Raw genomic sequence first — 72,089 nt, 5'->3', positions numbered from 1 at the left:
TTATATTTTACATAATCTCATCTATAGTCCTCCACATTTTATAAAATAAATTTTTTCGTCCCTCATATTTTATAAAATGATTTTTTTTTATCCCTCACATTACACAAAATGAATTTCTCCATCCCTCACATTTCAAAAAATGAATTTTTCATTTCTCACTAATTATGTGTGTGAATACATTTTTTTAAACACACACACACACATATATATATATCTATTTGATTTTGCTTAATAATAATAGTATAAACACATGTACGTAATTGGGCCCAACTTGTGGGCTATCTTCTCTTTTTGTATGATTATAACTAATATTTACCAATAGAACCTTAATTTACATATTCTTATTGTATTTTGATCGAAAATAGCTTTATTTGTATACAGGGCACAGCAGCAGTGCAAAATGATGAATTAATCAGCACACCTCTGCTTCCAAAGATGTCCTAGAATCTCCCTTAATGGAACACAAGTTTTGAAACAAAGTAGCCCATTTGACTGCTTTTCGCAGCCTACCAATCAGATAGCCACGCTGACGTGCATTTGGACCATCTGGCAGCGTTTTCTTTTCCATAGCATGGCTATTCATGTGGAATCGTTGGACATAGTGACAAAGCATGCAAACTTGGAAAGGGAAACCAGGTTGTCACAGGGAAGCAACAATATGGGCCGTGGATGAGAACTCAGGTCATGAGACCTTCACCAAAGAAAAGGGTGGATCCCAAACCAATCCCAGAGGCTGTAGGAAAAATTTCAGAAAATTCAACAGCTCACAGGCTGCTCTTTGAATGTGATTACATAATCAACCCTCACAAAAGGATGGAGATGCAGGAAGAAAAGAGCTATCAGCAGAGACATTCAGACGAGAGGCCAGGTGAGAGAAGTGGCGGGACAAGTACTGAAAGTTTTCAAACTTAAAATTCAAAAGCAACTAAAGACAGCGGGCCACCCTTGAACACGGACCACAACAAAGGTTTGGTTCTGAATCAAAAACCACAAAAGGAAATGGTTCAAAAAAAAGTGGGTGGACAGGAAATGACTGAAGGTCAAATCAAGAAACTGGTGGAGGGATCCAAGGGGACATCTAAGGAAAAGGATGCAAGGATGACGGTGGCCAAAGATGTTGAAAAAATAGAGGCATCGGATCCAGCTAAAGTCATAGCAAGCTCAATGGATCTGGAAATGGAAACTCCAAACAATAGCTATTCACAGAAGAAGGAAAACGATGGAAATAAGAAGGATAGCAAAATGAGAGAGGTCAAAATCAGAAGAAGGAATATTAGGAATAGCAGCAACATGATGAACAGGGAACCACTGATGAAAATCTGCCAGAATGGGTGTTCGGTGATCGAGGAAGTGGGTGGAAAAAGAAAAATGACCCAGCCAATGGAAGTGGATATGATGAAAGATGAGGAAATGAAACCAAAAAGAAGCAAAAAGAAAGGAGAAACGGAATTGAATGATGAGCTGAAGGTTATGGAGACCAGCCTGGAATGGTCTCCCGGTACAATATGAAAGTTCTAGCGTGAAATTGTCAAGGTGCCGGGAGCTCCTTGACGGTTCCCAGTCTCAAGGAGGTTTGTAACCTTCACTCCCCAAATCTGGTCTTTCTTAGTGAAACTAAAAATAAAAAAAAATCATGAAAAAATTCAAAAAAAGAGTCAACTATGATAATATTTTTGTGGTTAACCCGATTGGTAAGGCTGGTGGTTTAGCTATTTTTTGGAACAAAGATCTAAAGATTGACAAAATTTTGTTCACGAAATTTACCATTGAGGTTAAAATTGCTGCTAATCAGGAATCAGATAACTGGTGGTGTATATGTACATATGCAAACTCAATGGCATCTATTAGGCAGAAACAGTGGGAAAATTTATCTGACAGGAAAAGGTTGTGGAACAATAGAATTGTGCTCATTGGTGATTTTAATGATATAATCTCCAACGATGAAAAGTGGGGTGGTAAGACTGGAGAAAGCTGGTCTTTTAGTAAGTTCAAGAATTTTATTACTAGAAATAAGCTCATTGACCTTGGCTTTGAAGGGTTGCCCTGGACATGGAACAACAATTGGAGCTCTGGGGAAAAGATAAAGGAGAGATTAGATAGAGCTCTAACAAGTGTAGAGTGGTGCAAGAACAATAGTGGAGCAAATTTGATGCACATACAAACTGTTGCGTCTGACCATGCTATGCTGCTAATGGATACCAGACCAGTAAGGAAAAGATATAGAAAACGGTTCCAATTTGATGCAAGATGGTTGCAGTATCCTGAAGTAGAAAAGGTAGTGGACTCGGCATGGGAGAAACAACAATTGGGATCCAGAGGCTACAGAATAACAAGGAAAATCAAGGAATGCATATTGGCACTCAAAGGATGGAATAAAGGACTTCAGTCAAACAGTAAAGCCAAAATTTTGGCTATCAAAGATCTAATTGGGAAGACACAGGAAAGGAATACACAGAACAAACAATCTCTGATTATGGATCTTAAAAGGAAATTGAGTGCTGAGTATGCTAAGGAAGAAGCTTTTTGGGCCCAAAAATCTCGATGCAAATGGCTAAAAGAGGGGGACAAAAACACAGCTTACTTTCATATGAGAGTTGCCAGTAAAAGAAGGAGAAATAGGATATCCAGATTGGAGAAGGAACAAGGGGGTTGGTGTGAAACAGATGAGGAGATAGGTGAAGAAGTAACAAGATACTACCAGAAATTGTTTAAAAGCACATGGCCCACAAATTTCTATGAGATCCTTCAGGGCATTTCTAGAACAATCACAGAACAGATGAACCTTCAGATCACTAGGCTTGTAATAGAGAAGGAAATTAAGCTGGCTTTATTTTCCATGCATCCCAATAAAGCCCCGGATCACTAGGCTTGTAATAGAGAAGGAAATTAAGCTGGCTTTATTTTCCATGCATCCCAATAAAGCCCCGGGACCAGATGGTATGTCTCCCTTATTTTTTCAAAGATTCTGGGGTATCATTAAAAAGGACCTAGTGGAGACTATCAAGAGTTACTTTCAGCTGGGCCATTTGTGCAAAGCTCTGAATGAAACTTTAGTCACACTAATTCCTAAGATTGATACGCCATTGAATCTTTCTCAATATAGACCAATCAGTTTATGCAATGTTGTTTATAAAATCATTTCCAAAGTTCTTGTAAATAGAATGAAGCATTTTTTGAATGAATGCATAAGTAATGGTTAAGCTGCTTTTGTACCAGGGAGACAAATTTTGGATAATGTTATGATAGCACATGAATATATCCACTGGCTTAATCATAGGAGGGGCAAGAAAGAGGGATACATGGTTCTTAAACTAGACATGTCAAAAGCCTATTATAGAGTAGAATGGAAGTTTTTGCTTTGTGTCCTTAGTAAAATGGCCCCTTGTGAATCAATTGGATCAAAGGGTGCATATCGTCCTGTTCCTACTCCTTTAATATCAATGGGAACAAAACAGGCTATGTGTGTCCTTCTAGAGGCATTAGGCGGGGGGACCCACTGTCCCCATATTTGTTTCTTTTCTGTGCTCAAGGCCTTGCAAACCTCTTAACATCTGCTTGCAGGAACAATATGTTAACAGGAATTAAAATCTCCAAGAATGGCCCTGCCATATCCCATTTATTTTTCGCAGATGACTCGTTGATCTTCTGTAAAGCTAACTCTAAGGAGGCAAGTGAGATCACCAGAATCCTTCAAATCTATGAACTAGCTTCAGGACAAAAGATCAACATTGAGAAATCAGCAGTTCTTTTCAGCAGAAACACTTCCCAGGCAAACAAACAAGAGGTCCTCCAAACTCTTGGCAACATCCAGCATGTCTCTCAGGCAAAGTATCTGGGCCTCCCTATGGTTATAGGAAGATCTAAAAACAGCACATTCAAGTTCCTGAAAGAGAAGATGATTGGCAAGCTGCAAGGATGGAAGGGAAAGATGCTAAGTAATGCGGGCAAAGAGGTTCTTCTCAAATTAGTTGCGTTAGCTCTACCATCATATACCATGTCAGTTTTCAAGCTTCCAGATGGACTATGTAAAGCATTAAGCAACATGATGGCGAGGTTTTGGTGGGGAAATGACCAAGGTGAGAAGAAAATGCATTGGAAAAAATGGTGGGACCTGACTGATATCAAAGGCCAAAACAAAGTCAGGTTAATCGTGGATATGGCAGAGCATCCAAAGTGCAATCCCTTTGCTAGAAGATGGCATTGGAAGACAGATAGGGAATGATAGATCAACTGCAATTTGGAAGGATAGATGGGTTCCCAATGGTATGAATGGACTAATAAGATTAGCTAGACCTCAAAATTGCATCATAGACAAAGTCTGTGAGTTGATCAGTAACAAGAGATGGAACAACAATCTTATTCAGTCCATTTTCTCAAGAGAAGAGGCGGAACAAATACTAATGATCCCTCTCAGCATCCAGGAAAGGCAGGACAGGTTCGTTTGGATGCATAGCAGTAGTGGAGACTACACCACCAAGTCAGGATATGCTCAAGCCAGATTAAAATCGAGCAAGAAGGCCAATAAGATGCAACCAAACGAGGGATCCAGCTCAAGGAAGGATGATCCTACACTATGGCATCAAGTCTGAGATCTAAACATAAAACATAAACTGAAGCACTTCCTATGGAAATGTCTTCATAACATTCTGCCCACAAACGAAGAAGTGCATAGAAGAACTGGTAAAGGGGATAAGTAATGCTGTGGTGAAGGGGAAGAAACTTTAGAGCACCTTTTTTTCAACTGTAAAGCTAGAGGAGAGGCTTGGAAGATATTCCCTATCAAATGGGACGGTAGTCAAGAAAGCTCGTGGAATTTTTGGAGGTGATGGGAAGCATTGCAGGGTGCTAGAAGCAGAGTTAACGGCATCAGTCACATAGAAGCCACAATAAACTTCTTGTGGCAATTGTGGAAAGCCAGAAATGCCTGCAACTTCAACAAGGAAAGCACAAAAGGTAACCTGATTTCAAGTAGAGCTCTAGAAGAATGGTTGGAGTACAAACAGATGTGGGACTTGGAGAATGGGGAAAGCAAAAAGGATGAGCCAGAAGTGCCAACGAGGACCATCACAAAAGAGTTCCAGGATCAACATGCCATTTTAATGTTCACGGATGCAGCAATGGACAATAAGAGAAGTAGAGGGGGATTGGGCATTGCAACAAAGGACCATAATGGAAGACTGGTCAAAACATGGACAATCCCTACTGGAATGATGAAAGATGCTGCCATATTAGAAGCTGAAGCAATCAGATCAGCCATGCTCAAAGCTCTGGAAGAAGGGTGGACATCTGTACTCATACACTCAGATTGTAAGTGTTTAGTGGATAGAATTAATCACAGATGTATTGGATTATCTCTGTTAGATATGTTGGTAGATGATATCATACATCTTAGTCGATCCTTTTGGTGATGTTCCTTTATATTTATTGGAAGGGAACATAATCGCACTAGTCATGGTTTGGCAAAGTTTGCCATCAACCTAATTGATGAAGCAAGGTGGGAGCTAGACTTCCCTGTGTGGCTTAAGAATGAAGCCCACAAAGATGTCCTGGCCATGTGCCAGTAGTATGTATATGCTAGGAATATTGTAACTTTTATCACATATATATTAAATGATGACATTTTGACAAAAAAGAATAGTAACTAATACACGGCCAGCCGTTTGATTGAGTTTGAGGAAATGGGATGTCAAAACTCTTCATGTGAACGTTTGGTAAGAATAAACTGACCCCACAGGTGGGTGGGGCAATTGATATCAAAAGTTTAAAGAACCAAATAAACGCCACATTTCCAAACACAAATTTCAGAAATTTTTTTCCAAAGTTTAGTAAACTAGTTAAATTTCCTTTCCCGATTTGCCTTCCTGGAATAAAGCTACATTGTTCAGGTCCGGCTAAATCCTTCATCAGAGGCATGATCCTATTTAGTAACAACTTTAGATATGCCACATTATTTGGAGAAATAGACCTAAATTGAGACATCTTTTCTGGGCTAGCTTGGTATTCTTTGCTTCCCTCCTGATCCATTAGGGCTCTGTCCATCTGAGGAGAAAGGAGCTAAGGTCAGTAATTATGCATCCACTTTCTAGCCGGTTGACGATGTAGCATTTTTTTCCATTAACGCTATCCTACTTCCAATAACAGCCCTTTTATCTATGAGCTTGCATCTTGTACTTCTCCTGCCCACCCATCAGCAGGAGACAAAGCAACTAACGAATGATTTCTCGTCTTAACATAATGATGACTTGGTCAAGGAGAACAATGGTAGTTACACACTGAACTAAATTTTTGCATTCTAATCGATGAAACGCTCACTTACTGAGTTGGGGAGTCACTCCTCATGTTATTACCTGATGGTTTAGGGGTATTGTAACTGTTGCCAGATTGCTTGAATGAACCTTTTTTTTTTTTCAAGTGTAACGGTTGCTCAGGCGTCGGGAAGTTGTTCCAAAAGGAGCTCTGTAGATGCATTACCAGCAAACTATCGATTGAAAAATCGAAGGCATATGCAATATTATCAGACAAGACAGTTTGGATCATAGTGACTTTCGCTATTACAGAATCGGTTGAAAGAATTGACACGAATGCTGGAAATTAAAAGTTCTACTTTCTTTTTGGCTCTTTCTGTCTTCTTATTGCGCTTATGCCTCTTAAACTCATCAAGCAATTCAAAGAAAGACTGACTTCATGGCATAGCTCAGTTATTCAATCATGGTCTAGCCGTGTTTGGCATAAACCATAGAGCGAAATGGACTGGGCAAAAGTGCCCTCTTTAACTTTTATTCGAATGGACTGAATATCTTTTGAAAGGAGTATTTAGTTGTTTGTCTCAAGGCTCTTTTCCAATCCGGTCAAATGCCATTCCTTCACGGTAGACTTCACATCATCTATGTAAATGTCTATGAATAGGCCGATCATATGATCGAAGAGAAGGTTCTTTAACTCAAAGAACACCCACAGCACCCAAGTGAACCAGGACACTAGGAGGCCTTTTTGTGGACATCCTTCTCAGCAATTTATATATCTGATTGTAACCGGTGTCCGTCCATCCATGAAGGTCAACATTATATGCCCAGTATCTACCCCATTTAATCAGCTATCAGCATAGGATATTCATCCTTTTGAGTAGCTGAATTGAAATCTTGAAAATCTACAGAATTTTTTACCTTACCCTTTTTCTTCATAATGGGGACGATGTTGGAAAGCCATTACACAGACTTAACTGGACTAATAAACCCAGCCTATATTAACCTTTCCAATTCTTTCTTTATAACCTTAACACTTCCTTTGACATTATCCTAGGAGGCCACTTATGAGGACGATGCCCTTTTTTCAATTTGGAGTCTATGCTCCACTAAAGCTTCATCCAAGCCTGGCAACAACTTACATCATTTCTTGTGCTCTGAGGCAGAAGACACTATGTCTGCATTCATGTGGACGCATTACCTTCGACTGAGGAAGGTTAATTTACTCATCTCAAGAAGCAAGGGGAATCCCTTTTCTCTTTCTCCTTTCAATTCTCCTCATTCAGTGAACGAACACTGTGAATTGTTAAACTCAAATCAGTCCATCAAACTTGAGATTTCTTTCGTTTTGAGTTGCTCCTTTCAGTTGGGCAAATATTAGTTAATGTTCTCTTTCATAACTTTTTCCCTTTCATATTAACAAAATGCTTCTCCTTATTGTTGTTTTACTTGATGAGAATATTGGTTAACGTAGACGCACTACCTTTGTTTGCATTTCCTCTTTCGTGATACACTAGGCAAAAATGTTTCACACACATGATTCCTTTTTCTCCTCTTCAACACACATGATTCCTCTAATCACCTTCTAGATGCAATTCAAGAGAAAGAGAGGAATTGTCTAATAGTCATTCAACTGATTTATAGCTTCATTTAATTGTAGATTGAGCATAGCATTCTCACAAAAGGAATTTCACCAAGCAACGCCTTAATGGAGTTTTCTGCATCTTTTTCATCCTATAATATCAAACAAAAAAAAGGTGGAGTATTTAGTAGAAATTTTTATGAGGCAACCACTGACTTTTATGGAAGTACCAACCAATTTATACTCCATTCTAATTAATGATACAAGTTGATACAAATTACTCGTCAAATTCTGCAAGTCATAAATGAAAGCAAATGCTATATCACCTAAGGGGTGGAATGATACCCACCCTTCGCAAGAAGAATGAGTGGACTCGACTGCATGCTAATTAGTAGACTTCAACGTGCCACTGCTTGTTCTTTTTAAGTTGTGAGAGCTTCTCATCCCAACTCTCCCCTCTCTGCTCTGCAACTCTCTTGAGAGTATCTTGGATCCCAGGCATCATCCCCTTGAGCCCACAGAAATAGATGTGTGCCCCAGTGTCCAGTAATTTAAAGATCTCGTCACTGTATTCTTCAATTTTATCCTGAACATACATCTTGCCCCCATTCTTGTTCTTCTGCTCTCGGCTGAGTGCACGGTCATATCTGAAATTATCTGGGTAGTCCCTAAGATATTGGGAGAACTCATCATCATATAGTAGACTGTCAGTGTTTGCCACCCCAAGGAAGAGCCAAGCAAGGCCACCAAACTTGAAAGTTGGGACAGATTCCATAAACATGCGGCGAAGGTAAGCCCTATAGGGAGCCACACCAGTACCAGTTGCTATCATAATGTGGGTGGCCTTTGGGTTATCTTCAGGCAACAGCATGATCTTGCCAGAAGGACCTGAAAAATAATTGTGCAAATCGGAAAAAGGAGAGGTTAGTAACTATTTCACCATCCATGTAGAACCCAGCAAAGTAGGTAAAGCGAAAGACTGAACAATATTTGCCGCCTTGTTGCTTGGCCGGATTGCTGCCAAACTTCCTGAGTTCAAAACTGGGAAAAATACAGAAAATATTATAAAAAGCAACTCCACCTGACTTGCTTATGCATGACACAGTTGCACTTGCCAATAAGAATTAATGCCTATCAGTTACTTTATCCCAAAATTAATAGGAGTATTGAAGATTTCCAGAGTATCCTCTTCAGTCCCACAACAATGCCATATGTGAGTTTTCTTGGGAAAAACAAATCTTTGTTTTTAGGCGAAGTTGGAAACAATTGACAAAATTTAACAACTCTTTTGATGGTCACTGCCGCTACCTTCCCACCACACCTAATTCACCATCCTGAGTTCATCCATGAGTTTCAGCCAAATTATCAATCCACAATGGTGCTTTTTTCTTTTCTTTTTTTTTTTTTGGGTCAAAAGTGTCAGATATTTCATTTATTATAAACAAATAAGCACAAGCCATCGTGGTAACCTCTCTCTCCACTCCACATCATATTTAAGCTTTGTAGCAAAACTAGCTATTCTATCAGTAACACTATTACTGTCATTTCTACAGACTTCCTAAGTTCAGCAGTTAAACAGCATTCAACCGCAACATTTCCTCCCTTCCACGCTTTGCTTCTCTTTTAGGAAAAAATCAATTACTCAAACCCACCCCAAAGCAAAAGACTCATAACGCTTCATTTCCAGCTTAAATAACACAAAGGAAAATGCACCAATTTCAAGCACAAAGTGATGAATATTTCATAGATAATTTGGAAAGCCCATTTCTACCCCAATCTCACTATCACAGTGGGAAAAAATCTCTTTCTCCAAATAACCAAAGAACCAATTTATTTCTGAATGCGTGGAAAGTAGCAAGCTAGGGAATCTACTTGGCTTTTCAGAGAGCTTTCCATAAGATGGGGGAAGAGAAGGAAGGGGAATGAGAGGGTAAACAAGCACGCAGCCAGGAACAAGGTTAAGTTGGCACCAGGAATAGGAGTCATGGTGATTTGGCAGACAGTGGTGCCATACAGGGAACAGAGACATGAAAGGCAGAGGAAGACTCCATAAGAGAGATGTGCACTCTAGAAGTGTGGTTTCTAGGTGAGGCAAAGACGAAACTGCGGCTGGAGCAGGTGAAGGGCAAATTTGACAGATTGACAGGGCCAGCTTATGGATTGCAGCTACACAGGGTAAAGCTTTGATGGAGAGGGTTGCTTAAGTTTCATTTTTTAGGTTGTGGAGGGGTGCAGAGACCGGATGCCATGCTGGGAAGGTTTTGCCCGGGAAGAAGAATTGTGGGAAGCATTCTTTTTCAATTGTTGCATTTAGTACTATTGTCTGCTTTTCATAATTTTAAGTGCTATAAATTGAAGGTCGATCTCAGCATTTGGCATCCACCTTTACTCTATTCACAGTCTGTCAAGTATCAGGGTGCTTGATGTAGATTTTCAAAACTTAGGGCTCCTAGTAGTGATTTTAACATAAAACAACAGGTGAATAAAGTTACTAAAGACTGTAATTAAACAGCTCTTATAACTAGGTTCTTCAGACAAGAAAATGCAGGGCATGAATGTGATTAGATAGGAAGTACATTAATCAAGCAATACATAGAAATGTCTCTTGGTACCAAATAGCCCCTATGTGTATGCTTGATTAGCAACCAGCCTGAAATGTAAGATCAAAATGGTTGCATTAACTTAGTATTCCAGAAACATTAGATAACACAAGGACTTTGTACCATATGCTGACATCCATGTCTCTGAAAAACTTTAAATAACTTGCTAGGGATAATTCAATTCCAAATAACCTAGCAATAAGTAGTTTCCAGTTCCACATTTAAGGATTAGCCTTAAACATGGGAAGCAACCGTGCCAATAGCAGATAATTGTTTCTTTTGACAGTTAAAATACCTTTCTTAAATTTCAGCTAAAGAACAACACTCATGTTTTGTGTGATTACTAAAGCTAACTCCTCAAATTCACGAAAGATTCATAAACCAACCAACAAGTCAAGGATCTTCCCAAAATAACCACCAAGTCTAGCACCAAAATTACCTTTTCTATTTGATGTAGTAGCAATGACAACATCAATTACCATTTTAATCTTAACATCTTGAGCAAGTCAAATTGACTGGATATGGTGTAACTTTCAAATTATCAGTTGTGTCTTACCTGTGATCTTAACTTTGTCTCCAGGCTTTGAATCACATAGAAAGTTACTGCATACACCTTGTTTTGAAGGGTCTTCTTTTCCTGTATCCGGATCATAATACACGGCACGTCGGACACAGAAGCTTGCTGTTTTGCCATCAAAAGAGTCCCCATAGCGAGTAGAAGCAATTGAGTACAAACGAACATTGTTGGGACTACCTGGTTTCTTTGGATTTTCACCCTGCAATCCAACAGAAGAAAATTCCAAGCCATTACATGATTTCCATCAATATGCTAAAATAAAGCTAATGATATGTTTTACCCAAGAGTATAAAGTTGAAAATGATAAAAACAGGTAACTTCAATAATAAGTAATTACTTAATATAAGCCAAGTAGTTAGATAAGCCAACTTATAATCATCAGAAAACTGCTATATGATTATTGTTGATGTTTCTTTAGGTTCAGCAGTCCTGCTTGTTTAGAATTGATTAGCTAACAAAATTCACGAAATTAGAAGAGGAGAGGTAATATCCATCTATTAAGACATTCCCATCCTAGGAAAGTAGTTACAACTACAACTTCCGCAGTCAAAGGGCCAGGGCCTGCGATGTAAAAGGGAATATTAAATCAGTAGAAAGTAACATGCTCTTGATAGTCGATGCTACTTTCTATTTCCCTGTGCCACTGGCTTTATAACAAGGAATTCAAAATATGACTAGTGGTAGAGCAATAAGTCCATTTCTTTCTTCTATTAATATTGACAAGCACAATGAGCTGAACCTGTTCTTCAAAGTTCGAAGTCCATTAAGGATATATAAGCATGTCAGCAGAAAATAAGCTAAGCCTCTTGCTGTAACATAAGAAAGACCATACAACAGTACAACTATCAAGATTCAACAAAGGCATATTGAGCTGTTTTAATCTACCTTCCTATGGAGTTATTTATTCAACATCTTCAAGGAAAACAAGAAAGTATAGGATGTAAGGCTTACAGGAGGAATGACACCATAACTTTGTCCTTCCCAGTAAGGAACATTACCACCATGATCAATCACAATATGACAAGTCTCTCCAGGAGCTTTCGGGCCAACAAGCCTCTCAACAGAGACAATTGTTGCACTATACGGTTCCTTTGGCTTGTACAAGTGCATTGGTGGCTCCTTTGGATCTTCGAGCAACAAAGGTGAAACTCCAACCTTAGGTTTGCTTGCTTGTTGTACTGAGAAGCACAGAATGCGTTGGCTTCTGGAATGTACAACATTCTTTGTTTTCAAGTCAAAATCTGAGACAGAGATCCATGATTTGTCATGAAATCTCACATTGTTTGTCTGAAACAATAATGGGATTCAACTAATAAGTTAGATTTTATGTGATACACCAACAAGAACAGATATATAGGACAATGATAGAAAATTGTATAAACAAAATGGTACGAGATTTATCTACCAAAAAGGGTCTCAATCTGCAATAATAGGATAAACAGAAATGGTTACCATGTTATAGTCGGATGGAAATCCAATTAACATCAAGATAGTGATTTCATTTCAATTAGTTCTCACCATTGCATTAAACAGCAGGACAAAAACAAGAGGGTAAAAGAAAAAGAAAACTAAGGAATAAATTCTTCAAAAATGAAAATGATAAAAAAGAAAGGAAAAAAGAAGAACTGACTAATTTCATCTGACATAAATCATGGTCGCAATTTTTTATACTGAATTTGACTATAACCCAAAAAGAAAAAAGAATTAATACTTCAAAAAGACCAAATTTTGCAGCCGTAACTATTCACAAATCATCATTGCTTAGACTAAAACAGTAATACAAAAAGACAAACCAAAAAAAGAGAACTGAAATACCTTCAAAATCGATCTCCGGAAAGAAGAATCGCTGTTACAGGGATAAACCGCAAAAGTGATCTGCAAATTGAACAAAATCAAATTCAAATGCTAAAATCTAGGGAGAAACAAATTGGATTAAAATGTACTCAATAATCAACTTCTTGATTAATTATAGTAACCTGAGACAAAGCAGAGTGAGCCTGAGCCATCATGGATGAATAAAAATGCAGACTCAGAGAAAGAAAGAATTCAGGAGAATAGAAGCAGAAGAAGATGTATGTAATCAAGTGTTTCGAGTGCGTGAGTGTGTGAGTCAATGATGGGATGCTAGGAGGAGTTGAAATAGAGTACGGCCATCGGAGGGGGGTTTCAGCTTTCCGGCTTTGTTGCATTTGGATCACTGAGGTTTGCTCATATTACTATCTGGCCACCTGAGATTTGTTAAACCTCTGTTTTATTCCCATTACTTTACTCGATTACGAATTATTTTTATATTTTCATAAAAAAATTATTAAGTAGTGAAATTAGTACTTATTGAATGGCGGTTTTTCTTTTTTCTTTTTTTTTTTGGTGCAATTGTGGTACCAAGAAAAAGTTGGATGGATATCATATGAATAAAATAGGTATTATTCAGCATGTATTGAACTGGCACTTGAGATTGATTTAGTTCTACAAATACGTAACTTTTGCTGCTTTCTTGATTTTTTGTTTGTGTTTTAATTTTTCATACTTGTAATTCTTCGGAGTTAATCTTGAACTATTCAAATTTTAAACTTATTTTTTTATTCTTAATCTAATTAATGGTCTAAAACATGTCTAACTAACATGAGAAATTAATGTCATTCATCAAATATCTCAAAGTTTTCACGCCAATTTATGATCATTACACTTTCTACTATTACAAACTTTATGGTATTTGATCAGTAACAATATAAATTATGCAAAGTACAATTAATTGGAACGAGATATATTCATTTTATTACATAAGTCATGGCCTTGTATCTTCATTTACGAATTAAAAGTGTCGAATTCTCATTTCTACCTTCAATTTGTTCCACTTTCTAGTTACTCTTTGCCCCTCTTGACCAAAAATAAAAATAAAAAGAGCAATCCCAATATATGTAAATCTCAAGGGGTCAACATGGATATCAATAAAAATATGTATCTGTCTTTTTTGTTTGGATTCGGGAAGTATAATCACAACTATGATCCTTTCGTAAGTTGCAAAGGACAAATCTCAAGAGGAAAAGCGCCACTAGACGGCTTAGGTAGGCGTCATGGCTTTTCAGAGCTCTCCAATTTTTACTATGATTTTTCTTTTGTTGTCGCTATAGGGCGCTTGAGTTGTACATAGAGTTTTATTGGTTGTACCTTAAGTATTTGACTCTTGGGGAGAGTGGGATAGATTCGTTTAACCAGTCACTCTTTCAATAGTCCAATTCTGGGTACAATGTACTGATTATTAATTAATTTAATCACTTCCCTCGTGGGACATTTTCTAACGGAATGATGTCAAGCAAGTTATGGAGGCTACCTTGCCCAAAAAAAATTGTTTGGATTGGAATTTTTCTTCAAAATTTTTTATATTTTTCATGAATATATTTTTTAATTACTTTTTTTTATCTCAAATATTTATGATATATAGTTTTTTACAAAAATTTCATAAAATAGCAATCCAAACAGGCTTAAATTGGCATCTTTGAAGATGTCTTTGTAAATCTGATAGAGCCAATACGAGTTGGCTTAGTTGCTAAGAATGAGCTACGTCTCCACAAAAGGTTAATGTGAGGACTACGGCTACAAACGAATCAAATTCAATTGAGTCACTTGCAATCTTGTTCATTCAAAACTTGAGTTCGAACTCGTATTAATCATCGTGTTTGAACAATGCAAATTCGAGCTCAATCTTAATGTATGAAACTTGAAAGCTCATCGACATTAATCAAGTTCAATTGACCTTCACATATCTACGTTTTTTTTTTCTTATTAGTATAAGATATCTATTTTATCCCTTGTTTAAATAGAAAGAGAATACCTATCTATCTTGCTCATAAAATATAAATTTTTAAATATTTTTAACCTCGATTAGGTTCTATTAAACTTGATTAAATTCAAATTAAGTTTGATTAGACTTGATTTGTATGAGCTCGAGTTCAAGTAAGGTAAAACAAAATTAAATTTAAGTTTTTTAATGCACTACTTGCATTCAACTGGACTCGATTTTAATGAGAACTATGTTAAAAAATATCCGTAAGCGACCTATGATTCGGGGCATCTCTTCACCCGTGGCAACGACCGAAGCCGAACTTGCCTAAATTTTTGTTTTTCAAAAAAAAAAAAAATTGAAGACGTCACATGAATTTGCTGTTTGGGGACATGGAAAGGGACAAGTACATGTGCCCATTGCCTGATGTTTTGCATTTACAACTAGAAACTCAAAGCTCAATTTTAAGAAAATTTTGACAAGAAAAGAGAAAAAGAATCCAATGAGAACTCGTACTGTAAATTAAAGGATATTGAACTTAAGTAAATCAGTGGAGGAGAGAAAAAAAAATAAAGGAATCTGGAATTGTGAAGCGATAAAGGTCAGAAGAGGCCTTTGGAAGCTGGCTTAGTCACTTGATGAAGTTTGTAGCTGCCCTTAATTAACCTCAAGAGTCAAGAGGTCGTCAATTAATTATTGAAGCGTAGCTTTGCTAACAGTCCCTAGCAATATTTTCTGTTTGACCTCTGGGCATTTGGAAAAAAGTAAGCGTGCCCTTAAGAAAAAACCTTAGTTTTTTTTTTATCAGACTTTTTAAGTTAGTTAATTAAACCTAATCCCAAATTTAATCCAAAAACCGGCAACTGTTGAAGAAAAAACCTAGTATAGTCTTAACAAATCGTTGGTGTGGCAGTGGGATTAACCCAGAGCGATGAAACTGGTCAAACGAGTGCTGCTATATTCAGCCAGGTGCTGAGTATTTGATCCAATTCATTGCTTTATTTTAGTATCTTTTGGTTCCATTTGAACTCGTGTTTGGAGGAAAAATATTGGCACGTTTTTCAACCACATCAAAAAAGTCTTTACAACAACTTGGACTATATATCACGGTTCGAATTCTACTTACAATCAAAAAAATCTAAAGGAGGTGTCAAAACACCCATTTGATCTAGTCAGGTATATATATATATTAGCCCTTACATAGTTTCTTTAGCCTCCCTCTCTCTATAGAATAGGATAGATTAAGTTATACAAATGTTATTATTGACAAAAAAAAGAAATTTTCAAAAACCACCGACAAAGACAACTGTATAGAGAATACCTACTTTTGCGCGGACTAGGGGCATGGACAGTGATAATCGTTCAGAACATTGTAGCATATTTCGAATGAAACATAACTTTATGTGAATTATTTGTAAAATTTCATAACAGAAATATAATTATTATACATGATATTCATATGAACAATAACAAAATATCATACATTTATTGTAAAGATGTACAAACAATTCATTTAGAGTTACAAAACATTCAAAAAGTGTTAAACCACAATTATTATGTATAAAATTCATATGAGCAATAATAGAATATTACACTTCTATTACAAAGATGTAAAATTACAAAACATAAAAAAAAAAAAAATTACACCGTTTTAACAAAATATCAATTTGTACTGAATCTTGTGACCTGCCACATCAATTTTTTAATTATAAAAAAAGGAAAAAATATATTAAAACAACTGACAATTTGCTACTTTATTTTCTTTAACTACCAAATCACTTGAAGACACGGATATGGAGACCGAAATTCTTCTGCATCTTTTGCTCGTCATTTCTGGGTTAATCCAAAGGCTACAGATGTTGATAAGTTTAATAATCTTAAATTCTTAATTAGGCCCTAAAGACTGATGCAGTTGTATGGATATAGTAGTATGTGGAAAATCTAACCGGTTTTATACGCATGTTAATTACAATTAACCCCCTTGGCCTATTTATTATTTTAATTTATATTTATCCCTTCTTATTAGTAAATACAAGTTTTATAGTAATAATATCCATAAGTCAAATGTGAACTTAACTCGAGCTAAAACTCACATTAAGGGTGTTCGAACAATGCAAATTCGAGCTCAATCTTAATGTATGAAACTTGAAAGTTCATCGAGCTTAATCAAGTCCAATCGAACCTTCACATATATATGTTTTTCTTATTTTTCTTATTAGTATAAAATGTCTATTTTATCCCTTGTTTAAATAGAAAGAGAAGACCTATCTATCTTGCTCATAACATATAAATTTAAATTTTTTAAGCTCGATTAGGTTCGATTAAACTTGATTGAATTCGAATTAATTTTGATTGGACTTGATTTGTACGAGCTTGAGTTCGAATAAGGTAAAACAAAATCAAATCCAAGTTTTTTAACACACTGCTCGAGTTCAACTGCACTCGATTTTAATGAGAACTGTGTTGGTGAATAATCTATAAGAATATCTGTAAGTGACCTATGATTCCGGGCATCTCTTGATCCGTGACAGTGACTAAAACTGAACCCACCTAAATTTTTGTTTTCCAAAATTAAAAAAAAAAAAAAAATTTTGGAGACGTCACATGAATTTGCTGTTTGGGCACATGGTAAGGGACAGGTACATATGTCCATTGCCTGATGTTTTGTGTTTGCAACTAGAAACTCAAGCTCAATTTTAAGAAAATTTTGACAAGAGAAAAAGAATGGGAACTTCTATTGTAAATTAAAAGGTTATTGAAATTAAGAAAATCAGTGGAGGAGAGAAAAAAAAAATAAAGGAATCTGGAATTGTGAAGTGATAAGGGTCAGAAGAGGTCACTTGATGAAGCTTGCGGCTGCCCTCAATTAACCTCAAGAGTCAAGGGGTCGTCAATTACTTATTGAAGCGTAGTTTTGCTAAGAGTCCCTAGCAATATTTTCTGTTTGACCTCAGGGCATTTGGAAAAAAAAAAAAGTGTGCCCTTAAGAAAAAACCGAGTGATGAACATTGGTGTGGCATTGGGGATTAACCCGAGCGATGAAACTGGTCAACCGAGGGCTGCTGCATCCAGCCAGATGCTGAGTTTTTGACCCAATTCACTGCCTTATTTTATAGTTTCTTCTGGTTCGATTTCCAACAACTCGGGCTTTTAGAGAAAATATTTGACACGTTCTTCATCCACATCAAAAAAAGTTGTCACTACAAAAAGATTTTTCAAAAACCACCCACAAAGACAACCCGTACACAAAATATGGTCTCCATATCCGTGGCTTCAAGTGATTTGGTAGTTAAAGAAAATAAAGTAGCAAATTGTCAGTTGTTTTAATATCTTTTTCCCTTTTTTAAATTAAAAAATTGATGTGGCAGGTGACAAGATTCAGTACAAATTGATATTTTTTTAAAACGGTGTAAATTTTTTTTAATATTTTGTAATTTTGAGTTAACTGTTTGTGCGTCTTTATAATAATAGAAATATGATATTTTATTACCGCTCGTATGGATTCCATGCATAATAATTAGGGTTAATTATATTTACCTCCCTTACAGTTTAACCAAACTACGAATAAACCCTCTAAATTTTAGAAAATAACAATCATCTCCTTTGACTTAATAATTGCATAACAAAAGCCTCCTTCACGTCAATCAATTAACGGATATGAAGCCTAATTATCTTAATTCTAGTGCAAAAGTCCAATATTACCCTCCAAAGCCTTAATTCTAATGTATGCTATTTAGTTTAAATAGTATTCAATAAAGAATAAAAACTCGTTTAAGAAAAAAAATAAAAAATGGAGTACTATCTCCAAAAAAAACCCGTTAGCCATCACCCACACGTCCTCTTCCCCAATAGGACATCCCACCAATAAAACACCATTAATTGCCCCTCATCCAACTGTTCCATCCAAAACAAAAGGAATCCAAACGATCTTCCATTTCTCTCATTTTCATTCTTCTTCATTATCAACAAGCCTCAAATCCATCCATGAATTCCTTCTTTTTTTTATTTGATGGGTTTGGATATACACGTGCCTTTGCCATTGAACTGTAAAAATTCAATTGGGTGTTATTACCAGTTGGCAAATGCATCCCAAAGAAATTCATCTTCTTAGTTGCCCCAGTTTTGAAGAACCAAACCCAATCCCAGCATCCTAATCGCTGTATAGATGCATTTAATTTTATGGGCTTATACTTCGTATTGACAAATTGTCTGTGATTGGAAGCGCTGTTGGGAAGGGTCACACGAGATTAATCTTTAGTTGCAGGAAACAATAGATTGATTAGAGGTTCGGATTTTGGCTTGAAAAAGCCTTGCATGTTGTTAGACCATGGGCACGATGTTTAAGAGGAGATTTTAGAGCTGAGGAGTTAGAGGGGATTGAGAGTTTGACAAAGTGATGTTTGATGGCGGAGGACTACTTTTCAAGGCCATTTCGTTTTCCTTAATTTTCTATCGTGATGCTATTTTGATTTTCAGATTTTTTTTTTAAAATTTTTCTTTCTTGATTGTTTTTTCCCAGCCAACGATTTTTAAGTTTCACATAAATCATCCTTGACTTCAGTAGGGTTAGTTTTGTCCACATAAGAGCATATTTAACATCGTTTAGTATCTGTTAAATCAAAGGGGGTGACTGTTATTTTTTAAACTTTAGGGGGTCTACTTGTAGTTTGGCCTAACCACAAGGGAGGTGGATGTAATTAACCCTAATAATTGCGGTGTGACACTTTTTGAACGTTTTGTAATTCTAAATGAATTACCTATACATCTCTACAATAGAAATGTGATGTAATATTTTGTTACAATTAACCCCCTTGGCCTATTTATTATTTTAATTTATATTTATCCCTTCTTATTATTAAATGCAAGTTTTATAGTAATAATATCCACAAGTGAAAATCTGAAATATACATGAAAATCAACTAGTTTTTTTGCTCTCTATTAAAAAAAAAAAAGAAAATTACGTTTATTCCTAATTATTTGGCTATTCCCTAGACTATAGTGTAAATTCCCCAGCTTCACTTTTTCCATTTTGCTCATACCTTCGGCATTATAATCTTCTCTCTTGAGATTAATTACCAATATATTACTTGAGCCATTATTCATGTCTAACCCACAACAATATAAAAAAAGAAAAATCAATAGGTTAATTCAAGAAAGTAATAAAACTTTTGTAACTATTATACAGCTAATATTAAACAAAGTCCAAGTATATAGTTTCGATTAGACACGAGAGACATAGCAATCAATTTATCATAAATGAATATTTAAGTTCTTGCAATATTACTAACATTTACCAATATATCTATTGAAACTTCACTTAGAAAAATTACTTTGTGTGATTCATGTCAGGGCATGACAGCTCACAAACTTACTCTGTAAGAATAAAATTTTGCACATATCAAAGTCACAGAATTTATTAGTTTTAGGTTCAAATCATCCTTCTTGTTCTCCGCTTCTTAAATCCTACCATGCAAGAAAAAATTACTCGAGTTTGAGCTTAGAATTTTATTTTTAGTGTTTTTGATGAACTAAAATTATTTTTCTTCATTCCAAAGAGATCACAATGGTTAAATTTTGACAAATTGGCATTGATTGATTTAGAAACACATTTGAACTAAATCCATAAATGGCTGTTGCTAATAGATTGGTAGATTTCTTTTTAATTATGCATGGCAATCTTTACAGTTCTTGCTCATCCAGTGGCTTATTTGCTCTCCATTTACTTCTATTTTCCAAATTAGAATTGTGAGCGTAAATTACCTTATAATAGATAAACACTTTATCCAATGGGTGCCCATAGAGTACTTGTTAAGATGTATATTTCAAGTGTTATATTTTTAGAAATATAAGATTAATTAGGGAAAGTAAATAAATATAAGAGAGAGTATACAAGATTAAATAGAAAAAGTATGTAAATGCAAGAGAGAATAATAACAGTTAGTGTGTGTGTGTGTGTATATATGGCAAGTTAGGTGTATATTAGGTGTGTTAACACTCGGTAGAAAAATCCATAGATAAATGCATCGAGTAATGTAACATAATAAACAACGGACCCCATTAACCACAACCTCCAATTACCCTAGTTACGCACTTTCATCTGTTACAAATTAGGCACAGCAATGTGGAAACAGTTTCATTAAGTTTCTCTTCTAACTAATTACCTTTTTTCATTTGTTAACTTGGAATTTTTTTGAGGCATATCTACCACTAATTGTCATTTTTGTTAACTAGAATTTGTTAGAGATAAAAATAAATAAAGAATAAGTTTAAGAATATTAAAATTAATACATGCATAATAATAGCAAGAGGAAAAAGTAGTTGGTTACATGGAAGGAAGAAAAATAAAAAAGAAATATAAAGAAAAGGTGCAAGTAGAAAAGGGCCATTAGGGAGAAAAATAAATAAAATAATAATTTACGTAGAATGGACACTTTTATCCTCAAATATAAAGCATTGATGGGAAGTGTCCATTTATTGAGTTTAGGGGGTAAAGTGCAACTTTGAGGGTAAAGTTTAGTAGGGTTTAATGCTTTTAATTCTTCATACAATTGTATGTTATTCAGTATGTGCTTCTCCACAAGCAAAAACTACAACCCTAAATTCGGTGTCAATTAACTAATTGCAAACAGAATTTTCTAGTTAAATTCCATGTCCTGCGTCGACCTATTTCCTAATGCATGTGCTCCTATCGGATCACAGTACGGTTTTCTCATTTTATTTGTACCTCTTTGTAAGGACGAAAGTGATATTTGCACTCCTAAATTAGTCTCTTGCACTCTTTGAAGGAATATTTAGTTTAGTGAGTGTATTGGAGCGCAAGATGCTAAAATGGGAGTGCTAATATCAATTTCCTAGTAATAATTATTTCATTCTAAGATAATATTTAATTCGTTAATAATTTCACCAATATGCACTTTGGTTATCGTGTCATCAATTCATTCTCGTCAATATGGTCTAATAAAACTTCATGGAGCCCTGTATCAAATGTACGAGATTGGGAATAGTAGAAGTAAACTTGGGGAGGAAAACAGAAACTTTCCATTAAATTGGGGAGGAAAACATACATTATCTATTAAATCAAAAATAAAATCATGGATTAATCTTTTATACACTGAGAGTGTATACATTTTCACCATTAAATGTATAATACGTAATCCGAATTTAAATTTAAAACTCAAATTTTACTTATTTATCGTATATCCAATCATGATGGTGTGTATACCGTCAGTGTATATAATATTTATTATAAAATCATATATTGGCCAAAAAAAAAAAGCATCAAGTGCTCATCGTCCTCATCCCTAACACCAGCATCTCATTCTAAAATATCCTTAGTTGTGATTTAAAAAAAACACCAAATTACACCAAGTCGAATGACATCAAAACCCACCATATATGTTAAACCAAATTAAAAACAAAGAAAAGGAAAGAAACCAGAAAAATGGCAATGATAAAAACAAGTTGCCAATAAGAATTTGAACTATCAAAACGACCAATTTCAACATTCAAGGGTCAAGGATATTAAACCAAGCTATTTTAGTTTCCTAATTCGTTTTGGTATCTTATTTGTTTAGTTTCCATATTAGATTAGGAAATCTCAAGTCAGTTTCCAAATAAGTTTTGATTTACAATTATATTTGTTTTAGGAAGTTTTAGAGTCTATAAATACTACTAGTCTAGTAGATTATTAGATAAAGTGAAGAGAAGCGAAGTGGTGAGTTGAATTGAATCTAGAAATTAGACTGGAGAAAATCTCATAATTGAAATTTGTGAGTTATCGTGAGCGAAAGGTTACGACTTAATATTTGTTTTGAATTAAATAAATTATTGAGTACTTGTTCTCCTCCTCTTCCCACATATTATTTATATGTATTAGAATTACTTCCGCTGTGTGCACATATTTTTGTGTGTCAACAAAGGGCATTGCAGGTATTAATCCTACATGCAGAGCATGCTTCAAAAAAAAAAAAAAAAAAAATTTTCCTACATGCAGAGCATGCCTTGGATGGATGGTGAGAAGAAAGGCTACGTTGCAGCTTTATATTAGCATGGCTGGACAATTGACCGAAAGACTTGTAAAAGGAAAGAGCCTGAAGTAAGGCGATGAGAATAATTTGTTAAAGTATACGTACCAACTTGGGATGTGCTCATATCAGTGGGATTGTATGATAGCCTGATCCGTGTGATGCTTATATGACTTCTTTTTATTTTAAAGTATACATACCAAGGGCTTTCTAAACGTTCACACTGCAGTGATTATAATTTTTTTTTTTATGGCCATGCTAGTCGTGATTGATATGCAAATATTTTGGGTTTGACTCAATTCAATTTGAGTTTGATTTCATTGTAATTTGGGAGAAAAAGTCTATCCATTTTTCCTGTCCATCTCATGTTCGCTAAAATGCCTTGCCTACATGAAATAGTGTTGCTAATTGATTTTTATTGAGAATTGGAGATTACTAAGTGAGATGCCCACAGCGATTACTGATTGAGAATTGGAAAGAGTGTTGCGAGTAGGACGCAAAATCTAGCTGGAAAGTATTTAATTGGTGGCGCCACCGTAAAAGGATATAATTGATAACTAAGATCCTCCATTTGATAACTCAATTTAGCATTTAAACTTAACGAATTCAGATGTTAATATGTTCAGATGCATTTGATAACAAAAAAAAATTGAATATCTGAATTAATTAAATAGTACTAAATTTTCTAGACAAAACTTACTTCAAAAAATAAGTGATAATTTACCCGCTTATCATTGAATGTGATATATACATTTAAATGTATTTGATTTAATATTTAACAATTCAATAAGTTAATGAATTCATACTTTAGATTTCAATTTGATCCAAAACACACCTAAAGGACTAAAAACAGCTAATAAAAGTTGAAGGATGAAATCATCGGTTTAAGTGAAAATTTTGAAGATCTAAAATGGTGATTTTCCCGTAACAAATTAGCAGCGTAAGATTTGCAGTGTTATGTCCGCTCAATCTGGGCCCCACAACCCTGTCATAACATCACCTCGTTTCTCTCGACCTTTACTGTTCACGTGCTTATTATTCTTTACGGCTCACGTGCTTGTTTTAAACAGCATTGACGTCAGCGTTTTTATTCTGTGTCTTCCAATACTTAATCCGTACTACTTACTAGGGGTGGCAAACGGGTCGGGTTCGGGTTGGCGGGTCGGATTGAGGCTTAAGTATAACAAAGAACCTGCTGACCCGAACCCGACCCGTCAACCCGAAACGGGTCAGGGTACCTGACACGAACCCGAAAATTTCGGGTTGGCGGGTTGGCGGGTCGACCCGAAGTGACCCGAAGCTTAATTTTAATTTATTAATTTATTACTGTAATTTCTAATAAAATCAATTTTTTCACAAAATTAATTATATCATCAAGTAATAAAAATTTAAATAAATAATTTCAAACCAAATCTAAAATAAATTAAACACCATAAAAGTGTTTTATTCCAAACCAAATATAATTTAAATTAAAACAACATAAAAGTAAAAAATAACATAATATATTATTTGTCCAAATATAATAATTTTAACTTCACACAAGTTAAATAAATTCATTTAGGATTAAGTAATTAATGCCTTTGGAAAAAAAGAATGATTTAGTTTAGTTAGATAAAATAATTTTTATGTTTATTAAATTAGTTTTAATTCGTAAACGGGTCACATCGGGTCATATCAGGTCACCACGGGTTGACCCGAAATTGACCTGTTTTCTTTTCGGGTTCATCGGGTTCGACCCGATTCTGACCCGAACTCCCAAAACCTCAACCCAAACCCATTAATTTCGTGTTAGGTTCGTGTCGTGTTTTCGGGTCGTATCAGGAATTGCCACCCCTACTACTTACCAACGTATTGGTACAAACGGCTATACCATTTTGTAGAATTTTTGCTACTTTCGCAGAAAAAAAAAATAGTTTATGTATTTTTTGTTGTAATCATTTTTGTACTGACAGCATATATATTATCAATATTAAATAAATAATAATTATGTAAATTTTGAATATAAAATTTAACTTTTATATATATATCATGGATATAATAATAACAGTACATATTTGTGGAATTTTTTTTTTGGCTAACGGGCTTCAAGAGGCACGATTCCCTGGACCTGTCTTCTCAGCTTATGCTTAATATGCTAATACTAGAAGTGGCAAAATGGATATATAGTTGATAAATGGTTTTAGTTAAATGGATAGTGGATCAAATTGATCCAATCCAATTAAAACCATTTAATAAATGGATCTAAATGGATGTCATTTAAATGGATAGTGTAAACCATGATCCATCCATTTATCCATCTACTCTCCCAAATCCTAAATTTAAGATCCAAATGCTTTTTTTCAAAAAATACATATCCCCAAAGTTCTATCCTTAAATCACCTAAAACCTTTTGGTAATAACAAATGCTTGTACTACTACTCTATTTCAGTTCTTCATAAAATTAGTTTAGTTCCAAGAAAATTTAACTGCTGTGGTCAATTTAACCTTTCGTCATTACTTTAAATATCATTTTGTAAAGTAATGAACAATTAAGAACTTGGCTATATTTTTATAACTTTTGAATGAATTGAATACGGCTTTACAGTGAAAAGAAGTTTACGTTTCCAATTTTTTGCACTCCTGTTCAAGAGTGATGTCTTGAATAAAAGCGGAGTTCTAATAAAAAATCTTATGTTATTTGACAAGTAAAATATTTTCATTACATGTGCACGTAGTACCTAAAAATGTATGAAACTCCTTATTATACCATTGATATACAAGCTACCTTATATTACTTAGTAAATTAGGTGTCTTTTTTTTTTTTGATAGTTGGATTGGGTGATAAGGGGAGAGGGATTGCAAGTATGAGAATTTGGAAAAAAAAAAAAAAAAAAAAGGTGTCATTTACATATCTTAACCAATGTTGTGGGGACACTCGTTATAAAAATTCTTTTTATAAATAAAAGAATTGAAAAAATAAAAATTATTTTGACACTGCATGATGCATTCTCGCTTTTTTTTACTTAAGAATATAAATGTTTGCAATCATTACTACATGAGAGTTTAATTAAAAAAAAAACAAGAGTAGAGACTAAATTATAATTTTGAAAAGGATGGAAGAAGTCTAGGAACTAGAAGCAAACAAAATGCAATTAATGTTATTGGCAACTTGGCATGTGAGGAAGTTATGAAGGAAAGAATAGGTGGTCCCACAAAATTATTTTGACATATGAGGAAGTTATGAAGAAAAGAATAGATAGTCCCACAAGATTTTATCTCACATTTTTATAAATGTGTTTTCTATTTTTTTAAGTTAAATGGATGTATATGGATAAGATGGATAATCCATCTAAATCCACCAACATAATTGGATTTAAATGGTTATCCATTTAAAACCATTGAATTTATATGGATAATCCAAATCCATTTAAGGTTGGTTTATATGGATGGATTGGTGGATATGAATCCATTTTGCCACTTCTAGCTAATACATTCTCCAAAAAGATCTTAGCCTTATTTGGACCAATTGACAATTGGAATGCGTAAAAATGTTTCCCAGAGGGCCTCAGATTTTTTTAGCCCAGAGTTCAATACAAAGGGTCAACCTGCAATTCAAAATGTTACCGGAATGTTTATTGGATTTTTAGATATGTTGTTTCGGTTGATTTTTCAAATTTTATGAGCGCATATCATGTTTGATGTATTTTCTGTCAATAGTGCCGATATTGCAATGAAATTATACTTTTTATTAATTTTTTATCGTGGGTTTTTTTTTTTTCCAACAAACGAATTTTTTTCCTAGTTAATGTTGGCTGATTGAATCAATTTTTGAGCACTTTACCGTACCACATGTTCTCTAGATCACAAATATAACGGTTTAGTCACCCCAAGTTCTTGATTTTGTCGAAATCCATACTTGCCACGACTATTTGACATAATAGGTTTTGGAAACGTTTTATGTTATTTGAGTGGATGATCGAAATCTTGAGTTGATTGAGGATCGAAATCTTGAGTTGATTGAGGATCAAAATTGCAAAAATGAAAAAAGTGGAAACCATAAACATCACTCTAAGCGTGGTTTGTTTATATAGTGTTTTATTTGCTAAAATTTATTTATTGGTATCATTGACACATTTTTTAATTATTATTTTATTTTACATATATCAAATCAAAAAAATATTTTAGTATTTTTTTCAAAAAATTATCCTGAATAATTTACTATCCAAACACGTGATCTCATTTTTAGTAATGATGAATTATGAAGCGCCGACATGAATCGCCAAAAATTTCAGAGAAGTTCATTTCGATCGTTCGAAAAGTCATGGAATTCTATAAGTGCGCGCGGTTCCTTGTTTTGTCTAGGAGTGGAAACATATGGATTAAAAGGCATGCGGAACAAAAGTGACTAGAAATCAAGCAAGTTTTGTCTTAACAACTCAAAACTACAAAAATATGATTCAGAGTTCAGACCATTGTGTTTGGTAAAATCACACACGAATCAAGGTTTGATTGGAGATCAAGAAAAGCAAGAAATCGAGTAGTACATAGATTCGTAGATGGGTCAAATTACTTACTGGGAACTAAGCTGTTTAGGCCTTTTTATGGGCAAACTTTTGACAAATGTAAAGGCGGAGTACTTAAGTTGATAATGCACAATGGGTGTTTTATTGTCCAACAATGGAACTATGGAGCATTATTCTGCAATGGATCTTCTTTCCTATTTCATTTGCCACTCTGTATCCTACTTTCTTTGCCTCTTTAGGAAGACTATTTAATTCTTCGGAAGACATCATATTTCAATTCTTTTTTGTTTTAACTAAATCATCATACTAGTTGGACATTCAAGAAGCGGAAAAAGCAAAAGTTTTAGCTTCAAGGCTTGAGGAAACATGTTGAAAGATTTTCAAAAAAATCATGTGACCATTTATACATTTTAAAGTGGTACAATCATTCAAAATTCAAACTTCAGCAGCCTCACAACGGAAATGAGTTCCACTTAGACGGGAAAACTTGTATTGTGAATTTATGATCTACCAGTGAGAATAATTGAAATTCTTAGATGAATTTGGTGCTCTATGCATCGAAGTCATTAATTTAATTTGACGTAAGCATATATTATAAAGCTAACGTCATGTGATGTCAAAATGAAAATTTGAACACTTAGGTAGTTAGGTGGCCTTAGGCTCACAAGGGATAAACAATAATTATGTAAAATTTAATTTGTACGCATGTGTTATGAATCCAATGGTGGTGATAATATATATACTATCAGTGTATATAAGAATGATATATATATCATTATGTGTATATATATATATATATATATATATATATATATATATATATATATATATCTATTCTAACCTTTTGAGAAAGATTAACTATGCAAGATGACTATATTTTCAAACAAAATTATAATATTAATAGTAAAAACCCATGAAATCAGATCTAATCTTTCGACATTTCACCGTCCTGGATCTTGGACCATAAGAATCTTAACATCCCTACAAGACTGCCAAATCTCAAGGCTCAGCCTGAACCGGAGGTTAGCAATTACAGGCTCCATGTCCCTCGGACAGATTCAAAGTCATAAAATCAATACTATCAATACTATAATAAAGTTGAATACATTAGATAGTAATCACGAAATTAACTAGTCTCATCAGACAGATCTAAACTTGTAAATCTACACTAGCAACATCATAAATAGAGAAAGATGATAATCACGAAATTAAATAATTTCATCAGATAGATCTAAACTTGTAGATCTGTATTATCTTTATTATAATGGAAATATGGTCGTTATGTATATTTAATCTTTCTCAAAAGTTTAGATCTTTTCTTGTAGTTTTTTCACTATCTTTGTTATAATCGGTTTAGAAAAATGGTTATCCTCTATAGATTCCGAAAGATTCTGTGCCAAAGGGAAGAGGAATATAAAGTTCATTTATTTATTTAAGTTGATTTATTTAATTGCTTTTCTTTACTCATGGCCTCCTTTTTTAGAACTAATTCTACCTCTTCCAGTTCTTCTTCAAACACCAAACTAAAAGAAGAAATCAATATAACAGACATCAATCAAGACATAGACAATTGAAAAATTCTCAAATATACTCAAACTGATATTTATGAAAGAGAAAGAAAGTGGATGTTTTTCACTTCAGATTATACAATTAAAACAGTAGAACAAACTATAATCTTAGATGCTGATCATGAAGATATCAAACTATTATCCAAAAGAACAATAGAAAACATAAAGAAAAATACAATTATATTCATTTTGGATTAGTACAAATCGCAATCAAACCTTTGACAAGAGAAAGATTAGACACATCCCTACTCCTTTGTCTTAGAGATAGCAGATTTTTAGAATTCAATGATTTCCTCCTAGGAATGGTAGAAACTAGCCTTTGTGGAGGACCAGTATATTTTGATTGTTTATCAAATTTTACAGTCTCTTTAAAAGACAAAAACATTCTAAATGCTTTAACATTAAACATAAAAACTGCTAACTATAAAGTCAAAATAGGGACTCTTCCTGTAACTATTATTTATAGAATTCAACACAAAATTATGAATTCAGCATTCAGGACAAGAACCCTAAAAATATTACAAAAAAGTGAGACTGTCCTATTCCAAATAGATCTAGTTAGATCTCAGATTATAGTTCCAAGATCTATCACTTGGAACCAGATCTCACTACCAGAAAGTTAGGTTCTTCCTGAAGTAGATCCAGCAAACCCAATACAGAATACAATGGTTTCAAGCATCTAACAATTTGCTTTTGGAGCTATTCAAATCAAATTTGACAGATCTATGAATTTCAGGGCATCATCTTCATCAACAATTGGTATGGATATGCCTAGATACTTAACAGGAAGAAAATCAGTTTCATATAGGCCACTGATTTCTTCTATCTCAACCCGCCTCTAAGATCTAGATCTTTCTGCTAAATTTTCACAAGCAAGGTATGCAACCAGCAGACCTACCCCTTCAAAAATCCAAGACGGATTCTCTGATGATCTAGATCAAGAAGAACTTCCTAGATCTCCTACATATTCCTCCATAACAGAAAGTCGTTTTCAACTTGACGAATTGAGGGTATTAACTATGGAATACCAAATTGACAAACAAAATTTCAAGATAGAATTATGCAGAATACAACCATGCCAAGAGAATCTGGTTCTTTGACAAATACAAGGGACAACATCGACAAAAAATATAAGAAAAATTTTATGGATTTCTCGGAAGAACAAAACAACATATTCAGTTCTTTGATTGGTTCGAAATATATTCACAAAGAAACGGGATTGATTATCTTTTTTCTCAAACAACAAATGTAGTAAAAAGGTGGCAAACAACTGAAGGAGAAATTCAAGTAGAACTTCTGCCACTAAAATCGATCACTTTCTCTTACAAGTTTACAGAAATCAATGCCGAACCATTCAAGCTCAAAACTGCCCAAAATGAAGAAACAGTCAACGGCAAGAACATCCAGGGGATCCACGAACAGAATAACTACACCAATAAGTACTTACAAATATTTGGAGAATATCTCCTAACTAGGCCTATTCCTAAAACTCCTTCTATAAACACCTCCTCATCAAACCCACTTTTCAAACCTCATAAAATACCAACCAAATTCCTTAAAGACCTCTAAATCAAACCATTAACCCAATTAGAAAAACGAATAGCCAAAATAGACCAATCTTTTTTTACCCCAACATCCAAACAAGGATCAAACAACTAAGGAACTGCAAGTGCTAGCCAATCAGCTTGTACAATAACCAAAGAAGAATTTCAAGAATCTTTGGTTATAAACAAATTACAACCCTCTTCTTCATAAAATCAAATTACCAATTGAAAAAATTCACAAAAACTATACTACTCTAGAGCTACCTATCCAGATGTCCTTCTTAAAGAAAAATCCAATATCATGTAAAATTCATATAATGCAAACAACATATATGAATGGAGCATAGATGGAGTGTCAGAATACAACATACTTACAATCCTTCAACAAATGACAATGGTGGCAACAGCTTATCGAATATCACATGACTGTACCGACCAATTAGCTGTTCATATCCTAATTACAGGATTTACTGGACAACTTAAAGGATGGTAGGATGAATACCTCACCACAGAAGACAAGGATAATATTCTTAATGCAGTCAAAATTGATATTAATGGTGAACCAATTCTTCAAGATGGAGACACCGTCTCAGATGCAGTGACAACATTAATATTCACTATTGCAAAAATATTTGTCGATGATCCAGGAATATTCAGAGAAAAATCCTCAGAGTTGCTAAACAATCTCAAATGTAAAAGCCTCTCAAACTTCAGATGGTATAAGGATACATTCCTAACCAGAATATATGCAAGGTCAGACGGAAATAAAGCCTATTGGAAAGAAAAATTCCTTGATGACCTTCCTAAATCATTGTGAGACCTAGTTCGAGAAGAACTTAGAACTCAATACAACGAGACTGTGCCGTAGAAAACAATAACCTATGGACAGTTAACTAGTCAAATCCAACAGGTGGCACTCAAAGTATGCCGATAAGACAAGATATCAGGCAACTTGTAAAGGATCGAGTCCAAAGGAAAAAAGATCTAGGATCTTTCTGTGAACAGTTTGGACTACCAAATTATTACAAAAAATCCGATAAAAGACCCAAACTTACAAAACATCTTGAAAAACCCTCCTATTACAAAAGGAGATACCAATCCAATAAACAAACACTTCCCATACAACCACCACAAATCACCGAACCCCTATCTCTAATTATCTGTCACAAATGCCACAAATCTGAACATATAGCCCAATATTGCAAATTCAACCAAAAAAATCAATACCTTAGATCTAGAAGACCAGATCAAAACGCAGATATCAAATCTTCTGATTGAATCAAATACTGATAATTCTGAACAAGAAGAAGATTATATCAATCAACTAGATGATAACATCTCAACATCATCTTCCTCGCAAACTACTAATGATACAGAGGAAAAGAAAGGTCATACAATCAATGTATTGACCAGGGACCAAAACCTTCTCCTTGACATCATTGAAGATATTCCTGAAAAAGAGAAAAAATAACTCTACCTGAACAAATTCAAAGAATCCTTGAACCAAGTCTCAACCTCTTTGAATCCACTAACCAAAGACCTAAGACTTCTCAAAACCTATAATCTCACAGACATTTTTGATAGGTTTCCTTCCAAACCTACCAAACCCCTAACCCTTCAAAATCTCCGGACAAAAATTGATTTTCTCAAAGAAGAAATTACGGCAATCAAAGCTAAACAAGAACTTGACAGTCTTGTTCTTCAAAACCTAATACCAATCAGAGAACCTATTGATTCACATATCCAGGATGATACTGAATTCTTAAACCAATTATCAAAAAAATTCAAGAAAAACAAAGATCACTTGGTCCAAGTTCGATTACTGATTAGTAATAATTATGTAATCGAAACTGAAGCCTTATTTGACACTAGGGCAGACCAAAGTTATATTTTAGAAGACCTTGTTCCATCCCAATTCTTTGAAAAAATAAAAAAAGTTCTTAGAAGAGCTGATGGAGCTAAACTTGAAATTAGTTTCAAACTAATAGATGTTCAAATCCAGTTCTCCTCTATATCAATCCCAAATACCTTTTTTCTAGCAAAAAAACTAACCAACAATGTCATATTAGAAATATCCTTTATTCGACAACTAATTCCATACCTAACCACAGAGGAGGGCATAATACCCCAACTCCTTAATCCTAATGTCCTATTACCCTTCTCTAAACCATTTAAACTAACAAATTCTGTTTTGCAGGAAAATGACGAGTTCAACATCCAGAAAAATCAGCAACTGGATTCCAACCAAGCTTGCTGATAGTACAATAATGTATATTTCAAAAGATTATTATTCCTACAACCAGGAGTGCAGGGAAGACAAGATTTGGTACTTTGATGTTGTATTCTACAACACAGAGACTTGTCAATGAATCCTTCCATATCTCAGGCATGAACATGACAACATTGTTGCAAAATCAACAAACAATACCGTGCGAAACTTGAAAGATCAAAGCTTCATGAAACGGAGAAAAATTCAAAGATTAATCCTCAACAGACATTGCCTCAAGGAATGGGGAATACAAACACCTGAATATGACAAAATAATTCAGGAGACAAAACACGAGCTATCCGTAACAATCTACTAAAAATACAAGTAGATATTAAAGATGGCTCAATCAGAATAAAATTTAGAAAAAATCATTCTTACTGTAGCACCGGAAACACTATAACAGTCCGGCAAGTTACTGTGCAAACATAGCAACAAAAGACAAATGATGCACTGTAGCGATACTGTACACTGTAGCAAACAGTAAAAATTACTGTAGCGGGTACTGTAATAATACGAAAATTTTGCTATAAATACCCCTCAAACCCAACACCTTTAAAAACACACCTTTCATAACACAAATTTTCAAGTTTAGTTCTCTCTCTAGTTTGAATAAACCTCTCCCTTCTCTCTACAAACTAATTTTTAGTTTTTAGTTTTTAAATTCAAACAAGGAAACAAGTTTTGTGCAAGCTTCATATTCTGTAAGTCTTCTTACAAATTTATATTCTATCTTATTCAATCAAATGATCGGTTAAGCCACCTTATATCCATTTACTTATTCTTGTTTTATTTATTTTATTTATACTAACAATTCATGGCCGGTTATACCGCCTAAACTAATAATCTAACTAGTGACAGTCCAACTGCAACCCACTTCTTAACTCTTATGCTTTCTATTTAATTTATTTTATTTACTTTTCTGGTTTAAGGGGCTAAGTCTCTACCCGTCTGGTATCAGAGCTTAGGCCCTAGTTTAGGGGGAAGTGGTATCAGACGGTATATATATATATATATATATATATATATATATATATATACATCAAGCTCCCACAGAACAAGACATGAGAAGATGAATCTTGCCTTCCTTTGGCTGTCGCCATAGATATTTTGCGAGAGAAGCTCAAGAAGAATGGGCCTGCACACAATATGTGGTGTCCTCGATGTCGTTGAATGCCATTGTGGCAATGGTTGCCACCGGATGTTCTGAAAGCACACTCGAGCATATGCTTAGCTTTCTTAGATGCAAAAATTTGGACCAACTTAAATCAATGGTTTTAGAGATGATGTCCATCACAACCTCAACTTCAACCTCCTCTAGTACCACCAGTTTGGCCGCCATCAAAAAATTCAAGGCAGTGGTCCAAAGCTTTCGTTCATCAAAAGGACACTCGATCATGTGCTTAGCTTTCTTAGATACAAAAATTCGGACCAATCCTCCGGTACCACCGGTTGTGGCAGCGATCAAAATATTCAAGGCAGCAGTCCAAAACTTTCATTCGTTTATGGAGTTTGGAGTTCCAACGAGCTATGCTGTTATAATGCATTTAGTGTTTGATGATGAGGTGTTGATTTTTGCTAATGGATCTACTACTTCTTTAAAAAGTATTATGCAGGTGCTCAATGTGTACCAGCAGTTTTCGGGACAACTGGTGAATGTTCAAAAAATTGGTTATTTGGTTCACCCATCGTTGCTATCGTCACGCCGAAGGGTGATTGAGCGTATCACGAAAATTTTTAGATAGGTTTTTCCATTTCGCTACCTAGGTTTTCCTTTGTACTTTGGACGGTGTAAATCGTCATATTTTGGAGAAGTGTGTCAATCTATTCTGGGTAGAATCCTGTCTTGTAAGTCAAAGTTTCTCTCTTCGAGAGGGAGGTTCATCTTGATTAAACATGTTCTTTCGTCCATTCCAATGCACTTGCTATCAGCCACTGTGTTTCCCGCCTCTGTATTTAAAGTTTAGAAAATATTTGTTCAAATTTTCTGTGGGGGTCATTGAGTAAAGGGATGAATTCCATTGGATTCATTGGTCTCACTTGTGTTATCCGATTGAGAAGGGAGGTGTTGGTTTAAGGAGATTTAGTGACGTATATATGGCTTTCTCTTGCAAATTATGGTGGAGTTTTAGGATAGGGTCTTCGCTCTGGGTAGAGTTTATGCGAGCAAAATATTGTAGGGTCCTTTACCCTTCCCAGGTAGAGTTGAGCCGATATGATTCGGCGATATGGAGGAGAATGCTAAATATAAGATGACAAGTGAAACTATCTATGGCATGGCTAGTCCATGAGAGGTTTTGTCATTTTTGGTATGATAACTGATTGGGTAGTGATGCTTTATTCCTTAAATCTATAGTGACTCCGAACCTTTCCTTCAGGGAGTTCATCACAAATGGGGATTAGGATGTGAATTTGCTCTCTCAAGCTCTCCCACAGGATCTTATTCCTTCCATTTTGCAGTAACTAGTCCCTAAGGGAGTACGTGCGGATGAGGTCGTATGAAGGCCAATTGTGTTTGGAAAATTTTCATTAGCATCGACTTTTCATGAGGTACGCCAAGCTCGTAATACTTATGTTATTCATTCTCAGATTTGGCATCCTCGAATTTCTTTGAAAGTGTCTTTCTTTATATTGCGATTGTTGTTGGGGAGGCTGCCATTGCCTGATGCTCAAAGTAAGTTTGGTGTCCAATTGTTTTCAAAATGTTTTTGTTGTCGAAACGTGTCAAGTGAGTCTTTGAAGCATGTACTTTTGAAGGATCAGGTTGCGAAGGAGGTCTAGATTTATTTTGGTAGTATGTGTGGGTTAACGTGTTTAGGTTCCTCCTTGCGAGCTCATGTAGTGGCTTGGTGGGTTTCTTCACTTAGGTCAGACAGAAGACGATTCATTTTTTCAATTCTTTCAAGTTTTATTTGTTGGCAGATTTGGAAGGCTAGAAATAAAGCGTATTTTGAAGGAATCCTGATGCGAACTGCAGATATTTGTCAAACCATTGTTTTTAGAGGTTAAATCGGTGGTGGAAATTCACTTTAATCAGAGGATTGGAGTGCAAACATTTCCTCATTTGTATGACTAGTCAGCTCAATCGACAAGTGTCTTTGGTTTTAAGTTTGTTCGTTGGAAGGCAAAGGAGATTGTGGTGTTAACGCTGAATACGAATGGTGTTCTAAGGGCAATCCAGGTGTGAGTAGCGGCGGCGGGATCTTATGTGACTCATCTAGGCTGTCTCTAGTTGCTTTCTCGGCTTTCTTTGGGAAAATATCTAGCTTGGGTGTAGGGGTACTAGCCCTAGTAACTGGTCTTCGAGTGTGTGCCCAGAGGGGGTTTAACAATATTTGTATACAATCTAATTCATTGGTCTTGGTTGGGATTCTTCAAAGGCTCTTTCAGTGTCTGTGGCAACTTTGAAAGAAGGTGGGGCTGATTTGGAAATTAGTTAAGGACGCGGCGAGGTTTTCTCATTCCTACAGAGAGGCTAATAGAGTTGCTGACATTGTGTCTAATATGGGTGTCTCTCATAATCAACATTGTATCATTATTTATGATCATATAAGTGTGTTTTCAAAGTTGGCATGTGGGGAAATCCGATTAGATAGACTAGGAATACCTTCTATTAAGAAGATGAGGATAGGCTAGGCTATAGTATTGATCATTTTCATGTTGAAATTTTTGTAACTCTTGTTTCTTTATTTGAATAAAAGTTGGGGTGATGTCCGTCCCCGTATACGGGGTTAGCTGGAAAAAAAATGTATGTGAGAAAATTTATGTGTCAAAATATATTAATTAATATACTGGATCATATTTGGGTCATAGGTCTGAGATGACCCAATAGGACCCAACTCAAAATGAACCCAATCTAAAGTTGGGCAAGTTAAGTATAACTCATTTAAGTGAAAATCCATTATAAACCCATCCAATTATCAGGTATAACAGTAACTTGCACAACAACTCTAAAAACACACTCAAATACATTAAAAAAATAAAACAAATTCTCACCCTTTTTCTTCTTCCACATGCCACCGTCACCCATTACTACCTACCACCAATGGTGGTCATGGTGGTCATCCTCTCTCTCTCTCTCTCTCTCTCTCCTCCCCTCCTTCTCCGCACCTCACACTTCCTCTCTCTCTAGCGTCTAGATGTGCGATTGTGACCACTGGTATTTGGTCGCGACTGGCAAGACCAAAGACGTAGGAGAAAGGGGCAGTGGGATGCAGGGGAGGAAAAAGGGAGGGAGGGGAGAGATGTGAGTAAGAGAGAGGAGGAAAAGGTCGCCAGTGAAGAAGATGAGGGACAGTGGCAGGTGGTAGGTGATGGTGAAGTTTTTTTTTAAAATTTTTAAATATATCCCACTAAAATTTTAAATCTTACAAATATTCCAAAATACATCATCAAAAACATTTTCAAAAAAAGCCCTCAAAAACATCTTAAAAAACACCTAATAGTCTATAATAAAAGCATTTTCACATATATACCTATAATAAAATTTCTCGGAAACACCTCCAAATACACCTAATTCATATGAACCCATAGTTCTTCATTATCAAGGGATGCTTCATTTTGAGAAGGTATAAATAATTGTGGATTGCATTTTGCAAGCCAATTGATAACTCACAGAGTTCATCAACTTCACCTAAAGGATAGGTGTGTGAGCTAGGATCTTCAAGCTTTCAACAAATGAAGGGAAAAAAATCTCTGCTACATCACTAAAAATAAAGGAAAAAAGGAAAAAAAAAAGAAAAAAACAACGAAATAGAGAAAATAATAAATTTGTAAAACTCATTCTATATTAACAAATATACCATTAATTTTCATCAAAATCCATTATCATTGGCCACTCTATGGCATTAATGGTGATATTGATTATGGAATTCCAACCAAACGGCTCCTAAATCGGCCAAAAAGAAAGATTGCTGGTTCAAGTAAAAAGTTGGAGGACTATTCAAGTGCAATCCATCTGCCCGGTACCTTCTTGCAAATATTCCCATTTCACCAGTAATAAAATGGATCACTCACCCAAAACCAGTCGACCAAGCGGGCTAAAACCCAAAACCCCCACCCACCAGAAAGGGAAGCCAAGAGAAAGAGGAGAGTTTGCAGAGGAGAAAGATTAAACCCAGAGAGAGAGTGAGAGAGGAACAATGAACAAGAAAGAGGTCTTCAAATTAGCAAAGGGTTTCAGAGGAAGAGCAAAAAACTGCATCAGAATTGCCAGAGAAAGGGTGGAGAAAGCCCTTCAATACTCCTACAGAGACCGCCGCAATAAGAAGCGAGATATGCGGTCCCTTTGGATTGAACGTATCAACGCCGGCACTCGCCAACACGGGGTAATTGCAGCTAGCTCTAGTGTCTTTTTTATTTTTCTTTACATTTTCTTGTGAATTAATTTTTTTTTTCATTTGAGTACGCCCCCCCCTTCCAACCTTTGATTGTTGGGCTGTATTTTTGGTTGCTTGATAAATCTGGATTTAGGTGTCAATATGTTGATGTTTCTGGTTTATTTGAAGCTTAAATGGGTTAAGATATTGAATGGTTTCCAACTATTCTGTGGAGAAAGGCGATTTATTTGGTTGATTATTTTTTTGTTGGTTAAATGCTTCATTTTGTTAGTGTTTTGAATGGTATGTGCTCTTCAAGAATGCCTTTTTTCCTCGCCTGTTGTGGCAAATATAGGCAAGAGATTCATTTTGTTTTAAATTTTGATGGATTTATATTTAGGGGCTGGGAGGAGGGGAGATCTTAATCAATGCTTTAAGGACGCTTTTAAGGGCAGTCCTCAAGGCGAGGCAAAGGCAAAATGTCTCAGTTAGTCCATGTTCTAGCGAACACGAAAAATGCGCATATTTGAGGCAAAGCCTACAGCGTAAAATATGTAGGCCCTCAGATAAAACCCAAAAAGGTGGCTTGCAAAGAAGCCAAAGTTCTTGAATGAGGCAAATATAAAGGGACAGAAAGCTTTATATGAATTTTTGGCTCTGTTAATTGATACAAGGTGATTAAGAAGCAGAATTCTGCAAAATTTTGAAGGTAATAAATGATTGGTACAATTCCTAGAATAGAGGAGGCGTTAGGGACAAAGACGAAGGGCAGTATTGGCTGCACAATGAGCTCTGAAGCCTTTTTTTTGTTAAATTTTATCCCTCCACTGGGGCTTGCTTTTCTACTCACTTTCTCTCGGAGAATACCTGTGACCACCATTGCTTACAAGTTCCAACTTAGGAGTTTCTTTTTTTAGGAGATCCAACCATCTCTCTCATGATGTCTCTGACGGAGTGCTACATTCATTTATCCTCAGTCCAGAACATTTGTAACAATGGCAACAAAGTCCATACACAACAATCAACTGTGTTTGGTAACAATGTTCAGACTTAATATCCCAAATGAACCATACAAAAGTTCAACCAATTCTCCACTTTTGTGAAACCTATAATGACTCATTAGAAAAGCACCCAGACATTGTGCATTTTGACAAGAACTTCATCATTTTTAAATGAATTGGTGACAATTGTCATTATATGGAAGATAATTTGGAATATCATGATAATGGAGATAGGGCCAATATTGGTGTTCCTCATGTGGAGGCTGTATATTTTCCTCAATTGATCCTTTGTGCTCTTAAATGGATAATTCTTATTTCCTATTATGAAAAACATTTGTCTGCATAAAGCAAATCTTGGATAGGTTTTCCTATTCTTGCTGCTGTTTCAATATTAAAGTCTGGAACTGGTGGGAGAAGCGGCTCAAATGATTTATTCTTTATATGTGCTGTTGAAAATGGAAATAGTTAACTTTTTTTGTCATCCCTGACTTCTGCACGCTTGGAGCTCTGATAATGTGAGGAACGTTTTTCATAGATGTATTTTATGTAGACTAAATTTGAATAGGTATACTGTTTATATATGTTTATTTATGATTTTGCACACAGAGGCATCTCTATCCTTGAAATTCATATGTAGATAGTAAAATGAAGTTACATGAGGTTGCTACATATTCACCTTATTGGAAATCAATAGCTCATATGGGTCTAAGCCATAGGAAAAAAGAGAGAGCAATTCATTTTAGATTTGTTATTCCTTTAACTTTGGTCTTTTTTGAGCTTGTAAAGAGGATTATATGGACAATATATATTATGAACATATTTAGCCTGTAAATTGTCAGGATAAGATTTATTGTCTTAGGGTAGATTGTCTGGAATTGCATTTTGTTGATTACATCTCAGAACATGTAGGTATGTGCAATTTCTCAGTGTATACGACCAAATCTATCATATTCACTACCATTAGCCCTGATACGCGTTTTCTTCCCTGGTTGTTTGCGAAATATAGATGATATTTTTCTGTTTCTACTTTATATATTTTTGAATTCTCTACTTGAAACGGTTGATGATGCTTTAGTAGTGGAATACCTGCTCGTTAGCACATCTCTTATTACCTACTGAGCGATCCAACTCTCAAAGGTGTTGTCATTTATTTCTTACAATAAGCAATTATCTCTCCTCTCCAACGAAACGGTTCTGTACTTATAGACTTGATTGCTTCTCTCAACCATTACGTCTCTCTTTGGATTTGAATTTGTCAGAATTTCAGGCAATTGACACACTGCAGGCACCTTAGAAAAAAGTTTGAATAGCCATTTTTCATTTTTATGGGCTCACATGAACAATCTCTAATTATAAGAATTGGGTTTTCAGAAAGCCTTTCAATGGCCTATGATGCTTGTTTTCTTAACTAATTCATTTACCTTTCCTTGGTTATTTGGATAAGTCAGCTTCCCTGTCCTTGATATGTGCACTGTACTTTTGTCATTTCTATTTCTACCATTCCATTCCATTTTTGGTTCAAGACGAGTATTCCGGGTGATGCTGCATTTTGGGATTGATTCTCTCTGGGATGACAAATTTCTCTTCTGAATACTGTGCTTGTTTCAAAATCCATGATTTCAGGATTTTACTCATCTGACCAATTTGATTGACCTCATCTTTTGTTTCATGGTCTTCTGCAGATGATTAACCTTTCTCTTTGACTTTGTTTATAGGTTAACTACGGTAACTTTATGCATGGTCTGATGAAGGAGAACATCCAACTGAACAGGAAAGTCCTGTCAGAACTTTCTATGCATGAACCACACAGTTTCAAGGCTTTGGTTGACATCTCACGCACTGCATTCCCTGGGAATAAGAAGCCTGTGCTTGCTTCCAAAAAGGAAGGACTTGCAGTTGTCCTGTAATCATCTATGTTTACCAGCAAATGCTTTCTACCTGATTGTGTCATATCAATGTTTTGAGCTTCTCTGGCTGTTTCCTTTGGTTAACAGCTTCTTCAAATGGATGAAAAAGAAAATTGGATGTAAATCCTTGATCAGTATACAAACTTTTATCCTTTTCTGGAAGCACTAAAACCAGAATTTCGTGAAGTATGATTAGCTTCTTGAAGTGTTTGGCTAATGATTTTAACTATAAAACTTAGGTCTACACATTTTTATGCTTTCTGGCTTGCAGGATTTTCTTTTTGGATATTTGGTAACTAAACAAAGGAAAGACTTGATACCTGGGATCTTGAAGCACTATTATAACTCTATAGCAACTGCTGATCACAGCTAGAATAACGGCAAAAGGAAGAAAAGACCAAATATTAGAAGAAGGTGAAATAAGAAAGATTTCGTTACAAGCAGGCTACTATTTCATAAACCCTTCAAGAAAATAGATCGCATTCTTCGGGGTTGGAATCAATCATGCCATTCTGAGCATTTCCATTCAAACAAACGTTACCGCTAAATAGGGAAATTCTAGAGTATGCAAGAAATTAGTGTCTATGAAGTGCTTCTGATGGAAGAATTGCTCTCACTATATGCAACGTTAAGAAGAGTTGGTCTCTTGATTGCCATTGTCAGACACATTTTTCGAACATTGAGTTCCAAGTGCATCTTTTACCTTAACAATGTTAAAGCAACACAGCCTTCAATCCTCAGAACAGCTTAAAGGTATTTCGTAATACTTGAGAATTAGAAGTGTCTAGCCATTTTTTGATTCTCCAAATACTTTCTTCCTTGGACCTAAATTCTTATGCCTGAATGTTCTGCCGTATAAGGAAAAATCAACCCTCAAATTGAACGGTAACCAAGCTCATAGGATGGTTTGGAAAGGCACAGAGGTTCAAGTTCTGCTAACTAATTTATCAAATGCTAAGCAGCAATTTTCCATCAATTGCAAATTTACAACTCCGTATTATACTCTTCATGCAAAATTTAAGAGTCTCTCGTGTCCAAATTCTGTCTACCTAAACTAGAAGTTTTGAAAAGTACCCCTTAACCAGCATAATTATGCAAAAGATGTATTCTTTAAATCCAAATTAGAGCACATTTTAAGACTGAATAGTCGTGTGACGTGCCAAAGTCACTAGGACTTTAGTATGGAGAGCTACTATCACTCGGAGAATAAAAGTCGGGTCGTTATGCAAAAGATGTATTCTTTGAATCCATGCAATTCAAGCTTCAATCTATTTTCAGGCAAGGCTTCCACTTTTATTCACCAATATGGACAATCAGCAGCAATGCAATGATCAAGCATACTACACAACAATACTCGTTACATTTCTGACCCATAAAACATCATCATACAACTAAAGACTTCCAACTTTGAAAGGGAAGAAAAAGCACAATGCTAAGCCGTTACCGGAAAAGACGCTAACTCTTACTACACTTCAAGAATAAGTAACCCTGCAGCCTCCAGTAGCACCTTCGCACAAGCCTGTTGCTGATCCTATACAGACTGACTACAAATACTAAGCCTGCCTAAGCTAACAAACCTGCAGAACTAAAACTATTGCATTTTAAGTGCTTCAGATGATCATTGTCTTCTGGGTGCCTCAGCCTCCAATGTTTTGCATTGCTATCATAACTTCACGAAGCACTTTCTGAAGAAGCATGACCATCCTTCTTGGCAGTAAGACTGATGTCTGAATCTGGATTATCACCTGAATCATTCTCTTTCTGGGTGTTTTCATCTTTCTTTGCATTGAGAAAACGGCCTCCAGTTCCTCTGGCTCGTCTCAGTGCATGCAAGTGCCGAGATTCATGCAAATAAGGCTGCAAGAGTGGTTTTCTTTATAAGTTCCTAACCATTGGTACCAAAAGTTTTGCCAAAAGAATAGCATACAGAGTAGAATGAACAACATTAACATTTCCGAGTATATACTCTAGGCACTTGGAGAATATTTATGAAAATTCCAAGGGTAAAATACAACAATGAAATGCCAAAGAGCTAAATTATCAAAACTCGAATTCCTGACATACACAATACAATGAGTTTGAACCATAACCGAGTGTAAACCTGGGATACACAATACTGTTTTACCACAAACAGGTACAGAAAAGCACAAGGTAGTACTTTACCTGTTAAACTCCTGTGCTTTTATCTATTCATATATTTGCGGATAGTGCAGTATGTTTACCAGGCATGCTGTTTTGAATCAATCACTAACAATTACCCATTGTTGCCAGCAATAAACACTAGATCTTAACTGTTATTTGCACTACCTCTCTGCTTCAAGTAATAAGCTTAAAGTGCATTTCACTGCATGATAAGTGGTAATTATCTCAATGCATAAACTATTGCATAAGATCCTGAAACTAGTTTATCTTTATCAATTGCTGTTATAGAGTACATCTCTCAGCTTGTAGACTTGGTACACTGTTTTCACGATTACTAGTAAGCCTCCACATTTAATACCTCGAACATCATATGCCATTGGTTCCCACTCTCAACTACAAGATGAAGTTTTCTACTTTCTACTTAATCAAAACTAAGATAAGATCCTTCAAGCAGCTTTGAAGTTCTTTATGCAGCTTTCTTGTGGAAAAGAAGACAGATCCCAAATTTGACCAAAAAATCAAATTTGAAAGAAAAAAAATAACATAAATCTTTATTTGCTTGACCTAAAACTGCGACCCATTTCAAACAATTACAGGATGTAACACAAATCTTTAGTATAATAACCCTAATAAACAGAACAAATACTACTAAAACAGCGAATAAACATTAAAAATATAAAAACAAGACACTGAAAGTGCCGAAAGGTCCAAGATTATGTAAATTTCTTCAAACTCCCACAATCCAAGATTGCGACAAGCACCAGTCTTACTAAAATCTTCCCTTCTATTGGTTGAATGACACCGTAATACAGGAAACTTGAAAGAGGCATGTTCCACCTTTCAATCCAAATCCTCTTCAAGATACTCTGGGAAGTTCTCCCTTCCAGAGACTAGGAATTTGTCATAAAACTGGAAAAGATGAAATGCATGAGGAAACCAAACTATGGTAACATTACATTAACCAAAAGGCAATATTTACATTGCTTTTATGTTGGCTTGCCAAGGCGCCACGAGGAAAAAGGAAACCTAATGTTATTATCAAGCAATGGTGTCATACCAAAATCAATACTGAGCCCAGTTACCCCAGAGAGAGAGAGAGAGGAAGAAGAAGAAGAAGAAGAAGAAAGAAAGAAAGAAGCAAATGGAGTAGGTAGTTATGTAGACAGTAAGTAAATGTAGTAGGTTGCAAGTTAAACATATCTTGGAGATGATAGTGTCATGTTAGAGAAATCTCAGCCGTAGCCCACACAATTAGTTTCAAGTTCACTCATGTCTTGATCTGCTTATAACAATGTTGACTGACAAAACCTATTTGTTCTCATTAACCTAATTAGCTTATTCATCACTATCATCGATTAAATAGTTTAAAACAATAAATTTGTTATCTCTTATATACATATTCTAGTGCTATTATGAAATTGTAAGTAAGATATAGTTTCAGATACATCAATTTGACTATATAGTTGAGTTCATAAACATATAATTATTAAACTCATCTTCCTGCTACTAACGTACAATTTCTTGTGAATAGTGGTAAAAATATATGTGCATCTGTTTATCTTAAAAATATGACTGAGCTCGATTTTTAATAGGTCTTATGAAAACAATCTCAAGGCAACCTGCTATTTTCATGTCATGACCATATCCTATCAGAATTTATTATTAACGTTGAAGTAATAAAGCGCCGCCAGGGTCGACATATTCATACTTCCCTAGAGTGAGTCTATGCTCAAATTTTTTTGTAACCTCAAGCAACTCTGAAAAGGTTCAAAGACTTGAACAAGTCAAAAAAAGAAAGCCATATTCTCCCACAACACATAATTCTCCCAATCATTTGTCAGAAGAATGATCGACATACAACATTTACATAACTAGTTCGATACTCAGGAAAGTCAACGTAGACATGGATAAAAACAGGACTCAAATGTTCACAAAACTCTGCTTCTTAGATATTTCCGCTTGAGGAAAGACTTCTGAAAACATTGACTCTAATTCTATTTTTTAAACCCAAATTCTTAAATATTCTTTCAGAATTTTTTTCTGGATTAAACTACAGCATTGAAATGAAGAATTCTTGTCAGTATGTAACGAAGTGTACATTTATTATTCAAGGTAAATGGAGAATCTTTTACTGTAAAATCTCTGTATTAGATATTTTCAATTAGTTAGAGCTAAAGCACACTAAAGTACTAGTGATCTAACTAAATCAGTCTAATACCTCATCATAGGTCAAACAATATAAAACACCAGCCTAAAACCATTTAGGTTGAGAATTCATAATTTATATGAGCAAGTACCAACATCAATCAGAAACTGAGGGCGGATCTACGAACAAAGACAATTTGCAAAAGATAATAAACCAATCGATGAACCAACGAATTTTAACTAGCTAAGTAGATTGCATGTAAGCTCATAGCACACCTTTCTAGACTTAAGAGCTTTATTTTCTGACTCAGCTTTAGCACGAGACTGTCGGCGTCTCAAGATGCCATGATATTGTTTTGCATTGACAAAAACAGGTTCTTCAACAGCATCAGATGGCAAAGGAACACCAGCTTGCTGAATTCCCATCAACTGAAGGTGGACCTGATAAAAGCCAGATATCAAATGCCCCCTACTTTGGTGGCTAAAGGTTACGTTATCAAGACCAAATCTAATCTACATTAAGCAATAGTAGATAAAGAGTTTAAGTTGAATGGAATACCATCGGTTGTGTAGGATAGGGTTGCGCAGGATATGGCTTATTATCATAGGGAGCAAAGATACTTCTATAGTAAGGATCTGGATAAGGGTAACCAGCTTGTGCCTGTGACATAGAGACCTCCAGTTAGAACAACTTGAAGAGCAAATACATTACATTAGGCTCAAAAATTATGCCATCCAAGCCTACGGGTTAAGCAGTAGAATAAATAGTGAATTCGTAAGACTTCCATTTCTAATCAAAGTGAAAAAGAAGTTGACGCAGCACAAACACTTGGTGGGCAGAACAGTGTTGTAGAAGGGCTTATATATTGAATATCACCGAACTTAAAATAGCAACTTGAAATAGGCTGGCAGATTATGCTTAAGAAGGTAAAACTGGCTGGTAGTTCTAGGAATCACTCCTAGAAATCTTTAGGCCTCACACCTAAAGTTGGGATGCATCACACAGCCCTAAGGGAGACGTTAAGTCTGCAGGAATATTTTATTAAATGACCAAAAACTGCCTTCTCTTTGTGGAGAAGTTGATATTTATAGACACTAGGACAAATCCCTTTCCAATCCTAATTAGGATTCCTATCTAGGACAAATCCCTTTCCAATCCTAATTAGGATTCCTAACTAGAATAGAATTATAACTAGAAAGCTAGAAGGCTAAGCTTTCTTATTCCCTATAACAACCAACTTACTAATTACCAAGAATAACTACTAAACAAAAATTACTGTAAACATAAAATTCCTGCATCTAATTCAAATTACTAAAATACCCCTGCCAACAGAAATCAGAAGATAAACTCCATAGGATTCAGGCCAACTCCCAAGTTGGTTCCTTGTCATCAAAAGCATGCCAAATCAATGCCTGGGCATTTGACATATCCTTCCCACGTCTCCTATAACCTTAGTGGACTTTTGCCACTTATCGCTATCAGAAGTACAAGTTGAATTTACTTCATTTGCTCCAAAGAAGACACAGAGTTCAGTTATTGAATTATTTTGATGAAGTAGCACGAAGATGATTTGAAATAAACTCAAGATAAAGCTAAATAAAGATAATCACATAATTTGAAGAAAAAGCTAAAGACAAATAAAGACAAATCTAAAGGGATGGGCTAAATCCACACCCTCCTATCCTAAATCCATACCCTAAATGCCATAATGACATTGAAGCCCTTAACATATAATGGGTTTCCTTCAAGCTTTATTCCTTATTCCAATTTACGCTTTCAAATAATAGAAATGATTTGCTTGCAGTATTATTGTGATTATTATTCCAATCTTTTTATCTTTTACATGTTTTCTAATTTTACACTCGCTTTATAAAAGCTATTTAATTGGGCCTACCTGATGTGTAATGTAAACTTTAATTTTTATTATGTATAATCAAATTTTACCATACTATGAATATTTCTCGCAAAAAATCTGCTCTTTTTTTTTTTGAAATTTAAGCATAATCCAATGAGATTCTGATTACTACAGGATCATGTGTGATAAAACTAGTCTTATGGTTCACCAGATGTGATTCTTTTCCATTTATTTTTGTCTGAGCATTAGGCATGATATTTTGTGGTTAACTCGTGTGAAAAAACTGTCCCTTACAACGATATTTTTTCTAGACAATGTTTTATGCAACACTAAGTGTTAGAAAGAACAAAGAATATATTTAGAAAAGAAAAACATAGGAAATATTCGAAAGAATTATGTAGGCAATTTATTGCTATCATATGTAGGGACGACTTCATTATGTGCAAAAAGTTATTAATTTACTCACTAAATACTAGGGGTTTAGTGTCTTATTGGTGCTTAGGGTCTAAAAGTTCCTATCTACACCTGAGTAGACCATTACATAATTTGAGGATAACCTTCCATACTCAAATCCCTTATCTCCTTGGGAGCCAAGACGCCTTTATAAGAATGAAAAAAGAAACGAGAAAAGATGTGGTATGGAAACTTTAAGGGGCAAGAAACATCAAACTCTTTGTCTTGTTATCTAAAGTAAATTAAAACATTTAATTGAAGAATGGCACTCAAGCATTATGCTCGAATTCTCCCCAAAAGAGGCATCACAGAAACACTAAAGACAACCTAATATTCTTCCCAGCAGATACATATAGAAATAGACATGGACAACATCCTAGATACATCATACATGTAACTCAATCATACTATAGAGGGCTGACTGCTTGAGGAGTCCTACAACATGTCAGACACACAGAAAAGTCGTACTTAGGAACTGTTCAAACTCTTACCTTGAGTTACCAATTAAACAGTTAAAATGTTTCTTCTGTTTCATTTTGGGTCTATATATCCATATGGGAAAGAGTTTCAACATATAACAAGAACAATAAGTATTAGTAGACAATCCTATCATACTCATCATTCTCAAAGGGCGACATTCCAGGATGAACATGGAAGCCAACATTTGGATTCCCAGAGTTTTAAGTTATACGACTCTATGCATAATCCGATCATGCCCATCATTGCAAGTGTAAGGAGCCATTCCTGTTTAGGACACCATTATGTTTTGCCCATTATAGACCTTCTAAATGCTCAAGTTCCTTTTCTTCCATTAATAAGGCCCTTGATTCCATCTAGGGCATATGTTATACATGCAGTCTATGTGCACACCTACACATATCAAACATATATTTATGAATATATACAGCTTTTTAAGTTCCTTGTCTCCATTCAATAGAGTCTTCTCATTTCATCTAACATTTGATGTCAGCAATTAAACTTTCAGTAGCAAAGTTGACAGATCTGCTTTCTCCCCAATTCAATCCATAAGTCACACACCAGAGCTTCATTAACATTTCCATACGAAATACTCATTTCTCCAGAAAGAAGAATTCAAAACCAGGAATAGCAATTTTTGAACTACTAATACCCATGGCATCTGGATCAGGAAAGCTAAAAAAATAAACTATTCAAATTGTATAACAATATTAAGAACTTTAAATTTCAAAACCAACACATTGTGCAAATTCAAAGACTTTATTCCAATAAACTATACTACCTTTAATATGCTCATGCACATGTACTGGTGAAGATATAAATTAATCATCTTTCAAGACAAAACACGTAATTACAAATGATAAGGGTGTGCCTTTTTCTTCTTGATTATTTTGGCCACTAACAAATCAAATTGCAAATGATTGCCATCCTTGACAAAATAAAAAAAAAAGAAAGAAAAAGAATAGAATGCATAATCAATTTTTCAAGTGACAAATCTTCCACAGTTAAGTGCGAGGCCTATGTGGTACCTTGGGGTATATAATTGACCTCTACATAAAGTAACATAAGAGTAGTATTGCTTACCGTGTATACACATAACATAAACGAAACATAAACAAAGTTAACATTTTTCAAGTGCTATTAAAAAACCACAGCATAGTCCATGAAAAAAGTAATCTATTAATCAACTGGAAATGTATTGCAAACTCCAAAATATCAGTACAAATCTAGTCTTGTAGCATATAGCACTTTCTGAGCTCTCGAAAGTACTTCTATTCCTCCATATGGTATCCAATAAGGGCAACACACAAGGCCAAGTTTTTTCAGTTTTCCCTACATCTACCCTGCAGAACAAACATTACATCAAACACTCCACATAGTACAACCTAGAGCCACCAAAACATCCTCAAAAACCACCCATCAGAGTTCTTGCCCATGTTTGAAAAAAAACCTCTTATCTGATCTGTGAAGTTAACAGTCCAAACAGAAAGCACCAATATCAACATGAATTGTCTTTCAATTAGGGTTTAGTTACTACTTTTTCCTAAGACATTGGTCTTTAACTAGAAAGTAAATGCTTTCTCTCAAAATGCTAAATTCTTCAAGTTTTCACGGAGCCTAGCTTCTTCAGAGCTGATATTGCCTATATCTATCTCCAGATGCATATACTAAGATTTTGAAGTCCATATGGTGCTCATAAAGCAAAATCTACAGAATCACAAGAAAGTTTTTCTTATACAGAGCATCATCAATACAATAAGATATACAGACATGTTTCCATGTCAACAACCATTTCATGAACTTGCTCAACTTTCTTTCTTCAAATTCACTCGAACTTATTTGTGGTACATTTTCTCTATGTCTTTAATGTTACCATCTACCCTCAAACAACCCTTGGTTTTCGCCCTCTCTCACACAAACACATCAAAGAAGTTGTGTTTATCTTTAAAGGCTTGATTATGCAAAATATTCAATTTCATATATTCTTTAACAGGCTTTAATTTACACTACAAAAGATTATCAAAACAACCAGTGGCTTATTTATGTACATATTTGTTCAAATGAATGTGATGGATGAGAGAAATTAAATGACACAACAAGTTACACGGTTAGAACTTCACTGATCCAAAATTCAGCAGACTACAGATAATTTTGTTCCATAAGCTTACCATTGTAATTCCAGCTCCAAGTTGTGGAGGCGCCGCATACTGCATACTTGGTGCAGTCATGACAGGATGCGATATTCCAGTCACCTGACAAGCAGACTGGAACAGAGATTCTGAGTGACTTTGTTGCTCGTCAGCCTCACCATTATCTAAAAAGCATCAAGTTAGTAAAAATATTAGAAAACAGAGGCCTATTTTAGACTACACAATTGGCTTAAACTGTGGAAAGGCAGGAAACAACCACTAGAATTTTGAATAATCGAAATAAAGATTTCTTTCCAACTCCAAATTTTTGGAAAACAAATGAGCAACACGAGAAATTTATCAGAAAAAAAGGTCTAATTAATTAATCAGCTAATATCTCTCTGACAATTTATAAATAATTTGATAAAATAAATGAAAGGTTTAAGTCAAGCCCCCATAAAATAAAGATATTTGAAAATCGGCTAAAAATCATCAAGGCCCCAACACTGTAATAACTATAAGAGTCCAGACAGGTCAACATTATTCCTAAATCTTCATATGGGCAACTTGCCTTGACATAAGATGAATATAGATGCATGTAGTCATTTGCCTAGAAATGAACACAGTCCATTCTAAGAGTCTCAATATCTTCTTTAACTATTGTCATGATAATCCAGTACACAGATTTGACAATGAAAAATTCATACAAGATTAGCACTTGTTCTTCTCAACCACTTAATTTAACCCATGGATTTTGAAATGAAACTAGAAGGGACTACAGATTTTGAAATCAAGCACAGGTGATGCCTTACATAACCGCTGACCATACATCCCATATTGGCTTGATTCGTCCACACTTCCAAAGTAGCCTTTTTTAAAAAAATTGGCCATAAAAGCAAGAATCACTTAGCTGTGCCTAAATTGTCAGTTCAACTGGAGTACACTAGTAATGCACCTATAATTTCGACCTTTAACATGTCGACAAAAATGAAATTATTCGCATTCCTAAGAAGATGGTTCCACAGAGTCCTTCAAACAACATTATTTCTTTACAGCAATTTAGAAAAATCTCGGCAAGGAAAATACCTGAGAGGTTGTGAAGAGAGGATGTCATAACGGTGCAAGCTGTAACCAAAGACCCAAAAAACCTTGAGGCCTGTTAGTCAAAATATGCACAACTTTAAATTCAATCAACAAAAACCCAAAGAAATTAAAAAAAAATAGTAAATTTAGAAAACAAAGAAAAAAAATTTAAGCTGGCAGGGACAAATCCAGAGCATTAAACAACCAGGTCAATGACATGCAAATAAAGGCAGAAAAATCAGACCAGAAATTAATAATTCATCTTCATTTTCCAAAATTCAAATTCTATATACAATTCCACTATTCTTCAACTACCTCAATTGATGATTCAGCAGATATCAGAATTCAAATGCAAGAAAAAAGTAAACGCAAATAAGTTTCCCCAAGCTAGATACAACATGAAGTATAATAAGAAAAGCAAAATTAAAAAAAAAAAAAAGAACAATTTGTTGCTCCAAAAAAGGGGAACAGAAGAAATCCTAAACCAAAAACAGACGAACCAAAAAAAATAATCTTTTGCCATAAAATGAGAGAATTAAGGAAAATTTAGGGTTTAAAATCCAGGAAATTTACCTCTGAGATCAAAATCCAAAAAGGCAAAATGTGTTTGCCACAATTTTCCTTTTTTTATCAATTTTTTTCCTTCTTTTTTGGAAGGAGGGAGGAAACTGTGCTGTCTGCGTGGGTAGTGTGTGTCTGTGTGTGTGGGGAGAAGAAAGAGAAATTCAGAGGAATTTTGATTTTATGCTTTTTTTTTATTTTTGAAACAGAAATTTCAACTTCGTTTAAGAAACAATTTAAAACCGACAGGCGACAGCGTACAACTTTCGCCGATAAATAATTATACGGAAATTTCTTAGCCATTTTTAGGTTTGCTTTTTATTACGTCAGTTACGAATAGTCGTGAGCAAGAATACTTTTACTTTGATTGTTTTGTTCAGTTGAATCGTCAGCTGCGGCCCACGCCCACCGTCCCGTTAGCTTCTTTTTTTAAAAAAAATTAAAGAATTATATTCCTCGGCAGAGACTTTACCGTTCTTTTAGATATCATCGTATGCTGGCTTAAATTCATCTTTCAATGATAAAATAAGTTTTTCAGACCTTATATTTTATCGTTCTTTTAGAATATCGTATGCTCAATTAAATTCATTTTTGAATGATAAAATAAGTTTTTTAGACTTTACATTTTACCGTCCTTTTTTAATATTATATGCTCAGTTACATTTATCTTTGAATAATAAAATAATTTTGTTGGACCTTACATTCTGACAATTTTAATAAGATAAAATTTGAATCTATCTACTTTTTTTTTTCTTTTTTGTATTACCTATTCTATCCTAATTTAGGGGGGAGGAAAAGCCTAAGGAGACTTGTGTATTAGGAACAAGTGGATATACAGACCCAACTAAATCAATAAAATATTATAGTACGATCCTTAGATTTTTTCTGCTGCAGGTGAGGGTTTGAACCCTCGTCTACGGCCCAAAAAAGGATTTAATCCCTCCCTGGTGGCCACTGAGCTTAGTGATTTGAATCTATCTACTTGAGACATAAAAATTTCAGTTGGTTTCTTGAAGTGACTATAATAGACTTTAATGCACGTACGGTCATTTAGTATACAAAATTTGCTTACTATCAAAAGACTTTTCCAACTTGTCCATTCCATCCTTATATGTTTGGCATGGAATTTTTGAATTGGAAAAATCTTTATCTCTATGAATCTCATTTCAACTTTTTTCCCGAATCTCCATCCTTCGCAAAATTTTAAGAAAAGCTCTTTCTTGAAATATTTATAATTATTAGGGTCATACATCTCGTTGTTCTATTAATAAATAGTAGCTTTTTATTAGTTTAATCAATAATTAATCATAATTTTTTAACAAACTATTCTAGTTATTTTTAAAGTATTTTTCTTTGCTAATTTTAGGATATTGTTCTTTGAAATTTTTGTGCAAATGTATAAGGATTTTTTTTGGCACTCAACATAAATACTACAAAATAATAAAGAGAGAATATAAATGTTTAACTTCATGTGATTGGTAATTATGCTTTTATTTAAGATAAAAAATTTAAAATGAATATTCATGTTTCAAAAATAATAAAATATTATAATCGAATTATTTCTGTAAGTACATAAGTTATTCATAATGGAAAAAAAAAAAAAAAAAAAAGAGAGTCAAAGTTCCTTGTATAGAGTAGCAAATAGCATGACATGAATAACCAAAATATGTAATGCTAAATAATACATTTCAACGTAATTAAACAATTTTATAGGTATTTTATTTCATTCTGAAATCTAAATATTGATTGTACGAAACATTGTAAATGGGATAAAAATTCCATTCTGACGTGCATACCAGGCATTAGAGTGAAAATTTTTTTTCCATATCATTTTAACTAGAATGGCGTTTTGGATGGAAAAACTTTTCATTCTAAGCATTTGTGATGTATCAAACAAGAGAAGAGAGGGAAATCATCATTCCACAACAAAATTATGATCCCATTAGCTTTGGATTGGACATATGGACTCACCACATTGTTGGATACAACAATTTACCAAAATAATGTAATATTTTATCACTAATTGAATACTGTTTTCCACAAGCAATCAAAGTTGTATAATTTCAAATTTTAATCACATTTATTATTCGCTGCCTCTCCCCGTTGTAAAGAATCCTAACAACAAAAAGAAGTTGATTTATTAGCTTTACATTTCATAAGGTGACTCTCTTAACCAAAGCCCAAAGACTTTCGGCAATTGTTTTACAAATCCTAATCCCGTGAGAACCCCAAAAACCGGTATCTTTTGAGGTCTCACAGGAAACTTATAAACCAACCCCAAACCCCCCCGGAACCCCGATGTGGGACAAAGCCTCCACAAACGAGATTATTTCACAAGGTGACTAGATACGAAAAGTTGTTTTTTTCTTTTTAAATTAGTATTCAATTTTGATGGGCAATATATGACAGTAAGATAAAAGTCAACAGAGGAAGTGGCCAATCCTTTTTTTTTTTTTTTTTTGCAACGGTAGTTTTTGTATTGATTGGCAAAAGATGTACACTTATATGAGCAAAGACTCAAAGGTTCTATACAAAAGTGTTAAAAACACTGAGGATTGATCCATTCCTGGTCTTGAAGGATGCCTAAGACATAATCACTAATCAAATCACATCTTCTATCTAATCTCCTGTCTAGACAAAAGTAGCATTTCTGGAACAATGCTCTGAGATTGTTAATGTCATCAGCCAAAGTAGACATTTTGATATCCTTAGCCACTCCCGACACAATCACTTTCAGCAACTGTGGGCTGGGAACATGGACTGTAATTTTCTGCCATTGCTGATGTCTGGCTTTTATAATGGCCATCTTCACTGCTTCTGCTATAGTCTGCCACTGATTTACTGCTTTCCTATCAATTAGTGCCCAGGCTGATAACGCCTGATGGCTGTGGTTAGTTGCTAAAATCCCAATACCAACACATTTGGTCTGTTCCTGCACACTAGTTGATATTTTGATCTGCACTTCATCACTCCGTACCTCCACTGGTTCTACTTCTCCTCCTTCTCTTCCAGCATCCACAGGGGTCATTATCTCATTACTCCAAGCTGAGACTTGCTCTTGCCATTCCTGTTGAGCCTTGTTAACTGTTTTCCAAGGGTGCTTTCGTTTAGCATTGAACTTCCATTCATTTCTCCTTTTCCATATTTGCCACAGGATGTTCGTAGTAAGCTCTATATGCTCCCGTTCATAGCAATTGAGCTAATATGTATTGGCGAATTTGAATCAAGTACTTTTAAAATACCATTTGACTGTGGATGATTGATATATGTATCACAGAATGTGATATAATATAATATAATTTGTTTATTATATGAAAAAGAATTGGTATATTTACATAAATTACTTTGTTTACACCATCTCATATGACATAATCAGGGTTTTGGGAGTAGGGCCTTAGGACCACCAGGACAACCACTTACATAAATCACTTAGGATGCTTTTGATAAATCTGAAATCGAAATCTGAAATTTGAATCTACTAAGTTATTAAATTGTTAAGTACTAAATTAGATACATTTGATTGTATATGATATTAAGTGATAAGTGAATAGCTTATCACTATTTTTAAACGCAAATTTTATCTAAAAATTTCAGTACTACTTAATTAATTCAAATATTCAATTTTGAATTATCAAAGGCATTTGAGTATATTAATTTTTGAATCCATTAAATTTAAATGCTGAACAGGGTTATCAAATAAGGCCTCAATGTGTTCTAATGTTGTTATTATTCTATAAAGTTAGTGTGTGCATGGAATTTGTGAAAATCGTACTTGTCTTGCTTTGAGGCCACAAATATCCACCCGTTTGGTATATGTTACGGAATGTGTTCTATTATTACTCTACAAAGGTAGAGCGTACATGGGATTTGTGAAAATACTACTTGTCTTGCTTTGAGACCACAAATAAGTTTTTACTTGTGCTATATTTATTTCATTTTAAAATGTGATTAAAATTAACAACATTTGATGTTACAATAATTTGGTATTGTTTTTGGAGTATAAGAATTAATAAATTGATATGGCATCCGAGATTTTAGTTTTTATATAGCTAATAATCATTGGTAGACTCTAAAATCTTTTCTAGACTACTAGAGAGTAGGGATAGGGTTTTAATCCCTCTCCCCCAATTTTTTCCTATCTTCTAATCTATCTATTGAACCAAAGAATTTGTTTAACGCATGCATTGTTCTAATACATTATCTATATTCTATAATAAGTTAGTAACACTCTAAATGAGTCACGAGTTATAAAAAAAAATAACAAAAAATGTAAATTAAATAGGGTATCAATGACAGAGGTGGTTATCGGTAATGGGTAGCAGAAATTGTCTAGGGTGGGCTGCAAGTGTTGGAAGGAAAGGGAAAATTTTTTTTTTTTTTTAAAAAACTAGGGTATTGTTTGGTATTTTGAACAAATACCAACATTTTTCTAAAATAATTATATAGTGAATTACAGTAAAATTTTTTCCATAAACGCTCAACGAAACCACCAGCCATGGGGGGCTTTGCCCCTATTTGGCTAGTCAAGGATCGAACCTGGCCAGCCAGATTTGGACAGAGAGGATGGGGAGAAGGGTATTAGAGAAAAAAATACAGTATTCAAGCGGATCCAAAAGAGTATGATCTTGTAGTGTTGTATCATAAATTATAAGCATAGACAAGCCAAATATTGTTGAATTTTTCTTTTAATATAATATGAAAGCACGAAGTCTTTGACGTGTTCATCAATATTCTTAAACACATACAACTGTGTCGTTTTCTTAAAATCTAGTGAAGTCAACTTTTCTAAATTATTTAAGCAGCGAGTTAAGATGTCATCTTCATGATAAGCTTTATGAATGTATTGAAATTACACGACACAAAAGATTCTTTTTTAAGTTCAACAGCAAGAAAATTTGGACGATCTACATAATTTATATAATCAATCAAATTAATTTTGCAGACCTAGAAACCAAAAATGACATCCGTTTGTAGTTCCACAAATTAAGGCCAAACTTGGCAAAAGTTATTTTTTTAGGGTAAATTTCACTTTACCCCCTTGTGATTTAGCATTTTTTCACATAACCCCCCAATGGTTTCAAAAGTTATACATAACTCCCTTATGGTTTGGATTAAACTGTCAAAGTAACGGAAATTATCATTCGTAACGACGTCACCTAAAATGTCAAAATTACCCTTATGTAAAGTTAAAAATTATTTATTAACCAAGGGGGGTTATGTGTATATTTTGAAAATCATAAGGGGGTTATATGGTAAAGTACTAAACCGTAAGAGGGTTATATGGTAAAATATAAAAAGCATACGGGGTTAATATGTCATGTATTTATAAGGATAATTTCAACATTTTTAAAAGTTCTGCTACGAGTGACTATTTCCGTCACTTTGACACTTTAATTCAAATCATGAGGGGGTTATGTATAGCATTTGAAATCATAGGGGGATTATGTAAAAAAAGGGTAAACCATAGGGGGTAAAATGTAATTTGCCCTTTTTTTTAAATAATATTTCGTTTGCATCATAAACACATTTTTAATCTATTTTTTTTTATATTTTCAATCACTTTTTTATCTCACATACATTACAATACAAATAATTATTTCAGATAATATTTTAAATAATACTCAATCCAAACAAATCCGCCAATTAGACTAGTCTCTCTTACCGTTTTTTTTTTTTGGGTAAAATTTCTGCACCCCCTTTTTCTATCTTTCATTCCATATGGTGCGTTTGATTTACATGATGAAAAAAAAAAAGATAATTTTTTCGGTCGCATTCACGTTCAGAAGAAAAAAAAAAGTTTGGAAGCAAAGTGTAGACAATTTTACTTGGAATTTTTAAACTAAATTATACTTGGAAGTTTTAGTGGTCTAGTTCAATTATCCAAAGCATTTTGAACTATAATTTCTTTATAATAAAAATTGAAGAACCAAAAAGTTGAATTAATACAACACTATCTTTCATGCCAATTAACCTATAACAAGAGTAATTAAATTGTTGAGCTTAATTTGCCTCAATCAAGTCATAAATACGTGGATGCATTTTTGAAAGGTTAAATGGAAAAAATAAATTGATTTGATGTGCAAATGTCCCCCAAATTAATAAATGAATTTGGATGACATTATTATTTTTAATATTTCCTTTGGAAAAGTCCATGGAATATACAAATATCGTGTGGGCCTTGAGAGATGACATTTTAGATGAAGAATAATTCAAGGCAACTTAGAAAAGAAAAAGAAACACGTGTGTGGCTGAAATGCAAAGCAGGGTCTGGTCTATTTCTGGGAGGTACAGATGAGAAGCTCCTATTCTATTACTGTATATATTCTCAGGTAGAAGTTTTGTGTTTGGGTCCAGGAACAGGAAGGATTCATTCAGTCGCGAAATCAGTGAGAGAGTGAGAGTGTGTAATCAATTTGTCGCTACGGGATCACGTGCCGTTGTGTTCAAAACGGGCCCAGATGGCGTCTTGATGTACTCTTGTTCCAAGTTTTCTCTACTTCTCTCCCTACACGCAAGTACAAATGGACAATGTTCAAAGTAAGCCAGTGTTTGGATAAAATGAGATGACCTTTTTCAAAATTTTAACCACCTTTTATTTGTAAGAAGTTTTTTTAATTATATTATAAATAAATTTTTTTAATTATGTTTTCATATCATATTTTTATATCATATACTTCATATAATAAAAAAGTATCATAGTGTTATTTCAATTTTGTTGGCAAATAATCCCCAAGCTAAAAACGTACACATTTTTAAGTATTGGGTTCCTATGGATTAAGTGTCATTAGAGGTATTTTTAAAAAATTTTAGTGCACTTTTGCATATCAAAAACTTTCACTGTGAATGTATTTTGGGAGTATTTTTAAAATTTAAAATTTAATTGGGGTGTTTTTAAAAATTTTGTCCACAACCTCCCACTACCTCGTACCACCACCTCCCAACACCTCTCCCGTCCTTTCTTTTCCATTGTCATCACCGTCCCTCTCTCTTTCCCACCTCGTCCTCCTACTTTCTCTCTTTCTCCCTTCCCCTCCCCCATCCTTCCTTCTACTCCCCCTTCCTTCCCTTCCCCATTTTCTCTCTCTCTCCTCTTCCTTCTCCCACAACCTTCATTCCCTCCCTTTGGTTGTAGCTGTAGATATACCTAACAATTAGCCGGGTTGGGCGGTTTTGGGTGAGTTGATATTGGATTTTTATTTAAATGGGTTATATCCAAGCCGCCCAACTTTAAATTGGGTTACTTTTGAGTTGAGTCATATTGGGTCATCTCAAATCCATGACCCAAATATGACCCAATATATTAATTAATAGATTTTGATACATAAATTCTCTCAAATATATTTTTACATGCAAAAAAATTTTTTCACACACATAAACACATTTTCATATACTAAAACAATTTTGGTCCAAGTTGGATATAGCATGAAAAAATGGTATACCAATATTAAACAAGATCCAATCACGCCTTAATTAAACTGAAATTTGATAAGAGATGTACAATTCTCAACCAATTAGTTCAAATATCACTATCCAATTCATTTGAAAATTCTTGAAAAAATTAACACAGTATTAAAACAGGTAACTATCCACTAGTCACCAATAAAACACATTATAATCCTTCAATAACTCACTGAGGAAAGATAAACAACTACTAAACATCTCAAAAATGCTAGAATTCAAAGTTGAAACTAATTTTGCTTCATGGCACTTGAGCAGCATTCAACCCCAGTGATATAACAAATGGACATATACTGGAACAGCTGCAGCATAAATAAGATGGCAAGTATTAGCAACCAACAAATAAGCAGAAGCAATGGAAGAATTGGACACACAAAAGACAACCACATTCAGAATAAACACATAGAACTCATGTTACTACTTTCCGTGTAACTAGAAACCATAGCAATCATATGCTTATGCTGATATCCACTCGAGAACACTTCAAATGCGTACGGGAGAAAACAACATATTATCCTAAATCAATTTTCCAAACCAACTAGGCACTCCACAGAGGGTAGCACATTGTTAAGACTTCGCAGTCAACAGTCCATAGTGGAGCCAAAGATTATGCTGTTATGAAAGTCAAATTAGTTGCTAAGACCAATCTTAGATCATTGGATCATGTTTCACTAATATCGCTTTTGACAGGTCAAATAATCAACATCACAGAGGTAAAAAATGCCTCGATGCCAATAAAGCTAACATATTGCTTGGAAAAAAAACATGCACTATGAATAAGCTTTTGTAATGATAATACCCAAACAACATAAATTCTAACTAGCGAAAAGTATATAAGATGAGTTAAAAACAGAGTACAACAAGTATTCTAAAATATCAAGTTCACATGACATACTTACTAAGTATCAACATTTGTAGATGCATCTTGTTCAGCAATAAATCTACTAATATCAATTCCAAGATCTTGCTCCTCGTCTTCTTGTTCAACTTCAAAATCTTTATCAAGACTCTCTAAAATTTAGCAAATTTAATCAACCAATGAAGAAAATAGTTAAAGAGATCCTAAGCTACTGAAAATTAACAGTCAATGCAACTAAATATCTAATTTACCTTCACTATTATACAACCAATCTCGAGAACACAGTGCTTCCACATTATCTAGCAACATAGAAGTTTGAAATTTTCCAAGAATTCTCCCACCATGACTAAAAGCAGACTTGGATGCTACAGTGGTAATAGGAATACTTAAGATATCTCGAGCCATAAGTGAAAGCTCAGGATATCTAATTCTACTCTCCTTCCAATAAGTCAAAACATTCAAATCTGGTTGTTGCTTACGATCTACTAGTCGTTCCTCAAGACACAACTCCAACTCAGATTTGTTACCATTTGCCCCTTGTTGAGATTGGTACACATCAAAACCCTACAAATATCATAAATATTGAATGTTTAAGGTTATATAAATTGAAACAAAATACAAAAACATGTGAATCAATTTTACTCACATCCATGAGATCTCTAGTTTGTCCATCATCACCATTAAAAGTACCCTCCATTGGTATAGCAGTAATTGCAGTATTGGTCCTAGAGTACTCTTCGAACAAACGAAACAACTTTTGTTTAATACTAAGAACCTTTTCATCCCGTGATTGAGGATCCAACACAAAAAAGCAATATTCTACAAACTGGAGCTTGTAATGAGGATCCAAAATAATGGCAAATGATAAGATAACAGTATAGCAGTCCCAATACTTTTGAAATTTGGTCTTCACATTAGAAGCCATTTCACTGTTCAAAAAATCTGGACTATTGGCCTCTTTGTTTAAGAGACATTGAATCTTCGAAACATTGGGAAAGTATAAGTTAGCTGTGGGGTATTTACTTCCCGAGAACAATAATGTCACATCATAAAAAGGCCTCAAAAACTCTGCAATCTTATCGACCCTCTGCCATTCCTCTTCTAGAGGAGACAACTTGTAGTCATCATCCACATCTTGAAGTCGAGAAAATGCATGTCTAAAAAGTAAGGCCCTCTCAAGCATTAGATAGGTAGAATTCCATCTAGTTACTATATCCTGTCACAATTTTTTATTTGTTTCCAATGACAGTTGTTTCACCAATTTGGCAAACTTTATGACCCTACTTTCAGATCCTTTCACATGCTTTACACTTTCCCTAATTTTATAAATTGCTTCATCAATCACATCCAATCCAACCTTTACAATTAAATTCAACACATATGTACCACAACGAACATGAAGAAATTCACTTCCACAAATGGAAGAACCATTAAATAAAAAATAATTTTGCAATAATCTAGTCACTCTATCATTGTACGTTGCATTATCTAGAGTGATGGTGAAATTTTTTTTATCAATTCCCCATTCTTTTAGAAAATTAATCAGCTTCTCGGATAAATTTGGACCATTATGAGGAGGGGGTACATGACGAAACACAACTATTCTCTTCTATAAATTCCAATTCTAATCAACATAATGTACTGTAAGTGACATGTATCCATTACTCGTAATAGAAGACCATAGATCAGATGTCAAACAAATTCGGCCTTGTACAAGTTCAAGCTATTTTTTGACCTTTTCTTTTTCTCTTCTATAAATCTTTAACACATCAGATTTAGTTGTATTACACGAAATGCTTTTCATAGAAGGATTTAAAAATAAATGCAATTCTCTAATTCCAATGTGTTCCACAAATTGGAAGGGGTAGTCGTGTTTAACAATTGTAATAGCCATCTTATCACGATATATCTCATGATCAATCATGGCTAATCCAGTAGGCTGCTCCTCATTATGAGCATGACTTGCCAAATGGCGTAATAAATTAGATGTGTCACTCATATTATCTGCTAAGCACTTCTTACCACATGTTTTGCATATAGCCTTCCGTCCACCATGCTCATCAGGCTCTAACCTGTGAAAATGAGGCCAAACTGCTAAATGGAATCTCTTATATGTCGCGCGTATTACTCCCATGACTGCAATCATCGACATCATTATCAAGATCACAAGCAACCAACATATCCTGTCATAGAAAAGAAGAAATACAAACGATGAATTATATTGTAGTATATAGCTACGATAGATATATTTTTTTATCAGCACGTTAAGGCAAAAGGGTAAAGCCAAAATGCTGAATTGTCTATAATCTCATAGAATTGGTACTCTTCCACATGAGAACGGCTGGCCCTGTTGGATAAGATTTCAGAGTAGTCCAAGAAAGAAACAGAACAACGGCACCCCTTTTGGAAAATACTTACATGAGCTTAAGGTAGCACTAACTATGCTATTATTAATCTAAGCACGGAAAACATGCAAGTCACTCAAACTCATCAAAGTTCAAATTCATCCATCTAATCGTCATCAACTACTCTAAGCCAGCAGATCAACTTAGCACAATAATCATACACGATTCCAATAAAATAATGAGATCTTGAAACAAATGGGAAGTTTAGTAGTTGTTCTGACTAACAATTCGGCAAATTTAGTAGTTGGCCTTTTTTACCAATAAAAATGCTTAATTGAGATTGTGAAGTTTGCTAATATAATTAAATAAGATTGTTAGGCCTTGCTCAAAAACCATGTAGTTAAGTGCAGACCAACATAATAAAATTTTTGGTCCGAGACCCCTCCCTATGAGGAAAGAAAGCACTTATAAAATGTAGATTACACAAGTTAAAGAGGTTCAACATTAACCTTCTTCCTCTTGATAAAATTGTTTCTGTTTCTAATTTCACAAACATCAAACATGAATTAGTCGATGTTAGGCTTTCTGTTCTTTTTAGTAGTGTCTCAAAGCTCTCATATCTCCCAACCACTCTTCTGTCCTTGGGCCTAAATGAGGCTATGGTTACATCTGGAAGTCTAAATACTGAGATAAACAAAACTAAAGCACAAGAAACACAGAGAATTGCACATACAAATGCCACTGGATTCTTTGGAAACTGACCCCTTCTCACTTTCATGTTCTCACCAGTATGATGATCCCTTCAACCTTAAAATCTAAAATCAACTTTTAATACAGCAATCGATGTACTCTACTCCTAACAAAAAAAAAAAAAGGAAAGATCAATCCTTAAAATCTAAGGTCAAAGAGTAGCTATATGCTACGTAGCTACCTTTCAACACAAGATGTTTGTTTCAGTCACAAAAAAAGAAGAAAAAAAAAGAACAACGGCAAATAAAACAAAAGGGAAGTACATCGATTCCAAACAATGAATGAATCAGAACCCCTATAAACCAAATTTTAGTCTTCAAGATAGGAATAGCCCAGGACAAAAGGACGTACCCGTTGTTGACTGACAGGCATTGCAAGTTGCAAGTGGTAATTGCAGATAGAGGAAGGTGAGAAGCAGACCGTGTCCTCAGGTCAGGGGTGGCCACTGCAGATAATCAGTCTCAATTCTTTTGTGGATTCATTTTGGTTTTGCAGATTTTGTTTCTTTTGATTGAAAACGTTGTTAGCAAGAAAGAAAGAACTCTTCGTGGAGAAGGCGGCGAAGGTGAAACATCACAGAGGTGAATTTGCGCAAGAGTAAAGGCAACGAAAGTGGTGGTGGTGGAGGTTTATTTGCTGGAAACACAGTCGCTACTTGCTGGTCTTTCCGTGTTCCTTAGTTTTAATTAATTTATTTTTTTTAAATTAATGGGTGCCTAATACAAATACCCAAACCGTCCAAAATATATGTGGGTTTTTATTATTCAACACGTAATTTATCCAACCCAACCTCTCAAATTAGTGGGTGGGTTGGGTGGGTTGTTGGATTTTGGGTATAATTGCCAGGTCTAGGTGTAGACAATGAACTTTTTATTTAATTTATTTAGTTGAGATTGAAAAAAATAAATTTATCTTGATTAAATTAAATTAAATTATGTCAAGGCAATTAACCTTTGGTTCAACAAGTTGGACCAATGCAACATGGGCCTCAAAGTGAAGGAGTAAAATCCATTTAAATTAAAGTGGATTAAGGAATTCATTAATTTATAATAAACTATTTGAACTAACCTATTATAAAAACCCAAGTTAAATGGGTTTCTTAAATTACAAGTCATCCAAAATACAAGAAAGATCTGGAGGGTTTGCTTGAAAACCAAACCTACATATTTCGACTATAAATAAAGGTCTTCCCTCAAGCCAAGACATACATTGAAATTCGCAAATTCCAAAAAAATTTTTTTTGTCAAACTCTTTCAAGAGATTTTTCATTCAAATCCAAATCAAGTGAAACAATTCCTTCCATTCGTATTGAAGGCCTGAAGATTTAAGTATTCAAATAGTGTCATCAAATCAACCATTTTCTATGCCCAAATTGTAGGAAACATACTTTTAATCAGAGAACAAGCCTTTTCGACCTTTCAATTAAAGTCCTTTGAAAAGAAGAATTAGAGGATCAATTTCTTTGATTCAGAATCTTCAAAGTTGTAATCCTTTTTTTTTTTAATTTAACATTTGTACAAGCTTTCTTATCTTTTATCTTAGGCAACGAAATTTGTGCTCAATTTCTGATGCACCTGATGGGTACAACAAAAAATGGTACTTCAAACCCTATTTCCAGCAATTGTCGCACAATATCTCGCCAAGTCTTGAAGTGAGTGCATTTGTAGAAAATAAATTTTTTATTTAACTTATTTAGTCAAGATAAAATAAAATCATCTTGATTAAATTAAATTAAATCAAATCAAATCAAATCAAATCAAATTATGTCAAGTCCATTCACTTTTGGATTGACAAGTTAGGTCAATGCCACATGGGTCTAAAAGTGAAGATGTAAGGCCTACTTAAATTAAATTAAAGTTGATTAATGGATTCTTTAATTTAGAATGAACTATTTGGGCTGACCCATTACTAAAGCCTAATTTGAATAGGTTTCTTGAGTTACAAGTCACCCGAAATGTAGGAAGGTTTTTTAAGGGTTTTCTTGAAAATCAAACTTACATATTTTGGTTATAAATAAAGGGCTTCCCTCAAGTCCTGATACAAATTAAAATCCTTGAATTTCGAGAAAACTTTGTCAAACTCTCTCCAGAGTTTTTTTCCCTCTCCAATCCAAATCAAGCCAAACAAATCCTTCTATTCATGTTGAGGTTTGAAAATGGAATGTTCAAATATTCAACGTCGTCATCAAATCAATTGTTTTCTATATCCAAATTGTAGGAAACATCATTTTTTATTGGAGAAAAAGCATTTTCGGACCTTCGATTAAAGTTCTTTGAAGAGAATAATTATAGAATTAATTTCTTTGAATTAAGAATATTTAGAAATTGTAGTCCTTTTATTCTTTGATATAATCTATTTGATATTTGTACAAGTTTTCTTGTGTTTTGTCTTAAGCAATGAAATTTGTGTTACATTAGGAGAAGGAAGGGATAGGGGGTTGTGGGGAAGGGAGGAGAAGGAAAAGAAAGTGGAGGAGGAGGAAGGGCAAGGGGGAAGTGAGGAGGAGGAAAAAGAAAATAAAGAAGGAAAGAGGAGAAGAGGAAGAGGGAGGAAAGGGGAGGGACAGTGGTGGCGGTGGAGGAGAAAGGAGGAGAGGGTGGTGATGGTGATGGGTAGAAGAAGAAAGCGTTTGTAGGTTTATTTTATGTTTTTTTTTGTGTTTTTGTTAAGTTTATTTGAGATTAGGTTTATTTAGAGTGTTTTTGGGGTATTTTGAAGTATATTGTAGGATTGCATATGAAAAACTTGTATTTGAAATATTCACCGATTCCACAAAGTCATTACTTTACTTGCATGATAAATATGTTTTTCAAAATATTATTTTGAAACATTATTTTATTTTATTTTCACCAATTCCATAAAGTCATTTTTTTTATATTTCTAATTATTTTTATTTCACATGCAACATATCATGAAAAGTATTATAATATTATTTTAAATAATTTTTTCAAAAAATTTCTAATCTAAACACAAGAATATCTAACAAAAGAGTATAATTTCATAAAATTCCCAGGAGGTGGCCGAAGAACTTTTGACGATATAAATTACCTCTCTTATCATTAGATAGGAACCAAAATGAACATCATAAGGCAACAATTGATATTTCTATTTTGAATGTTTTAGGCTTACTAGATAAAATATTTTTACACCAGAAAAACTTATTTTTATTGTCAATGCCATCAACAATTCGACACTAAATTAGAAGCCTATGCATTTGAAGGTGTAATTTTTTTGACACTGATCTACTAGGCACAATTAGACTGTTGATCTCATCTATTTCAATGCCTTTATTTTACTGGAAGAATTTGCATTTTGCATAGTGGAAGTAGAGCTTGTTAATTTTTGCTCTCTCTAAAAATTTTATGATATCACTTGAAAGTGCCATGCTTGTTCTCTCTAATTCTTAATTATGCATTTTCAAAATCTGCACATCAATGTTACAAAATTTTCACTCCTAACTCCTTACATATATAGTTCTAGAATTGTTGCCATTGCTATTACAATAGTAATATAGTTGACAATTGTTGGTATATTTTGTTGCACTACACTTAAAACCTCAACATTGTTTACTTATCTTTTATAATTCTTAATATAGAAGTCAGTAAGATATATTTTTATATATCTATATCTATATATTTATGTATTTCAAAAGGTGTTTTTAACTTGGTCAAATAATAAAGCTCCCTACTCTCACCCTTTTCTAAGAATTTGATTTTTTTAACTATTTAAAATCCTTTTATGCCTTTTGATTAATTAATTTTCAAGGATTATGAATTTAAATAAAGTGATTCCACTAATAAAGCCTGGATTTTAGGATTTATCTTGCTTGAAATTACCAAGATTATAAATTCATATATCATCCTAACTCTCCAATATAGGAATTTGATTTGAAATTTGTACATATGAGGGTAAATAAAGAGGAAACATCACCGGTAATACTAAAGTTAAAAAAAAAGATAGAAAGGGAATGGGGTAAAATACAAGAAACCTCCTATGGTTTCATAAAAAGACACCTTACTCCCCTATCATTTAGAAATTTTAACATAAACACTGTAAATTTCGTAACTAAAGTGGAAATGACCTTCTGAACCGGTTGAGTTACCGACAGCATGTCAAATAGCCAAAACACCCTCATTTATAATAGAGAGGGAGAGAGAATCAAGAATTGACTTTCTCTTGTTCATCCTTTGTAAGAAGAAAAAAACCCTAAAGAAATGAAATGTGAAATCACGTTTTACATTGTTGTTGAAATATCATGGATCTGAATTGAAGATAGCATGGCTGCATTTGGTCGCAAAGAAGGGAAGGTCATATTGGTGGCTGCATCTGATCATGAAGCTTATTCGGCATTTTTAGGTAAAAATTAGAACTTGTTTTTCGATATTTAGTTCATTTAATCCTTAGGATTTGTATTCTTTTTCCATTATATATTAGGGCTTAAATATGTGGTTTCTGCCATTTTTATAGTAGGCAATCCATATGTATGTAATTTATTGGAGACAAATGGGGTTTAAAAATGTATAGTCCTTAACTTTTTTATCTTTTTTGGAGTATGTGGGTCTTTTTTGGAGTATGTGGATCTTGTTTGGAATATGTGGTTGATGTCAAGAGGAAATAATATGTGTCGGGTCTGGGTTTGACTATTATATTAGATTGCACTATACAATCTGAAAATGTTGATTAAATAATATGTGCCGAGTTTGACTAATTGTTGTTAAATTTAGTGGTGTGATGTAGTTTAATATAGTTTATTAATCTATATTTGAATTCTGAAAGTGTTGATTAAATAATTTAGATTAGGGACCATGTCAGACACTTTTAGGACTGTGGATATCCATATGCATTATGGTGGGTAGCTCACACACCATCGCAAGATTAGGTATACAAGTGATTTAGTGAAAGTGTTTCACAGATGTGACCTTGATGAATTATCACTATATTTACTGTTAAACCTATACTCCAAAATTGAAAAACATGCGACATATGCAAAGTTTTGGTATTCCATTCCAGACCATGATGTGGATGTAGGTGTTATCCTAATAAGTGATGACGTGGACATAGAATTGTTGATTACTTATTATGAAAGGCTTCCCTATTTGCATATTTATGTTGAGGCAGATCAGACCCTTGTCAAAATTGTCTTACCGGATGGCAAGCTCTTATTCGAAAAAGTGATAAATGATGGTACACTTGTTTTACCGTATAATGAAGGTTTTTCAGAAATCAATTCAGATTTGACTGGAAATCGTGTTGGAGCTTCAAAAAATTCTGTAAATCTGACTAGTTTTGAACCATATGTTGATGATACAAGAGGACAAGAAAATGACTTAGATGGCATAGCTGATGTAGAAGCTAATGATGACACACAAAATCCCTTCAAACCAACTAAGAAAAATAGAGGAATAGGTAGTAAAACTCTCGTGAGAAAGAGACAAACTATGGTGCAACCTGTGAAGAAAACAACTAGGAAATCTGTAAGAAAACTATTCCAGCAGAATACTAGAATAGATGCTATCAACAACCAGCAAGAGGGCTTCTTTAGTGAACCAAAATGCAGTAGAAGATAAAAAGCAAGGTAACTTTGATAGAGAAGCAGACATACTCAATAGAGAAGAGCAGCAAGGTAATTCTAATAGAGAATCAAACCAAGTCAATAGAGAACAGCACTACAGTGATGGGAACAAAAACCTGATCTAAATTGGTTGAGAGAGTGCCTTGAATTTGCAGAAGATAAGGACATCTTCGCAACTGCTGGTTCAACTATGCCTCAAATAAATCAGCAAACTGATGACTTGAATGAGCAGCAACAAGAACATCGGGAACTAGAAGGTGAGGAGTCCACAGCACATAAAGATGGAGGAGACCAACCTATTGGCCCTAACATTGAACAATGGAATGAACCTGTGACTGTAGATGAAGACTTCCTATATTCTGGTGATAAAAAATGGGCCTGACTACTCATATTTCAATGTTGCAATAGAGTTTAACAAGCCAAAGTTTGAATTAAAGGTTGGGAAGAAGTTTACTCATTTTACAAATTTTAGAAAAGCACTTGTGGAATGGAACATTAGAGAGGGATATTGTGACGCCCCACATCTCCCTAAGGCGGACCAAAGGGTATCCGCGGACGCCTGCCCAGCTCACGCCAGGACTCAAGCAAATCCATTCAATTTAAAATTGAACTAAACACTTCGACGAGAGCAACATGAATACAATAATGCGGAAGCGTTCAAGCTTAATAAGTCACTTAATGTATATCCAGTACATCGGGTAATCATGAAACGACTTAAATTCAAAGTACACATCAGGGCCCAAACTTTTCAAGTTTACAATTTCCACAAGTACAACCCAAACCAGGGCCTAGTCAAAATATATAACAGGAGTTTTAACAAAATTACAACGGATGGTTTCTCCATATCTCTCCAAGAGTCGGTCCTGTTAAGGAAAACAAAACTATAAGGTGAGCTAAACGCTCGTGAGGCCAAGAACACACATGCAAGCACTTAGTCAAATAACAATCCCAGATTTAATAAATAAAGCCATGTCTTTTCAATAATCAATCAATCAAACAGGAAAAGTAATCAGAAACAATTCAAGGATATAGTAGCTCTCAGGAGCTAAGTTCCACTCGATCTGCCGTTGTCATTCGTATACCTTCCCGCATTGACCCTCCTGTCAACCGGGTCGGTATTTCCATTTCCGTAGATCACCACTTACTTCCCTCCGTCCACCGTACACCCCAAGGGCCCACAATGGCCAATATTGGGCGATACTCAACGAGTATGCCAAGCAAGACCTCTTATTAGGTCGAGTTTATTTGTATCTCATGGCTCGTCCAAATCCCCGACCAAGCCCATTACTGGCTCGAGTCTAAGGACGGCCTATGAGTTTGGGCGTCCCCCATTCATTTGAAAGTCGAGGAGGTTCACTCCAACGACATAAGCATTCATGACATAACATTGCATTTCATTCAATACATTTCATTCATTCATTTGAAATTAGAACGAGTGCGATAAAGTACGCACCCGCCCTTATTTTTAAAACTTTCAACAAATCCCACAAATAAGCTAGTATCAAAATTCACACACTTGACACTCACCGAGCAATTCAATAAGAATTATTTTCCGGAAGTTCAAGTGTCCACGGTGAGATCCTCTTGAAGGTCTCCTTGCGCGCCTGGCAATTTAATAGTGGATAATCACACAATTAACCCACTTATCAAGAAAGATTGTACACTAGTACAATCTAAGAATTATTTTGCAAAAAGGAACCTCAATTACACGTAGATCGAGGTTCAACTTGCCTTTTATTAGGTACAATATTATTTGAGTTTTTATCATGAAAATCGAGGGCAAAACGTTTGAATAATACTAAGAGAATTAAGAGTTTTGGAAAAAAAAAAAAAAACTCCTTTGCCTTGAAAAGTGAGAATTTCAGTTTTATCCAAAATCTTTGAAAAATCGTAACTCGCTCGGTATAAGTCGAGAATTGGAAAACTTTATACCGTTGGAACCCTCTGAGAGAGTACTATAAGTTCCTAGAAGACACTTTTCCATGAATCGAAGTGAAAAGTGGTCAAAAATGGGCTTGAAGACGCAGGGTGGGTTTTCATGGCAGAATTAAGTTGGATTTCGGCCAACTTTGGAAATTCGGCACGATTCACACGTTGCAAACCGGCCTCTGAAATTTTCAGCTCAATTAGTGTTGCAAGTGAAGTGTATGAAAAAACAAGCGGATCAAGAATCGGAGTTTCGAGTATCGAGATACGGTAGCCCGAAGTTGAGCAAATTCAAGACTGGATGAGAATTTTCCAGATTTGAACCTCTAACTTTAGTAATTCAATTGGGTATCGAAACGAACTTGAATTGGCACCAAAATTGGCAGTATTTCAATACTATATGGAAAGTATCTCTCTATCGAATTTCGGGGAAAAATACCTTCGGCAAGGTAGTTAATTAGCCCACCAAAGTTCAAGAAAAATCCTAAGGCAATCTGCCTTTGACTTGCATTTCCCAATTTCCAATCGTCTAACCAAGAAAGTTATCCAACCATGGTTCATTTGTGAAATAAGGGTCTAAGATACATCCATGATATCTTTGGTAAGTGTTTAATATCAAGAACATCAACTAACAAGTTCACTCCAAGATTTTGTTCCAAACCAGTCCAAAGATTAGGGTTTTCCAAAACAGAGCAGTCCACTTGCTTCAGTCACAACTCAGTCATTATAGCTCGAAATCGAGCATGGCTTACGCCGTTGGAAAATGCATTCATAGAGTTAAAATATCACAGAAGAAATCGTTTCCAAATTCGGCACCCATCTGGTTCAAATTCGGGCATCAAGTTGCTGCCTGAACACTTCATTCCAGAAGAACAGAGTAACAGGACAGCGAACTTAAAACATTTGGTTCGGCTTGCTCACAAAGAATCAGAACGTGCATTATATACCAAATTAAAGCTAGGAATGTCTAGTTTCAAACGCCACCAACGGCACATGATTTCGACATCCGAGGACAGAGTTATAGCCAAAATACTACTGCTGGTCAGAGCATACGCGAATCAGTTTTCCAGATTTGCTGGTTTCTAAAAAAAAATTCATTTGCCCATTCAAACCTCATTATTTTTCAATGAAATTTTTCACACATCTAATACATCCTACAAACATCCAATTCAAGCCATTAAACCATTAAAAATTGGCCTGGAAATGGCCGAACATGGCAGGGGCAAAATCGGAAATTTTAGCTTCTTACACCCAATGAAGTTCCTACTAATTACCCACCACTAATGCATCATTATAATCACTAAACCAACAATATAATCACCATCAATCATCACATCAGCAACAACAACCCAAGTGTGGGAATTCCAAGAGCCCACAATCACATTTTTACACCATACAAAAGCTAACCAAATGCATGCATG

The 72,089-nt window shown here is 34.7% G+C and overlaps 6 protein-coding genes across 6 annotated transcripts; 3 read left to right on the top strand and 3 right to left on the bottom strand.

The window, feature by feature from the left end:
• Positions 1–1,633: 1,633 nt before the first annotated feature.
• On the top strand, positions 1,634–2,866 carry LOC140014186 (uncharacterized). The gene has a single exon (XM_072064605.1). It carries the CDS (start codon positions 1,634–1,636, stop codon positions 2,864–2,866), a length of 1,233 nt encoding a protein of 410 aa, XP_071920706.1.
• A 508-nt stretch (positions 2,867–3,374) lies between these two features.
• On the top strand, positions 3,375–5,408 carry LOC140014185 (uncharacterized). Its single transcript, XM_072064604.1, has 4 exons — positions 3,375–3,460; positions 3,562–4,076; positions 4,192–4,583; positions 4,842–5,408. The coding sequence occupies exons 1-4, from the start codon at positions 3,375–3,377 to the stop codon at positions 5,406–5,408; spliced, it is 1,560 nt and encodes a 519-aa protein (XP_071920705.1).
• Positions 5,409–8,040: 2,632 nt separating this feature from the next.
• On the bottom strand, positions 8,041–13,150 carry LOC113710220 (ferredoxin--NADP reductase, root-type isozyme, chloroplastic). Its single transcript, XM_027233100.2, has 5 exons — positions 12,978–13,150; positions 12,817–12,876; positions 11,953–12,288; positions 10,981–11,200; positions 8,041–8,712 (listed from the first exon to the last, which is right to left on the bottom strand). Exons 1-5 carry the CDS (start codon positions 13,008–13,010, stop codon positions 8,213–8,215), a joined length of 1,149 nt encoding a protein of 382 aa, XP_027088901.2. The 5' UTR covers positions 13,011–13,150; the 3' UTR covers positions 8,041–8,212.
• A 24,549-nt stretch (positions 13,151–37,699) lies between these two features.
• Positions 37,700–41,129, top strand: LOC113709508 (uncharacterized). The gene is made up of 2 exons (XM_027232283.2): positions 37,700–38,013; positions 40,721–41,129. Exons 1-2 carry the CDS (start codon positions 37,828–37,830, stop codon positions 40,910–40,912), a joined length of 378 nt encoding a protein of 125 aa, XP_027088084.2. The 5' UTR covers positions 37,700–37,827; the 3' UTR covers positions 40,913–41,129.
• Positions 41,130–42,183: 1,054 nt separating this feature from the next.
• LOC113709287 (nuclear transcription factor Y subunit A-7) lies at positions 42,184–52,012 on the bottom strand. The gene is made up of 6 exons (XM_027232015.2): positions 51,771–52,012; positions 51,201–51,270; positions 50,154–50,299; positions 45,759–45,860; positions 45,476–45,640; positions 42,184–42,769 (listed from the first exon to the last, which is right to left on the bottom strand). Exons 2-6 carry the CDS (start codon positions 51,226–51,228, stop codon positions 42,584–42,586), a joined length of 627 nt encoding a protein of 208 aa, XP_027087816.2. The 5' UTR covers positions 51,229–51,270; positions 51,771–52,012; the 3' UTR covers positions 42,184–42,583.
• An 8,358-nt stretch (positions 52,013–60,370) lies between these two features.
• On the bottom strand, positions 60,371–62,227 carry LOC140014184 (zinc finger BED domain-containing protein RICESLEEPER 2-like). Its single transcript, XM_072064603.1, has 4 exons — positions 61,955–62,227; positions 60,722–61,291; positions 60,532–60,639; positions 60,371–60,421 (listed from the first exon to the last, which is right to left on the bottom strand). The coding sequence occupies exons 1-4, from the start codon at positions 62,225–62,227 to the stop codon at positions 60,371–60,373; spliced, it is 1,002 nt and encodes a 333-aa protein (XP_071920704.1).
• Positions 62,228–72,089: the final 9,862 nt, after the last annotated feature.

The sequence above is a fragment of the Coffea arabica genome, chromosome 9c (assembly GCF_036785885.1).
Source record: "Coffea arabica cultivar ET-39 chromosome 9c, Coffea Arabica ET-39 HiFi, whole genome shotgun sequence".
NCBI classification, from domain to species: domain Eukaryota; kingdom Viridiplantae; phylum Streptophyta; class Magnoliopsida; order Gentianales; family Rubiaceae; genus Coffea; species Coffea arabica.
Note: the sequence above shows the minus strand (reverse complement) of the source record. Positions and strands in the feature narration are given on the sequence as shown.

Coding starts and splice junctions, on each gene's coding strand:
- LOC140014186 (XM_072064605.1), top strand. CDS start 1,634: ATGAAAAAATTCAAAAAAAGAGTCAACTATGATAATATTTTTGTGGTT.
- LOC140014185 (XM_072064604.1), top strand. CDS start 3,375: ATGGCCCCTTGTGAATCAATTGGATCAAAGGGTGCATATCGTCCTGTT. Junction 3,461..3,561: donor ATGGGAACAAAACAGGCTAT/GTGTGTCCTTCT, acceptor ATCTGCTTGCAG/GAACAATATGTTAACAGGAA. Junction 4,077..4,191: donor TTGGTGGGGAAATGACCAAG/GTGAGAAGAAAA, acceptor TCCCTTTGCTAG/AAGATGGCATTGGAAGACAG.
- LOC113710220 (XM_027233100.2), bottom strand. CDS start 13,010: ATGATGGCTCAGGCTCACTCTGCTTTGTCTCAG. Junction 12,289..12,816: donor TCCGGAGATCGATTTTGAAG/GTATTTCAGTTC, acceptor TTATTGTTTCAG/ACAAACAATGTGAGATTTCA. Junction 8,713..10,980: donor AGACAAAGTTAAGATCACAG/GTAAGACACAAC, acceptor ATTATTTTTCAG/GTCCTTCTGGCAAGATCATG.
- LOC113709508 (XM_027232283.2), top strand. CDS start 37,828: ATGAACAAGAAAGAGGTCTTCAAATTAGCAAAGGGTTTCAGAGGAAGA. Junction 38,014..40,720: donor CCGGCACTCGCCAACACGGG/GTAATTGCAGCT, acceptor CTTTGTTTATAG/GTTAACTACGGTAACTTTAT.
- LOC113709287 (XM_027232015.2), bottom strand. CDS start 51,228: ATGACATCCTCTCTTCACAACCTCTCAG. Junction 50,300..51,200: donor CTCTCTTCACAACCTCTCAG/GTATTTTCCTTG, acceptor GATGCTTTTTAG/ATAATGGTGAGGCTGACGAG. Junction 45,641..45,758: donor CCTATCCTACACAACCGATG/GTATTCCATTCA, acceptor GGCTTTTATCAG/GTCCACCTTCAGTTGATGGG.
- LOC140014184 (XM_072064603.1), bottom strand. CDS start 62,227: ATGTCGATGATTGCAGTCATGGGAGTAATACGCGCGACATATAAGAGA. Junction 61,292..61,954: donor ATAAGATGGCTATTACAATT/GTTAAACACGAC, acceptor AAATTGTGACAG/GATATAGTAACTAGATGGAA. Junction 60,640..60,721: donor AAACTAGAGATCTCATGGAT/GTGAGTAAAATT, acceptor TGATATTTGTAG/GGTTTTGATGTGTACCAATC.